This window comes from Silene latifolia, chromosome X, assembly GCF_048544455.1.
Source record: "Silene latifolia isolate original U9 population chromosome X, ASM4854445v1, whole genome shotgun sequence".
NCBI lineage: Eukaryota > Viridiplantae > Streptophyta > Magnoliopsida > Caryophyllales > Caryophyllaceae > Silene > Silene latifolia.
In genome coordinates this window covers 91,863,730-91,935,818 of record NC_133537.1, presented here as the reverse complement: position 1 = coordinate 91,935,818, position 72,089 = coordinate 91,863,730, and the positions used below count along the sequence as shown (strand labels likewise).

Below are 72,089 nucleotides of genomic sequence, written 5' to 3'. Positions count from 1 at the left end.
ACTATTGATTGCATCGCCTCCCTGTGGTTCGACCCTGACTGTCACTAGCTATTGTGGTAGTTTGGACTATAAATATTATTTTTGGTGCACACAACGACAGGCATCAAATTTTGGCGCCGTTCCCGGGGAGGCAATTGTTTAAAATTATTAGTTGTTTCTATTTTTAGTCTTTCTATTAGTTTAAGGGACATCTGTTCCTTAAACTATTCTCATATTCTACTTGTAGTATCTTCTTATGCGCAGGTCAGAGGGTGGTGAATTACTACCGTTCAATCCTGAGATTGAGAAGACTTTGCGTGAGTTGAGACGATCATCTAGAGTATTGCCGACAGAGGAAGAGCTGAGTACTCTGTCTAGTTACTACGAGAATGAGCTTTTTGAGGAGGATCCACCTTCGTCACCCGTTTCTACTTCTTCAGCTGAGACCGTCACATCTCCATACATGGTTGAAGAAGCAAGTATAGCCAGTCACTCTGAGCCGACAGCTGAGAATCTCTATAAGGGATTCGCATTACCAGGAACGGACACTAAATTCGAGACGAAACCGTCCTATATCAACTTGGTTGAGAGAAACCAATTTGGGGGAGCTGCAAATGAAAATGCAGCTAAGCATATGGAGACATTCATTGATTATTGTTGTTCCATACCCCCACCAACCGGTGTGACCCAGGACCAGGTGAAGGAGACCATGTTCATATTCTCTCTTCGTGATGCTGCAAGGGAGTGGTACAGAGACGTGGATCGAGCTGCTAACGGGATCACTGATTGGAAGTCGCTGGCCCTGGCATTCTACAAGAAATATTTCTCTGCCTCGAAGACCAATGCGATTAGAGCTCAGATCACGAGCTTTAAACAGGGCCCGGATGAGAATTTTCATGAGGCATGGGTCCGTTTCAAGAAGCTGGTGCGAACTATTCCGCACCATGGGTTTGAGAAGTGGAGCCTATGCAATCAATTTTATAATGGGCTTTATGACGATCAGAGGGCTATCCTGGATGCGGCAGCAAATGGTAGATTCCAGGAGAATGTTGGAGAGACCAAGGGGTGGAAAATTATTGATGATTTGGCCACCTATAAAGCTGAGTATGGGAATTCCAGGGGAAATCAAAGGATAAGTACGAGTTGGGAGGACCTTCAAAAGGAGGGATCTATCATATGAATGTTGTTTCAGACGGTCCTTTCGTCTGCAAAAGATGTGGAGGAGAAGGACATGTTTCAGTCAACTATAGTATTTCCTATGAGTCTTGTGCTGCCTTTCAACATTATAGGCAGACAAACACCTATTTTGAGCCGAATGTCCATCCGAACTTGAGGTGGAGTAGCCAAAATGTCCTAAATCGGACTCCACCTCCACAGGAGTAGCATCAGCAGAATTATGTGCCCCCTCATAAGCAGCAACAGACATATCAAAAGCCTTTGTATGTTCCACAGCAGCAGCAGCAGTCCCAAGGTTCCGAATTTGTCGAGTTGAAAAATTTGTTGCTAAAAGAGTCTCAAGATAGAGAGGCCGGGATGAAAATGTTAGAAAGCCAAATTGCTCAATTGGCTAGCAAGAGTGCAACTCGAGCTCCGGGGCATTTACCGTCGCAGACGGATCAAAAGGAGACCCTTAATGCTATTACTTGGAGGAGTGGGTCTACCCTTGATGGGCCCGCTATGGTCGAGGAATCTACTGGAAAAGATGAGGCGGAACCAAGCAAGAAGAAGGCAGTGGCGAATAATAGCAAGAAAAAGACGATCAGCAAGTATGTCAGTCAATCGACTGACATACCCAGTCGATCGACCAGTCCGCGAATTGAGACATTTTCTGGTCCTGTAGAAGTCAGTCGATCGACTGACCAACATGGTCGATCGACTGACAACGCTGCTGATGGTGAGTCTTTTCATCCTCCAATGCCAAATAACTTGAGGGACCACTTGTTTCGGGGTACGACTACTCCGAAAGTATTGAGGCGAGACCGAAATGCTGATGGGTCAGTTCCGGTTCCAAAGTATGACCCGATGACGATTAATGGTTCATTTTTGAGACGGTCTGAAGAAGGGTCAAGCTACAACAAGGAGAAGGTAATGGATTTTCAGCCTAAATCCACCGACGCTGGCATGAGAGACTTAGAGGAGAGGGCTAAGTTACTTCTTTCAGCCCCTTATCCGGAGAGATTGGTGCCGACAAACGAACAGGTATCATTTAATAAATTTGAAAATGTTATTCGTAGCTTAAACGTACAAGTTCCTTTTCTTGAGTTAGTTAATCAAGCGCCTGCTTATATGAAATTTATGAAGCAACTGTTGTCTAAAAAGAAGTCACTTAAAACTGTGTATTCTGTCGCACTAAGTGAGGAGTCATGCTCTTATTTGACCCATACTGCATCTCATAAGCTAGAAGACCCAGGTAGCTTTTCAGTCCCATGTAGTATTGGCATCTTTTCTATTGAGAAGGCCTTGTGTGACCTAGGAGCCAGTATTAGTGTAATGCCCTTGAGTCTTGCTAGGAAGTTGAAATTGACTAGGTTTGCAGTTACCAACATGACAGTACACATGGCTGATCGATCTGCGGTCCAGCCTATAGGAGTCTTAGAGGACATTCCCGTGCAAATAGGAAAGTTCTTTTTCCCTATTGACTTCGTTGTACTAGATATGCCCGAGGATGCCCACATTCCTATCATATTGGGTAGACCATTTCTGCACACTGCTGGTGCAGTTATAGATGTTGGTTCAGGAACATTGACTTTTAAAGTAGGGAAGCACTCCATTGTCTTTGCCCAGACAGCTAAGAAGAAAGACCCCATGTGGCCAGTCACTTGTAATACGGTTTCTGAAAAGAAATCCTATTTTATGCTATCTGACATGCCTGTCTCTATGCCTGTTTCTGCTATAACACCTCCACCCCGGATTGGGAGCAAATTGGAGGAAGATTCTTTTGTTTTGGATGTTGTAGGAGCTGGTTTGGGGAAGGAAGAGCCGCATGTTGCTCCAGCTGTGAAGGAGCCAATCGTTCAAAGAGGCGGTCTAGGATGTCTTAGCTATGGCACTGATGAGGAGCCTGATGAGGAGCCAGCCAAAGTGACGGAATCCGACTTAGACTTTGATGAGCCAGAAGAGGTCATTGATTGGGGAGATGCTGAAGCCGTTGTTCCGTTGAGTTCTGCGGATGTTGGAGTTGAGAAGAGTGCAGCTGAGAAGATGAGCACTGTAGAGGCTACTTCTTGTAGCCAGAAGCCGAGCAAGTGGGCCATTCCGTGGCCGTTCTTGATCAACTATTAGTTGATTAAGGCTTTTTCATACAACATTTTATTGCTTTTTAAGACTATTTATCGTTTTTCGTGTGCGCGAGACTTCGCATTTTTAATGAGTTTGCTTAGGATTTTATACACTTTAGACTGTCACTTTGGGTTTTGCGCAATTTTGGGCACGTTACTATGTGTTTGCAGGTTTATAGACCGTATTAGCTCGAGTTATTGAGCTAATTGAAGAAATTAGAAAGTTATAGCAGGTTTTTCAGTTGATCGACTGGCCTGTGTGGTCGATCGACTGAGCTGCGACTTCCAGGAGCTTCTGTTCCTGTTCACCCCGGTCGATCGACTGGGTGATGTGGTCGATCGACCACCCTGCGCTGCTGTACCTGTTTTCGATCATTCCCCTGCTGCGTTTGGTCAATTTGCAGAATTGAGGGAGTCTTTTCTCCACATTATTCTCCGACTCATTTCTGTTTTCTTCCGTTTCTTTATTTTACACATAATTTTGCGTTTCAATAATTGTTTTCTCGGATTTACGCATGGTACTTTTGCTTCTTTTCAGGTACTTATTGGTAGCATCACTGCTCATCAAACCTCCTAGCTCACGCTGGTTTGGGGAGGTTTCCTTTTGTTGCGCTTAAAGTCTTGTGAGTTTCCGAGTCCTTACTTCATGTCTTATGTAGTTAATTTAACGCAAATTCCCGTTTTCCTTTTATTTCATTACATAATTTTGCACAATGGGGACATTGTGCGATTTGGTTTGGGGAAGGGTTTTGCGTTGCATTTCATTTGCTTGCATTCACGTTTACATTTTGTCTTGCATTGTTGTTTATTTTCTCTTATATATACAGAAAATTAAAAAAAATTGAAAAATTTCAAAATTCAAAAAAATGCACGTTTATTTTAGCATATAAGTCGAGTCGAAATGGTAGTATTTCAATGATGACATTGCATTTCCATCTGTTTTATGCCTGAGCCTTGCTAATTGACATGTTACTAGTAGAATCATTTGCATAATCTACGAGTTTTCGTTAATTTATCTTGCTGGACTTGAGACTTGACTTAGAATTTTGGCAAACTACATCATTTTCTGAGATTTAGAGCTTATAACTGGTGTCATTCATGACCAGTTCATTTAGGATTGTGAGTAGTGCTCCTTATAAGACATGTTATTTTAATTTGCATAAATATGAACTTAATCTGCTTAATACCTATATGCAATTGGATTTGTGGTTTGTTGACACATGTGGTAGAGGTCACCCCTTTATTCATTTCGCCCATAAGCTCCACAAAGCCAAAAATAGCCTTTTTGTCCCGTTAACTACATCCTACATTTAACCTGCCCTTGTCAAGCTAGTAGTTTATGTTCTTGGGATTGTTACTTAATTTTTGGTTGCAAATGCTCTTTTGAGATGATGTTGGGAAGATGAAAAAGGAAGGAAGGAAAGAAGAAAAGATTGGATTGAAAAGAAAAAAAAAAGAAAAAAAATAGCATGTTGTACTGTATAATCCGGTCGATCGACTGCCCATCTTGGTCGATTGACTGAAGCCCGAGATGAAAAGAAAAATCAAATCGCATAATTCAAAGTCTTTATTAAATGGCGATTTTTGCTCCCATGTTGCATTCATATCTTATGGGGAGTTGATTAATTACGGAGATTGTGAGATTTGTTCTTGTTATTAGCACTCGTTTTATTGGAATTTTGAGCAAGAAGTTGGATGTGGTCATAATTTGGTTCCCTTAGTTACTAGCTTGGCTTTTGACTCTGTTTTTATCCAAATTTATTTTAGCCTCTTCTTACCCATAGCTCACATATCCATATTTACCTCGGCATGTGTCATGGTCATCTGTTTGGTTGGAATGCATATGTACGGTTGTGGAGATTGTTTTCATATTAGATTGCGGGCGTGTTCTTATAGGTCGTAGTTAGGTGAGAGTCACTACAATATGAATTCTTTCCATCTTCACATATACTCACCTATATTTATTGAGTGATATGAGCGACCCGTGAGAGTCCGAATTGATAAGTCTCTACACTTGACGGTTCAGCAGTTTTTAACGACTTCATAACTCGTTTGCATGATTCACATTGCTAATTGATTGTTGGTTATTGCATTAAATTGGTTTAGGCTATTCGGGTTGCATTTCGCTCTGAGATTGAACTCGTTCCATTAGGTTCTAAGATCGAGTCTAGTTCTTGCTTGAGGACAAGCAAGGGTTTGGTTTGGGGTAGTTTGATGCGTGTCTTTTATATGATGTTTTACATCCTATTTTACACGCATTTCAGAGCTCAATTATGTAGTTTAAAGATACTATTTGCCCCATTTCTTCTACTTTCGTATTTTTATGTAATATTGCAGATTTATGCGGAAATGAGTAGATATTGAGCAAAATCCGTCCTCGAGTATCTTGCATTGCATTTGTCATGAAGTATTACTCAAGGAACGAGCTTGGTGCGCATTTCGAGGCCTGAAAGACAACTTTACGAAGAATTTAGAAGCGGACTACCAGTTATAGCAGTCGATCGACTGGTCTTCATGGTCGATCGACCAACGCACGCCTTACAGGTGCTACTGTTCAGCATAGTTCAGTCGATCGACCGGCTGATATGGTCGATCGACCAAACCGTTAATTCTGATGTGAATTAATAGAACGAGATTTCCAAAGCCCATTGTATATTAGGTTTAGGAATTAGTGTTACGCGATATTCTATATAACGTAACCTAGGTTTTCAGAATAATCATAAAGCTTTAATCCAGTTTTTATCATCTAGTTCTTTACATACAATTCAATCATTAGTTTAGTTAAATCTTTCGTTAATGAAGTTTCTGTTTTGCACTCAGTTTTGATGTTTCCTTTACAATTCCTCTATACGGTATTCTTCTGTTCCAATATTTAGTTTTGTTGCTTCCGTTTGTAGTATAGAATTGCTAGGTTAGATCTCCCGAAACCAAATTATTGTTTTATGTTAATTGTTCGTTTAATTAATTTAAGCATGAATTTGAATGTTTTAATTGTTAAGTTTATTGTTGTTATTATTTCCAGTATGAGTAGCTAAACACCTTGTGCTAGGATGTAGGGAATCTGTAGCGTAGGCGGCATTAAAATAGTATGACCTAAATCGCGCCACGGTCGATCGACCGCACACCCTGGTCGATCGACTGGCCACGTGAGATATGCTTCGTTTTAATTAATTTAATTGTTATGTTTGACAAATCGAGTGCACGCGACTAGTTAAATGCCTAGGATCTGACCGACCCAGTTAAGATCGAAAGATAGGGAAGGGAGATAGCCTACCTAATTAAGACGACTAAATTAATAAGATCGAGAGATGAGTTAATTTAGCCTTTTTAGTCACTTTTCAGGACGAAAGATAGTATTAGTGATATTAGGGACCTGTAGCGAGATCGAAAGATGCTACCTGTAAGAATGGACCGAGGGGGCTTCTTATTTTCCCGTCTCACGTGTTTGTTTTAGACCTACCTAGTACATTGCCGCCGAAACCATAGTGAACCGATCATCTTAGCACCCTTTTTATTTTTGATTTCATCTGCTAGCTTAGTTTACTTTTCTTTTATTGCCATTATATAGACCAACTAAAATCAAAACCCCCACACTTGTTACTTTAAAGACTAAAATCAGACAACTATTTATTGCATCGCCTCCCTGTGGTTCGACCCTGACTACCACTAGCTATAGTAGTAGTTTGGACTATAAATATTATTTTTGGTGCACACAACGACATGCATCAATCTCTATTGCCTCTATAGCTGCTGCCGCTACAACACTCCTGGCTGCCTCTACTCCTTCACGCGAGGAGGTTAGAAGTGTTAAGGTTGACAAAAAGGGTTCCCCTTGCAAATCCAAGGCGTCGCCAAAGAAGAAAGAAACCTCAACTCCTAACGTTGCTTCAGTCATGTTGATAAGTGGCGATACTCTTGAGGATCGAGTGCAGAAAATGAATGAACTCCTTGAAAAGCTGATGAAGGAGAATGAAGAAAAGAACAAGAAAATTGATGAGCTCCAAAAAGAGGTGGTGGCACTCCGTGACAAGAAGGTTGACAACGAGCATGGCGACACTGACAGGGATGCTGATAGTGATAAAGAAGTTGGCGAGGATGACATGGGAAAGCCAAATAATGAGATCAGTGCCTTCACTGAAGAGAAGCTGCAGGAGTTAATAGCCAAGACGATCAAGTGTCAATTAGATGATAGGTCGAAAAGCAGTGGACGCTACATTAAGCCTTACACTAAGAGGATTGACAGTCTGCGCATGCCATCAGGCTATCAGCCTCCAAAATTTCAAAAGTTCGACCGGAAGGGGAACCTAAAGCAACAAATCGCCCACTTCGTCGAGACATGCAATAATGCTGGTACAGAGGGTGATCGTTTGGTAAAGCAGTTTGTGTGTTCGCTGAAAGGGATCGCGTTCGAGTGGTACACAGATCTGGACTCTGAGTCAATTGACAGCTGGGGTCGCATGGAAGATGAATTCCTCAACAGATTCTATAGCACCAGATGCGTCGTCAGCATGAGCGAGTTGACAAAAACAACTCAATGGCAAGATGAGCCTGTCGTCGATTACATCAACAGGTGGTGTGCACTGAGTCTGGAAGGCAAGGATCGCTTAAGTGAAGAGTCAGCAGTTGAAATGTGTGTCAATGAGATGAAATGGGACATTCTTTACATCCTGAAAGGGATAATGCCGAAGAGCTTCAAAGACCTGGCTACCCGCGCCCATGACATGGAGATCACAATCAAAGAACATGGCAGTGCTCTACCAACTTCTTCCAAGGCGACAAGTGAAAAGAAGGAGTTCAAGAAAATTGATAAGAACTCCAAATCGTCGACAAAGGAAACGATGGTTGTCGAGACCAGAAGTGCAGCTGTGAAAATCTCGTCAAAGCCTAAGTATGAAAAGAAGAAAGAGTCATTCTTTACAACTACCAACGAGACAACCCTACATTGAAAGAGTTGGAGGCTAAGAAATACCCATTCCCAGATTCTAACTTGTCCGGAATGCTCGATGACGTCTTGGAGAAGAAGGTGATACAATTTCCAGAATCCAAGCACCCTAAGCAAGCAAACAAGACAAATGATCCCAATTACTGTCGTTATCAAAGGCTGGTGAGTCATCCTATTGAAAAGTGTATAACACTCAAGGAGAAGATCATGCAGCTCTCCAATGAAGGGAAGATCATTCTTGACTTGGATGACACAGTAACCACAAATCAAACTACCGTAGTCCTGGAGCAACCAGACGAGCCAACTATACAGTAAGGACGCTGTGTGTATATGTTGTAGTTAGGAAGTCTTGAGCATGTTGCATTACGGATCAAAAGGTCATGGCCTTCGCTGCCTCCAACATCACTAGAAAGAAAGTTGACTCCTCAAGAGAAGAACGGGGATAAGAAAGTTGAAGATGATGATGAAGACTGGACTTTGGTGACTCGCAAGAAGTAAAAAAAAAACAAACAAGGCAGACAGCGCAACATGTTCACCGTCGAAGAAAGCAATCAAAGAGGACAAAGCCTCGTCGGTCCAAAGGGAAGAAGAAGTCCAAAATAGTGCTCAAACCACATGTCTTGCCTATTGATTTGCTGAAGCAAGAACCGCTGAGTCCCGTCACCTTAAAAGAATTCTTCTCGTAAGATTTCATGAACAAGGTTACCGTGTGCACCATCTCAGCTACAGATGATAAAGAGAAAATAAAGGAAGGAGGCCTAGTTGATGCAGTATCATCACAACAGTCTCATTCTGAAAAGGTGAACGAAATAATGGCCGCTCTTGACGCCCTTCCTACAAACATGGGGTGGAAGCAAATCTTTCATCTACCTAAAGAGAAGCGTCAGCTGATAATTCAAGGACTTGAGAAGCCGGAGTTGTACGCGGACAAGATGAAAGACAAAATCGAGCCTCCAGAGCAATCAACTGGATGTGTCTCCTGCAATGCATCCTTGAGTTTTTCAGATGAGGATTTACTTCTTGGATCCAAGCCTCACAACAGGCCACTTTATGTGTCTAGGTACATCCGGAGGGAAAAAGGTCAAGCGCATCTTAATAGATAGAGCCTCAGGAGTCAATATCTTGCCAAAAGCCACCATGAAAGAATTAGGGATCACGATGGATGAACTGTCCAGTAGTCAAACAATGATTCATGGTTTCAACTTGAATGGGGAGCGCGCAGTTGGCATGATCCGCGTGAACCTTACCATGGGTGATCTTTCTTCCGACATATTGTTCCATGTCATGGATGGCAAGACATCGTTCAAACTATTGCTGGGACGACCTTGGAAGCACGAGAATGGAGTTGTCGCCTCAACCCTCCATCAATGCTTGAAATATTATCGTGGTGGCAAAAGGAAAATAGACGGAGACACCAAACCCTTCTCTAAGGTCGACTCTTTCATCGTTGATGCAAAATTATTTGAAGAGAATGGTACTTCTAGTGAGTTCATGCCAACCACTATCTCTTCAATAGGAAAATGAGGTAAGCGGGAAAAGAACATCATCAAAGAAGATGCAGCTGCAAATCCCGCTAAAGAAAATGATGTTAAGAGAGATGTAGACAAGGCCAGCAAAACAGCTACTCCTATTATATCACCCAAGAAGCAAGAGACGGCGCAAAAAACTACACCTCCAGTATTGCGCTACATCCCTAAGTCTCGCCGCAAAGATGGAGAGAGTCCTTTTGTAGAGTGTCCAATATTAAAGACAGAGCCTAAGGACAAAAATAAGTCGAGTCAGGTGACCAAGCAAGAATGGGTGGCAAAAATCATCGCACTTCTGCCGAGTACATCTTAAACGAAGATTGTGAGACCTCTTCCAACTGGTTTCGTCTGTTACTCCAGTCAATCATCAAGTGAGGAAAACAAGGGGATATTTGATTCTAATGCTTACAAGCTACTGCCGAAGGCTGGATATGACTTTACAAATCTGACTCCTCTCGGCAAAGTTATAGAAGTTGAACTGTACGGTCTTAACAAGGCGCAGCAAGAGCTATTCAAGAAAGAATGGAGCTTCATAGTGACTAAGCCCGGGCTTGGATATGATTCTCCTGCACCTGTGAAGATTGGTTCTCGTAGAAAAGGGGCTACTACGTTTTCTCAGCACATCACAGTGGAAGTGGTCGAAAAAAATGAAGAAGAAGAAGAAGAAAAGATGCATTCATCTTCAATCTTTGATCGAATAAGTCCACCTGCAGGAAAGTCTTGTCCTTCTGTATTTACATGACTGGGAAGGCCAAGTGCTTCAATCAAACACACTTCTGTCTTCGCTAGGCTTAGTAATCAAGGTGAAAGTGAAGTCAAAACATCAACGTCTTCATTAAGCACAAGCAAGAAATACACAATCCATGATCGCATGGGCGGTCCATCAAAAACGGTCTTCAGTCAACTAGGGGTCCCAAGAAAATAATGATGAGGGTCTTCCACTCTTAACTTCTGCAAAACAAAATGAAGAAGAAGTAAGAGTAAGTGATGACTTGAGAAGTGTGATACCATCTCGCATGAAGCGTATGCAAGTAGTGGATATCATCCAGCATGAGCCACTCAAAGCAAGGAGGCTCGTACTAGTTCTCACAGGCCAGTCAAAAAATGTTGAAGAGCCTGTTCCTTCATCTTCACGCCCCTCTGGTGCAAAGAAGCCAAGAGATTTGGAAGTTACAACGTCGTCATATCACATCACAGTAGAAGAGATACCTGACGAGAATGAAGAAGTTGAGGCCGACAAGGCCCCTGAAACACTTCAAGATGAGGGCAATCGACTGTGGATGAACTCAAGGAGCTCACCTTGGGAACTACCGAAGATCCTCGCCCCATTTATATTAGTGCTCTACTGACGAAAGAAGAAGAAGAGGAGTACTACATGCTGTTGGTCGAGTACAAAGATGTCTTCACTTGGAGCTAAAAAGAGATGCCTGGACTCAGTCCAAAAGTTGTAGTTCATCGTCTAGCAATCAAGAAGGGCATCAATCAAAAAAAGCAGCCTCAACGTCGTTTCAGGCCGGAGTTTGTACCTGAAATTGAAAAGGAAGCCAACAAACTCATAAGCAGGTTTTATTTGCGAAGTCAAATATTCTACCTGGATAGCGAACATTGTCCCAGTCAGAAAGAAGAATGGACAATTGCGCATATGCGTCGACTTTAGAGATCTTAATGATGCATGCCCGAAGGATGACTTCCCTTTGCCGGTCACAGAGTTGATGATTGACGCAACCACTGGTCACGAAGCACTCTCATTTATGGATTGTAAGGCTAGTTATAATCAGATACATATGGCACCTGAAGATCAGGAAGCAACGAGTTTTCGAACCCCAAAAGGGATCTTCTGCTACACGGTCATGCCGTTTGGATTGAAGAATACTGGCGCTACGTACAAACGCGCAATGCAAAAGATCTTTGATGACATGCTACATAAAACAATAGAGTGTTATGTTAATGACGTGGTTGTCAAATCAAAGAGAAGAGAAGACCATATCAAAGACGTTCGAGCCGTCTTTGAAAGACTTAGAAAATGTCAACTCAAGATGAATCCACTCAAGTGTGCGTTCGGTGTCACAACTGGGAAGTTCTTGGGGTTTGTGGTAAGGCATAGAGGCATTAAAATTGACCAAACAAAAATCAAAGCCATCAACGAAATGCCAGAACCAAAGACGTTGAAAGAGTTGCGTGGATTGCAAGGACGTTTGGCATACATTCGAAGGTTCATCTCTAACTTAGCCGGGCGTTGCCAACCGTTCAGCCATCTCATGAAAACGGATGCTCCATTTCAATGGGATGAAAAATGCAAAAATGCTTTTGATAACATCAAGAAGTACTTGGCCAGTGCACCAGTGTTGGGGGCACCAATTCCAGGAAAGCCACTTGTCCTCTACATCGCAGCACAAGAACGCTCGCTAGGAGCAATATGTGCTCAAGAAATTGAAGACCGCAAGGAGAGAGCACTCTACTACTTGAGTCGTACCTTCGTTGGAGCTGAGTTGAATTACTCACCCATAGAAAAGATATGTCTTGTTTTCATTTTCGCCATCCAGAAGTTGAGGCACTACATGCAGGCGCATACCATACACGTGTTGGAATATGTGTCATCCGACAATAATGCGATCACAACTGTCGATCACGATGATCACATGTTTAAATCTCATTTTAAGAATACATGTGGGATGTAATATTTTACAGTCAACTGATCCACACATATCGGTAATGATTGGCTGACTAGAGTTTGACATTACTGTCGTGCGACGGTAGTGATCAGTTGATCCCCTTAGGTCATACCTAAAGGGTAACACTCTTAATTGATTATTTAATTGATCGTATGTCGATACGGGTTAGTTAAATTGCTTAAAATTGACGGACGATTTTGTGAGTATTATTGACGTATCTTATTGTAATTCGATTAAATAAGATACGGTCTAAGTAATCAAATTGTTTTATTACTTAGATAAAATTATTGTTTACGAAACAATTGAAACTGAATGAATAATTTATTATAAATACAAGACGTTGTGATTTATAATTCGTAAACCGTTATGGTACAAGTAATTATGAATTACTATGTCGATTTTGTACATGACGTATTTTTATTAATACGTTGATTTTTAATATGTTAAAAATATATGACAATATCACATGACTAGTAACATGTGACAATTGACAAATGACAAATATAAAATGGACCTCCCATTTTATGTAAGTGCCGAAAATTGGAGGGAGTATTAGGTTTAAATTGTGTTAATTATTTTTAAGTGGAAAACATGATGAGTGCAACTTAATATAGCCAAGCATACCTATGATTTCTTGGGTAGAAAAACTTGCCCATGCATTGGCTCTCCTCTACCCTCCCCACCGGTTTTCAAAGGGAATAATAGAGAGTTTTTCTCTAAAATTATTTATTCACAATTTTACCTATTATTTTCTAGTGTAAGAAATATAAAAACTCTCTCTACATCTTATGAAAAATTAGAGAGATAAAATCTCCAAAATCTTCCTCTTGGCCGCAATTACAAGAGACAAAAACAAATATTTTGGGTCAATTTTTAGTAAGATTAATATTGTTCTAGTTCTAATAATATTAGTCTTTTAAAAGGTTACCTTGGGTATTCACTTTTGGGAGGGATTTTTCTTTTGATCCTTTGTTCATCCATATAAGGAAAGCTCAAGAACAAGTGAGAAGGAGAACTCATTTGTGCCCAAAATCCGAAACTCCCATAGTAAGAAAGACGATTTCTTCTCTATTCTTATTCAAGTTTGCATGCATAAGATCTAGTTTTAATTTTATGACAAAATTAAAATGTCACATATATGAATATGTTAAATAATGAGATTAATTATTTCAAACAAGCGGTATCATGAGCCTTATGTTGTTTTCATGCAAATCGGTTTATAGCTTTTTCGAGTTATATGATTAACATACAAAACTAATTAATTGGTTTTATGAAGATAAACAATAAAATAAATTTGCATGTTAAAAGTTTCTGGTCCTAAGTGATTTTTAGGACATTTTGGTTTGTTTATGGATTTTATTGTTCATTTTATATAATATTGGCATTAAAATGTGATTTTTATGATAAAAATGTCATTTTTGGACGAAAAATAGCTAAACTTTGATTTTTTCAGAGTTTTTTGGATATGTTGTCACATATATTATCTACTGATGGCCTGGAAATTTTCATGATAAAATGAGTTGTTTTGCTCGAAATATGGATTTTTCAAGTTAAAATCGTATTCAAATGGGTAAATAGGTTAATATACGTTATATTTCGAATCTGGTCATGGAAATTTAGTATGTTGTCATATGCAATGTTAGAAGATGTGTGTAAAATATTTGGCTATAATGAAGTCATAATGCATGATTTATGAATTTTTGATGAAAAATCACATAAATAGTGACTAAAATTAGTAATAATACTAAAACATACTTCATGACTTAAGGAAAAACGTCACATGTTGCATTTTATCATATATTTCAGATCTAAAAGTAAAAAGTTGATAAAAATAATTTTTCTCACATTTTTTATGGTCATATTTGTTAAAACCGATAAACCGCAACATTGTTTTTCTCGATAAATTTTTGAAATTTTTAACCTAAGTTTTTGAACATTATGAGTGTCATGGTATTTTTCCAGAATGTTCATGAGTTTAAATTTCAAATTTTGAAATTATTTGAAATTTTTATGATTTAATTTGAAGTTTATAGCATAATTTTGTATTTTAGGTCCATTTATGAACAATATTTAGAAAACAAGTTTAATTATTGTCAAAGTGTTAGTGGAGAATAATTTTGAGTCCTAAGATGGTTAGGGTAAATAACTTGTACATAAATATGAATTTATTTAATTAATGTGATTTTTAAAAGGGTTAAATCACGCAAATCCGTAAAAACCGATTAATATACGATATTGGCTCTTTAAAGGCGATTTAGCATAAAATCGAGCATGTTCATACATATTATAATGCTGCATTTCATTTATGATTGTCATATTTTAATTTTATGTAATTTTTTGAATTATGTAATTTTACTTAGTATGGCCTTAGTTTTAATTGATATTTCCCGAAATGTATGGGAATATCGATTCGGTTGTAATTTATTGTGATCTCGTATCACCGTTTTGTAATTTAATAGATTTATTTTATTTTAATTACAAATCTATAATAGGAAATTATGTAATTTATTATGTAATTTATTTATTCCGGAGTTCCTTGAAGACGGTGCCACTCGAGAAAGCGATCCATCAAAGAAAGTGTTGCCTTGAAATGCGTGCTAAGACCTAAGTTCAAGGGACCAAAGGAGTTGGTTTCCGAATTTGTAATAGTTTATTAGATTTACTATTTTAGGAAGGCCATACTAGGATTTTATTTTTTTTATGCTTTGCATTTTATTTATATGTTGCATGCATCGCTAAGTCGCCATAACTAAACATGCATTTTAGTCGAGTTTATAGACCGTGTCAATTACAATTATCGTAGTTCACCGCTTTAGTTCACTTAAAACGTGATAGATAATAAATTGACATGACCTCTCGCTAAAATAAACAATTGAGACTTAGCCTTACCAAAAAGTAGAAACCATGAAAACCTATTTCGTGAGGGAGTGCACTCGGCCTTACCGGGGTACAAACCTTGCTACGTAGGGGAAGTGGGTGATAAATGTCTACCCACCGAATTTATAAAGATAAGGGTTGTATTCGGCTTTACCGATGCCCAAGTTGATGTAAATTTGGATCATGGACACATTTATTCGAAATTTGGGTTGAACTCAACGAAAGTATTCCCGACGATTGCCGGATGTGTTTTGGGCTAAAGATAAATTATAATGTAAATTTATCGACCAAGAGTTCTAAGAGTAGAATCGATTAAAGAGTTAATCCATCGAGTTATATTGATAAGGGTTGTATTTGGCTTTACCGATGCCTAAGTTAATATGAATTTGGGTCTTGGAATCATTTATCAAGTTGGGTAGAGGTCACTAGATAAATGCAATAAAACTTGTTTAAATTAAAATTTACGAGTATTATTATTATTTTAAAAATGACAAATGTTTTATTCCTTCTATTTTGTTTTGTAGACCACTTTTATTTCTCATAACAAATGGCCGCACCAAACACCAACGCCGCACCTCTCACTAATGTTTCATGGCTTCGATCCTTCATGGATCGTTGTAAACTTGAAAAGAATGGGTCAAATTTCTCCGATTGGGATGCCCAACTCAAATTAGCCGCCCAAGGTGACGGCAAGCTTCGTTACCTAACCGAGGCCTCTCCACCCGAACCTAATGCTAGGTCGAGTGCTGCCGCTAGGGAAGCATATGAGGCTTACCACAAAAAGTCTGCCGCTATGAAAAATGTGTTGATTTTTGCTATGGAGGCGGTTCTCGAAAGGAGAGCCTTTAAAATGGCCACCGCTTATGAAATTTATTCCAAACTTGTGACAATGTTTTCGCAAGCACCAAGGATCGTCCAATATGAGGTGGCCTCGGCATTCTTTGATCTCAATTTTAAGGAGGGCCAAAAGGTTAGCCCTCACGTGCTCAAACTGTTGGAGCTAGTCGAGACATTGAAACTTCAAAAGGTTGAAATCCCCAAAGAGCTCATTGTAGATAGGATTCTACACTCCTTATCCAAAGTAAAAGTGTATGTTCAATTCCGGGTGAATTTTAACATGCAAGACAAGGACGTGTCTCTTGAAGAGTTGCAAAAGTTACTTGTGCAAGCCGAAAGAGACATGGGGTTAAATGTTAACCCACCTAAGGACGTGCTTAATATCAACACTAAGAGCAAAGGGAAGTTCAAAAAGAATGGGAAAAAGGGTAAGAGGCAAGCTCCCATGTCCACCAAGGCTAAGACTTTTGAAGCTAGCACTTCCAAAACCAAGAAGGGTCCTCTTGAAAAATGCCATTATTGTAATGGTGTTGGACATTGGAAGAGGAATTGTTCCAAGTTCCTTGGTGACATCAAAGCTGGAAAAATCACTCCAGTAGGTAAATGACTATCCTTTATTTTATGTTTCTAATTCAACTATATATGGTATTTTGATACAAAGTTGTGATAATGTATCCCCTTTTTATTGTAAATAGGGCCTCCTCCAAGCAAAGACAAAGTAAAGGAAAACCAAGCTTGAGAAATCATCAAGGAGCTAGGAGTAGCTACCAATGAAGCTTGACTTTTTTATTATTGTCTTATTTTAAGTTGTGTTTCGGATTTTTGGAACTATTTTGATTTCCGTGTTTGACATGGAAATGGTTGATCCTTTCTAAACAATGGTTGTATTTTGGATTATGGTGGCTTGGTTTGCAACCCAAGTCACCCCTTTTATCGTATTTCTTTGTTCTAAAAATTCGTCTTTATATGCTTGCACATAGAAACATATGATCATCTACTTAAAGTGATCCAATAGACAACTATAATGATGGGATTCATTATATGTCCACAAGCTTAAGGCTTCTGTATGATCAATTATAAAGTGATGTTGAGTTGATGAACTCTCCTAAAGAAATGTCAATTACCAAGTACACTCATCAAATTTAAAATCTATTAGTCAATCTATGAGATAGTCCTCCTTCTACTTCAAAACCATTATTTGTGTCTCATAAGCTATCTTTGCATATCTAGTGTATTTATTCTAAAGATAGAGTGGGAGAAAAATGAAGAGACACAAAGAATACAAAGAATAATTTGTATGCTTGAGCAAATGAGATCTACGAAAGAAAGAATGATTTGTATACCTAAATAGATAGTATACATGAATAGATGAGATCTATGGTCTCGAATAGGTGAGATCTACATGACAAAAGAGACCAAGTGAAGTAATCAAAAGAATATGTTCTTAAGATAACTACACGAGGAGACCAAAAGAAAGTTTTGAAAGGAAATGACTAAAGAAAAGTGTCAACAAGAGATTTTGTTAGTTTATGAACTACATATGAATAAGAGTTTCAATATTGATATTTAATTAAGAGCCTAAATGAAACAAAGTTGCATCCTTGAATATAAATGAGATTTATGCTTAAAAGTTGCAAAGAAAGATATGCCGATATCTACAAAAGCAGAGTTAATTGATAACCACGCTAGAGTCATTACTTAACCTCATTATGAAAATGAAGTGGTTAAACCTCCTTCCGAAAAGGGTATTTTGAGAAGGACATATATTAAATGGGATTTCACTTTTAAATAATGACCTTGATACGCATCGTCATAAAAATGAATGAGTTAGAGATTAAAATCTCTTTCCATAAGTTTAAGACTGAAACCTTTTCAAAATAGGTATTTTGAAAGGATATGTTGGGAACATATATGGTTTTAATCTTAATAACTTGGCAAAGCAAAATGTATTTCAATGTTTCGATTGAGTAGTCAATTACGAAACATGTGGAATTGAGTGGGAGTTTGAAATTATCATGTGAAGACATGAAATTTAGTGAGAGCAATCATCTTGTAAAATTTATAACTCATTACTCATTGAGAATGACGAGCTAGTACTACCTTTCACAAAGAAGTATTTGAGTTTTCAATTCTGGATGAAAATGGACTATGATGAATCCAATCACATCATGGGATGTTGGATAGGTATTGAGATATACACATCAAATCAACGAGAAACGTAGGTTATTCATGTCGATGAAAATGGAATTACCATAAGCGGTCATGGTCATTCATTGAACCTAAGAATGGTTGATCACATGATTAAAGATGACTAATGTTTCCGCTATTAGAATAATCATGCACATGTCCAATAGTGAATCATATGCTTAAGAGCATGATGAGTCATTGGTAAGCCATAGAGGAATCGTCATGAATTCTCAAGGAGAACTAATGAGCTATTCTAGTGTTTAACAGAACACTCTATTATGTGACAAGAAGTTGCACATATTGAAGTTTTCAAAAATCCATATAAGGATTTATGAAGATCCTAAGCTAATTAAACTTAATGAGAAATAAGAAGTTGGAAAGATGCTTAGTTATAGTAAGAAGTTACTCAAAACTTGTAATTTCTAATATGCTAGGACTTATGAGAAGTGCTAGGCTAATCATCTTGTAAATTGTTTCAAGACCCTACAAAACGTATACCTAGTGCATTGCGAGTTGGTAGAACACTTGACCAGTGCAAGTTATATCATCCGCCACAATTCGTTGGTTATGTGATAAACGACAAGAAAGTTCTTTCAAGATAAAGAACCTAAACCTAGGTTGGATAACCTAGATGTGTACTTGGTAAGGTTCATGCTATGTGAGACAAACATGAAAATAAATGAAAATGCAATTCAAGAGTTTGAACACATGGACACATGGTATGTTAAACTCATGTTGCAAACGACTAGTGTTTACACACTTACGATATACATCACAAGGTTGTAATATGATATTGACTACCCGAATGTGATGTCGACATTCGTCGTTTGAGTTATTATTAACTCACCTTATACTTTGTTACATCCAAACGGGTTGTAGAGACAATTGAAACCCGTTAAAGTGAACACGGATTAGCATTGTATTCCACCATAGTCACTTACATGAGGTGACGTCTCGAAGTGAGTAGAGTGTGATGCGATTGATGGCAAGTTCAAGTGCCATGGAGTCATGTGAGATGACTAGTCGATCACATAGGCAGACTGTTAGGAACACTTTGTCGGGCCTTATGACCGCTTATAGAGTTCTGGCAAATTTATTTAGGCTGGTCATGGCGAGAGCTACTATAGTATTCTAATGAGTTGATTCTTTTGACTAAAGACTGTTCGCCCAAGGTCGCACAGTTTCAGATTAACTTTGATTTATGGAACTACGACCTTCGTAAATGGGGTCAAATGGGCATATTTTGGGTTATGATGGTTGTGGCTAGTCGAATGGAATAAGTGCGATAGGAATTGTCCCCCCCTTGTCAAGGTTATAACAATATCTCAGGGCCACTCGAGGAGTAATGAACTGGAAATGCGTGGCCACTCTCGGAAGGTATCTATGGTAGAAAATTCCGGTCAATCAGTTATTCTCCAGATCGAGGAAACCACTCTCGATATGATCACTTGCAAGTACGACCTGAAAGACACCTTGCATTGAGTGGGAGATAGTAATAGGACAAGAGAATTGGTGACGCACACTTGTCGAGGACAAGTGAGAGATTGTTGGAATATGTGTCCTCCGACAATAATGCGATCACAACTGTCGATCATGATGATCACATGTTTAAATCTCATTTTAAGAATACATGTGGGATGTAATATTTTACAGTCAACTGGTCCACACATATCGGTAATGATTGGCTGACTAGAGTTTGACATTACTGTCGTGCGACGGTGGTGATCAGTTGATCCCCTTAGGTCATACCTAAAGGGTAACACTCTTAATTGATTATTTAATTGATCGTATGTCGATACGGGTTAATTATATTGCTTAAAATTGATGGACGATTTTGTGAGTATTATTGACGTATCTTATTGTAATTCGATTAAATAAGATACGGTCTAAGTAATCAAATTGTTTTATTACTTAGATAAAATTATTGTTTACGAAACAATTGAAACTGAATGAATAATTTATTATAAATACAAGACGTTGTGATTTATAATTGGAAAACCGTTTTGGTACAAGTATTTATGAATTACTAAGTCGATTTTGTACATGACGTATTTTTATTAATACGTTGATTTTTAATATGTTGAAAATACATGACAATTTCACATGACTAGTAACATGTGACAATTGACAAATGACAAATATAAAATGGACCTCCCATTTTATGTAAGTGCCGAAAATTGGAGGGAGTATTAGGTTTAAATTGTGTTAATTATTTTTAAGTGGAAAACATGATGATTGCAACCTAATATAGCCATGCATACCTATGATTTCTTAGGTAGAAAAACTTGCCCATGCATTGGCTCTCCTCTACCCTCCCCACCGGTTTTCAATGTTGGAATATGTGTCCTCCGACAATAATGCGAACACAACTGTCGATCATGATGATCACATGTTTAAGTCTTATTCTAAAGAATACAATTGGGAAGTAATATTTTACTGTCAACTGGTCCACACATATCGGTAATGATTGGCTGACTAGAGTTTGACATTACTGTCGTGCGACGGTGGTGATCAGTTGATCCCCTTAGGTCATACCTAAAGGGTAACACTCTTAATTGATTATTTAATTGATCGTATGACGATACGGGTTAATTAAATTACTTAAAATTGACGGACGATTTTGGAAGTAATATTTACGTATCTCATTATAATCTGATTAAATAAGATACGGTCTAAGTGATCGAATTGTTTTATTTCTTAGATGAAATTATTGTTTAAGGAAACAATAGCATTTGAATGAATAATTTATTATAAATACAAGATGTTGTGATTTATAATTGGTAAATTATTTTGGTACAAGTAATTATGAATTACTAAGTCGATTTTGTATATGACGTATTTTTATTAATGCGTTGATTTTTAATATGTTAAAAATACATAACAATTTTACATGACATGTGACATGTGACAAATTGACAAATTGACAAAGATAATCCATCTTATCTTAATATGGACCGAAATAATGGGGTGATTTAGGATTAATATTATGTTGATTTATTAAGTGGAAAACATAATCATTCTTCCTAAACCTAGCCATACAAACCTAGTGCCTCTTGTGAAGAGCACATTGCTCATGCATTGGCCCTCTCAACCCCTCCCTCTACCCGGTTTTGTCAAAGAGAAAACTTTGGGTTTTTCTCTATATTTTACCTAATACACTACATAAAAAGATTAGTGTAAAAATTCATTCATGCAACTATCTAAAATAGAGTTTTAGAGAGAAAAAATTCTTCCTCTTTCTCCCTTCTCTTAGCCGAATATTAAGAGAACAAAATAATATTTTTGGGTAAATTTTATTCAAATTAATATTGTTCTAGTATCAATAATATTAATTTTATTTCGAGGTTACCTTGGGTATTATTCTTTGGGAGTGATTCTATACTTGAATCCTTGTTCATCCAATATTTGGAGAGCTCAAGAACAAGTGAGTAGGCGAACTCACTTGTGCCCAATAATCCGAAATATCCAATGTAAGAATGATGATTTCTTCTTTATCCTTATTTTTGTATGCATGCATAAGATCAACATTTAATTTTATGACTAAATTAATTTGAAACATATATGAATATATAAAGTAATGAGATATAGATTTCTAACAAGCGGTATCATGAGCCTTAGGTTGTTTGCCACTACTACAATTCTAAGCTATAAGAATGCCACTTAAAGAACGGTCGATAACGGAACCGTCCTCATTGATACAACAAAGAGAACGGCCCAATGACAAAACCGGACTAGATGTAAAAGAAAGGCCCGTAGGCTGCTGTCTATCTTGCCCTCAAAAAAAGAAAAAACCCTCTCAACAAAAGAAAAAACCGCGTTCTTCTCTTCACCGTTATTCCAATTCAATCGTCACTCTCAATTTCTTCCTTATAATTAGCCAATTCCGCGTTCACTCTTCACCGTGGACCACCTTGCCCGCTTGCTTTCATCGTTGCTGATTATTGTTGCTACTGGTATGCCCTTTTGTTTTTTACAGAATTACAATTATGTTAAGTTTTTATGATAATACTACAATAATGTTAGTTTAATGTATGATGATGTGATTCTTTTAGTATTTGGTGATGATATGATTGTACTTAAGTGGATTATGATTGCTAGTTGTTACACTGCCGCTATTGAAAGCGAGCCCTGCTGTTCGTTTAGGCCATCGGATGTCCCTGTATGCGGATATGGTTGTACTTAAGTTGATTATGATTGCTAGTAGTATCAATTCCGTCTTTATGAGTTGAATGAGTATTCCTTTCCTATTTTGTTGTAATTCATACAAATATAGTACACTAATTTTCCCAATTTGAACTGATTTCTCGAGTATAATAAGTCTGTCCCATCTGTTTAAGTGGGTGCTATTTAATCTTTCTAAATATTAGAATGGATATTTTCCGTCTTAGAAGAGACTAACTGTATTTCAATAGTTAGTAGTGCATCCCGTCTCAAAAGGTCATGTTTTGTCAATATTATTGTCCTGCTAATCAGTAATCAACTGTATTTCAATTATATTGCATCCTCTGTTTAAACCAAGTTAACAGGTCCTAGCTTTAGTTATATTTTTTGCCGACTGATAATTTTTCCGCTGTTAGTTCTAGGCAACTTGCCTTGTGCCATCTTCCGTTCTTCAGGATAGTTTCATTGACGTCAGTTGTATGCTTTGTTCTTAGAAAAATATTAGGAACAGTCCTCGTAGACGGAGATATGGCTATAACTGTAGTGTAAACTCTAATGTCGTGACTTTAATTAGCTAGATAATGTCTCCTTTCCATTACCTCAGAAAGACAGTAGAAGTAACTTTATTTGCTATTTTCTCTTCCATCAGCCTAATTTTCACTTCCATGTTTTCACTTTATTTATTTTCATATAAAGTTTTCAGAAATCTGCATGAAATCAAAAATTACATTTGAGGTCATTATACTATATTGATAATGTTTGCTGGTTAATTATATTATTTTTTTTGTAGGATTGAGTACCTAAATGTTGATTTTTAACAAATTATAACAATATAGTTATTATTTTAATTATTAAATATGTCGTTATTTTCTAATAGTGATTGTTTTTTTCACAGTATTTTTAAGGCCGAGTACATTTAAAAAAAAAATCGTTGTAATATTTATTACTTTCTTCTACTATATAGATTAATATGGATCGTACGTGGATGATGGATGGGAAAAGAGGTGATCTTACATATGATGCTGGTTTAGCTGAATTTTATGAATTCGTTAGAAAGAATGTGAAAGACACGTCTAATATGCCATGTCCTTGTGATATGTGTCTGAATATTAAATATATGAGTTTCTCAGAAGTTAAAATACATTTAGAAAAGAATAATTTTAATCCAAAGTATAGACGTTGGAGGTTTTATGGGGAGTCTACAGTGATACAAAGAGTGGAAGAAGAAATTGATGTTCAGTCAAGAGCGATTGAGATTGATTGGGAAACTCTTTCTATGGAAAAAGGTATCGGCTCATTGGATAATTCGGATTGGGATACGTATTATTGTGATATGAATTCTGCTGACGAGTTTGATGATAATGAGTTAGAAACAATATTGAGAGACAGGATAAGTGAAGACAATGTAGAAGAAGATAACCCTGACCTAGATCTCGATGATAAAGATGACATTCTAGGTGAAGATGAAGATCCCGATGTTACTAATTTAGATGACATCACAAGAATTGTATTAGAAAAGTTAAAAGACTCCGAAATGCCTCTCTATAAGAAATGTAAGAATTATACAAAATTGTCAGCTGTTGTTAAGCTGTATAATTTGAAAGCAAAAAATGGATGGAGTGATAAAAGTTTTACTGACCTCCTCGAATTATTGAAGGACATGCTTCCAGAGGATAATGTTCTTCCTAATCGTACCTATGAGGCAAGGAAGATACTTAGAGGAATTGGTATGAAATATGTGAAGATTCATGCATGTCCTAATGATTGTATATTATATCGCAAGGAATATGAGAGTTGGTCTCATTGTCCAGTTTGTAATGAATGGAGATATAAAAAGAAGGAGGGGATCCCATCAAAAGTTTTGTGGTATTTTCCAATAATATCTAGGTTGCGAAGACTCTTTGCGAATAAGGAAGATGCAAAGTTGTTGACATGGCATAATTCTGCAAAAGCTAATGATGGCAAATTGAGACACCCCGCTGATGGTTTAGAGTGGAAACACATTGATGCCAAGTATCCCGAATTCGGGAAAGAACCCAGAAATCTTCGACTTGCACTCTCTACTGACGGGATGAATCCTTATGGGAATTTAAGTAGTCAACATAGCACTTGGCATGTACTCTTAGCTATTTACAATTTACTTCCATATGTGTGCATGAAAAGAAAATATTTGATGTTGTCCTTATTGATTTCCGGTCCTAAGGAGTCGGGTAATGATTTAGATGTTTACTTGGCGCCTCTTCTTGATGATTTGAGAACATTGTGGGATGAAGGGGTAGAGGTATTTAATGCCTACCAAAATAATGTTTTCAATTTGAAAGCTATGTTATTATGCACTATATCTGATTTTCCTGCATACGGTAATCTTTGTGGTCATACTGTTCATGGCAAAGAGGCATGCCCCTTGTGTGGGGAAGATGTAGATTCTTTCTATTTGAAGTTTTCTAAAAAGCAAGCTTTCGTAGGATACCGTAGATTTTTGGATGAAGATCATTTTTATCGTAGGCAACAAAAACCATTCAATGGAAAACCTGAACATCGTCCATGTCCTAAGATATTAAGTGGTCATGATGTATATGAAAGGGTGAAAGATATTAAAATTACATATGGGAAGAAGGGTTCTAAATTAGCATCTCGTGGATACAAGAAAATGTCTCCGTTTTTTTAGCGACTCCCATATTGGCGGGAACTCTCCATAAGACATTGTTTGGATGTTATGCATATTGAAAAAAATGTTTGTGACAATATTATCAACACTCTTTTGAATGTCCCAGGTAAGTCAAAAGACAACACGGCGGCTAGGAAGGATATGATGGATATGAAAATTCGACCGGAGTTGGCCCCGCAAGAGGAGGGAGTACGGATTTATTTGCCTCCTGCTGCCCATACACTCTCTAAAAAGGAAAAAATAGAGTTTTGTGAGTGTTTGCATGGTGTTAAAGTGCCTGAGGGATATTCTTGAAATATTAGTAGCCTCGTGTCAATGCGAGATCTCAGGCTTAATGGTCTAAAGTCTCACGACTGTCATGTTTTGATGCAACAGTTACTAGTAGTGGCCATTCATTCCATTTTACCTAAAAAGGTTCGATATGCCATAACTAGGTTCTGTTTCTTCTTTAATGCCATATGCAACAAAGTTATTGATTCTGCAGAGTTAGATGAATTGCAAAATCTGATTGTCACTTCTCTTTGCCAATTCGAAATGTATTTTCCTCCTTCATTTTTTACAATCATGGTTCATTTGACTGTACACTTGGTTAGAGAGATTAAATATCTTGGACCTGTCTACTTAAGGTATCAATATCCTTTTGAAATATTGATGAAAGTATACAAGGATTATACGTCTAATACATATCGTCCTGAAGGGTGCATTGCCGAGCGTGCTATCATTGATGAAGCTCTTTCTTTTTGTTATACACACTTATCAAATTCTGAGTTACTTGGCATTCCTAAGAATCGACATAGTGAGTGGATGATGGGCAAAGGTCTTAGGGGTCATGTTCACCAAGGTATGGCGGTTGATAAATGGCATACAACACACACATATGTCCTTCATAATGAGGATGAGGTACAACCTTACATTGAGGAACACAAGGGTTTGTTGAGGAAGAACCATCGAAATAAAACCGAGATGTGGATTGCAAGTGAGCACAACAAGACATTTAGAGTTTGGTTCAAGGGCCGAGTGATAGAAGACCTACAAAAGTATCCCGATTGTATTTCTTCCCGTTTAAGAAGACTTTGTTTTGGCCCAAATACTCATGCATCTTCTTATAGTGGCTATGCCATTAATGGGTGCACTTTTTACACTCGTGAGCAAGATGAAAAGAGTACGATGCAAAATAGTGGAGTTTGTGTAGAAGCTGAAGCAATGCACTTTTCTAGTTCAAAAGATAAGAATCCAGTTTTAAGTAAGATGCATTATTATGGAGTTATAGAAGAGATTTGGGAGTCAGATTACACAGATTTCGAAATACCTGTATTTTGGTGCAAATGGTGTGCTGCTGTCCGTAAGGATGAATTAGGATTCACTCTGGTGAATCTTCATAAAATTGGACATAAGGAAGATCCTTTCATTTTAGGTAAACAAGCGAAGCAGGTGTTTTATGTCACCGATCCATTGGATAAAAATTGGTCAGTTGTTTTATCTGTAAGGATGATACGTGCCTAATATATAGTCTTTTTTAGCCTATTTCAGCACGTATTTCTATGCATTTTCATATTGTTTTTATGATATTTTGCCCCGAATTGGCTACTTTGGTTCGTTTTGTCCATTTTGTAGAAATGAACGCGAAAGTAGTGGATCCGTACTCTTTTTCGTCCTTTTTGCATGCATTTAGAGGAGACGGGATTATTCCAGAGTGAGTTACTGTGTTTGGAAGCGTCGTGGCACGGTTACGAGGCATTTAGGCGAGGACGTGAGCTGAAATGAAGTCAAGTCATTCGATCGAGTTGTTTTCCACTCGATCGAGTGGTTTCTACACCCCCAGTTGGTCGATCGAGCTGTTTCATTACTCGACCCTTATGCTGCAGAAGAGCTGTTACTCGATCGAGTAACTTTCCAGTCGATCGAGCTGCATTGTTGAAGAGTTGGTCGATCGAGTGGTTTTAATCCACTCGATCGAGTGGTATTGATGGGTTTGGGCTTTAATTAGCCCGCGTGATGTTTTATTTCGCTAAAACTTATTTTGTGTGCTATTTAAGCACGCATTACTAGGTTAATGAGGATTATCTTTTCATAGTATCAAACACTCTACTGTAAACTTGAGAACGTTGCTTTTCCTCTTCACTGTTACTTTATTTCGGGATTATTTTCACTCGGATTTTGTGTTCTTTACGCCGGATTCGCTTGGATTGTAATTCCTTTCTCCTTCTTAATAATAATTAATCTTTTTGTTGCTTTAATTTCTCGTTTCTTGCATTCATTATTTTGCCCTAATTCTCCTTATTGCAATCTCTTGTTTATTTATAATGTTTTCTGCTGAGAATTTAATTGCTGTTAGTTTAATCACCGATATGAGTAGCTAAACCCCCTTCATGTTGGGATTAGAGAATCTGCGGTAGAAATATGACGATGTAGTAAATGAATTAGACGAATTGATTATGAGACCCTGTCACTATAGCAATTTAACTGTAATTTTCCGACCTAGTTGAGTGCACGCTTCTATGTCACCCTTTAATCTGGCTAAAATTAATCCTGGATCGAAAGATTGGACTAAATAGGCCTGCTATAAATAGTAGACTACCCTAATGAGGACGAAAGTTAAGTTAGTGGTATTTTAGGATAGAAAGTGGACCGAAAGGACCTTTCCACATCCGTCTCACATTAGTTAAATGTCCTCAATCATTTACAAACAGTGAGTTATTGGACTACCGTAGTGAACCGAATTCCCGACATGTCTCTCTCTTCTTGATAGTTTAATCATATTTTATTGCCTTTACTGCTCTTTACTTTAATTCTCTTCCTTTCAAACTTCGTAGTTTAGAACCAAATTCAACAACCCCCAATTGTTACCTTAGGACTAGAATTAGGCAACTGTTAATTACATTACCTCCCTGTGGATTCGATACTCGACTGCCTCTGCTACATTTTAGTTGAGACCGTTAGGTTTTATCTTTGATAGGGTTGCGATAGCCGTGTCAAATTTTGGCGCCGTTGTTCTTGGGAGGCAATTGTTCAATTTATTAGTTGTTTTATTTTTAGTCTGTTTTTCAGTTTAAGGGACATACGTTCCTTAGACTATTCTTATATCCTGTTCGTTGTTTCCTCTTATGCGCAGGTCACAGGGCGGTTAATTATTGCCTTATAACCCTGAGCTTGAGAAATCTCTACGCGAATTGAGGCGATCACAAAGGGTATTACCAACAGAGGAAGAGCTAAGTACTCTGTCAAGCTTTCACGAGAACGAGCTTTTCGAGGAAGATCCAACTTCATCTCCAGTTTCCAATTCATCAACTGAAACAGTCACTTCTCCAGATTTTCCAGTTATGGCCGAGGAAGCGAGTATAGCTAGTCGTTCTGAGCCGACAGCTGCTAATCTCTATAAAGGATTCGAATTACCAGGCGATGCTAGAAAATTTGAGCCAAAGCCCTCTTATATTAATATAGTTGAGAGGAACCAGTTCGGGGGAGCTGCAAATGAAGATGCAGCTAAGCACATGGAGACTTTTATTGACTCTGTCTTTGCTCCATACCCCCACCAGCCGGTGTGACCCAAGATCAGATAAAAGAAACCATGTTCATTTTCTCACTCCGAGATGCTGCAAGGGAGTGGTATAGGGATCTGGACCGGACTGCTCATGGGATAACTGACTGGAATTCGTTGGCTTTGGCGTTTTACAAGAAGTACTTCTCTGCTTCAAAGACTAATGCAATTAGAGCTCAGATCACGAGCTTTAAACAAGGGCCTGACGATAACTTTCACGAGGCATGGGTCCGCTTCAAGAAGTTGGTGCGAACCATTCCGCATCATGGGTTCGAGAAGTGGAGTCTTTGCAATCGTTCTATAATGGGTCATACGACGATCGAGGGCTATTTTGGATGCTGCAGCTAGTGGCCGGTTTGCTGAGAATCTAGGAGAGACTAAGGGGTAAAAGATCATAGATGATTTGGCCATCCATAAAGCTGAATACGGGAACTCGAGAGGAAATCAAAGGAGGAGTGCCGAATCTCCTTTTGTAGCTGCTTTAGAGGCCCTCACGGCCCGATTTGATAAATATGAGCTGGGAGTAGCCTCGAAGGGAGGAATTTACCATGTAAATGCCGTTACAGACGGTCCCTTCAGCTGCAAGAGATGTGGAGGAGAGGGGCATGTTTCAGATAATTGTCCCAATTCCTATGAGTCATGTGCTACCTTCCAACACTACAGGCAGAACAACAGTTATTACGAGCCGAATGTCCACCCCAATTTGAGGTGGACTAGTCATAATGTACTCAATTTTACCGCTCCTCTGCATTAGCAGCAGCCGTATATTCCTCCACACAAGAATCAACAAGGCTTTCAGAAGCCTCCTTCTTTCAATCCTCCTAACCAAGGTGCATCATCTTCCAGTGGGGTGAGTGAAATGAGTGAGCTAAAGTCTATGTTGCAGTCCATTTCAAAGCAATTGCAGCTAAATGATCAACAAAATCAACAGAAGGACGCATCATTTAAGGCACTTGAGACTGAAGTTGCCCAACTTGCTGCAAATCAATCCTCAAGAAAGCAGGGTCATTTACCGACTCAAAATGAGAAGAATCCACATGAGACGGTAAATCTGATAGAATTAAGAAGCGGTCTTTCTTATGAGGGACCGGAAGTGTCAAAATCAGACCCTAGGGAAGCTAATACTGATGGTGAACAGTGTACTGTCGAGCAAAAAGGGCTCACGACAAAGCAGTTGCTCGATCGACTGAATTCGGGTGTTCGATCGAGTAGAACTGAAGATGAAAGCCCTCGATCGAGTGGTTTTTATACTCGATCGGGTGAACAGGAAGAATATGTTGGTCGATCGAGTGGAAATTGTACTCGATCGACTGAAGCAGAAAGTGAAGTTGGTCGATCGAGTGGAAATTGTACTCGATCGACTGACATTGATGAAGGAACTGCTCGATCGAGTGAGCAGATTGGTCGATCGAGTATTATTGATGACGGGAAGCTTATTCGAGAACCTGCTAGTGCTCGTTTAAGCGAGAAATCACCGGAAAGACCTCGTTCGAGAGGTAAGAAGCGTCCAAAGGATACAGAACTTTCTCCGGAAGACACTTTGGAAGAGAGAAACAAGGGACTCGAGATACCAATCACGGTTCCCTTCCCGAGGTGGCTGCAGAATACCAAAGTTAATCAAAAGTTCGGCAAATTCGTCGAACTTTTGAAGAGCTTGGAAGTCACCGTGTCGTTCACTGAATTGCTGACTAAGGTACCCTCTTATTTAAAGTTTATGAAAGAAATTTTAGCACGTAAGAGGACTACTAATGACAGCGAGACCGTAGCTTTGACTGAGGTGGGGTCAGCCCTATTTCAAAATAAGTTACCCCCTAAGCAATCAGACCCGGGTAGTTTTTCAATTCTGTGTCATATCGGTATGCATTTGATTGATAATGCGCTATGCGATTTAGGCGCTAGCGTAAGTGTCTTACCTTTGTCTCTGGCTAAGAGACTTGGTTTGACAAAGCCGAGTTGCACCAACATGATCGTCCCGGATGGCCGATCGTAGTTTATCACGGCCAGTAGGTATAGTAGAAGACGTACTGTTCGGATCGGGATGTTCTTTATTCCCGTTGATTTTGTTGTCTTAGACATCCCCGAAGATGCACACACCCCTATAATTTTAGGGAGACCATTTTTGTCCACTTTGCCCGTGCGGTAATAGACGTCGGGAAGACTTTGACCTTTCGGGTAGGGGATGAGGAGCCGATTTTCATCGGTCCAAGTTTCGGAGAGCTCCCATGCAAGCCCAGCCTTGCAATGCTCTTTCTTCTATTAGTCCTATTAATGACACTCCAGATGAAAATTTGGAGTATTGTGCTGCTATTATTAACCCTCCACCTCAGATTGAGAGCAAAAAGGAGGAAAGTTCGTCTGTTGTCCTTACTGCAGGTACAGATAAAAGCCATGAAGGAGCTGTCAAGGGACTTGGTGTAATCAAAGTCAATCAAATTGGAAATAAGGATGCTAAAGACGGTGATAGAGGAGCAAGGACGAGGAAAGCTGACGCTTACGTGGATGCGAGCTATTCCCCTCCTACCGTTTCAAGTGATAATTCATGCTCATGGAAGATGAAGAGGACAAATCAATGTTCTTTGAGGTGACGTCCTCCGATCGAAAGCCCACCAAGGGGCTAACAAATTTGATGGGAATTGAACGGGGAAATGCCCCGTGTAACACTTTGTAATAGATAATCTTTGAATTTCTTTTGAATTTGTTTTATTGCGTTTTAATTAGGACAATCAGTTTTAAACGATTTTTAGCGTAGATGTAAGACTATAGACTGTGCTATTGCGTATTTGGTATTTTGGGAAATTTCTGCGTGTGTTTTTATGCAAGTTTGGGGAAGTTTCACGCATCCCGAGGAGGAAATGACGAAAATTAAAGAAGCTTACGCAAGAAAAGTCCTCGATCGAGTACTTTTTGTACTCGATCGAGTGAAAATCCGGTCGATCGAGCAAAGCAATAAAGGGGATCAGTCGATCGAGTAACATTTTACTCGACCAAGCAGCTGGACCATAAAAGTGCTCGATCGAGTGGTTTAAAATCACTCGATCGAGTGAAATGAGCAGTGTACAGGGAGTTTTTCGCCTTAAACTCTTATGTTTTGTTCTAACTTTCATTTTTATCCTAATTTCCGTCTAACCCCTCCCATTTGCGATTAATATTCATCCCCAAATCCCATAATTTCTTGCCCAATCTCCAAATCCGTCACCTACAATCTGTTCCTTGCTACTTGATCTTCAAAAGCCCTTTGATTTCCCCTTTATTGGTGTCGATTTATACGGTTTTAAGAGGGTCTAGGGTTTGCGGGTTTTTTCTTGAAAAATCGCTTGTTTTTGCTTGATTTTTGAAGATTAATTGCCTTTTGTAGGTCTTTTATCATCAAGTAAGTATTTCTTCCTTCCTCATTGCATTGTAATTTCGATTACTTCGAATTTCATGAGGTGAAATTGAACTAGGGTTTCGAAAAATCCATGTTTAGTCGAATTTTTTTCGACTTAATTGTGTTTGTATGCCCTTAATTAGCTTGCTTGATGATCATATCCCATTTCCTCGCTGTTATTGCATGTTTAATTCGAAATTTGCACAAGGATTCCGCGATTAGGGCTTCTAAGTCGAATTTTTCGACTGTCAGACGGTATATATGCTGCCATGATTTGTTTAACCTCAGTTCTTGCTTACTTGCTGCTGTTGTTAACTCCTCTTTCCGTCCCCTATCGCCTTTACATGCTGTAAATTTTTGGGATTCCTGTACTGTGAGTCGAAATTTTCGACTGCTAGGGGACTTACATTCTGTCATATGCAGTTTTTCGTGCTATTTTTAGTCTTCATTAGCAGGCATTACACTGTCACATTATCACCATTCACGTACTGCTATTTCGAAATTTCAGAGGAAATGTTGGAATTTGTATGATGTAAGTCGAATTTTTCGACTAGTAGGGGACACACACGCTGTCACATGCTGGTTTTATGTGTTGTTTTAACCACGGTTAGCAGCTATTTTCTTATCGGGCCCTCTGCCCTATGTTTACAGGATTGAGTCTAGTACCCTACCTTCTTCCAGTACCACCTCCAGTCCATCTTTGAGTGAGTCAGTGGCCCCTGCTGTTGCCACTACCACCTCCTTAGTCACCTCTGCAGCCCCTGTGTTCCTTGTTTCCGCTGCAGGGACGGTCTTTGCTCCAGCTAGCTTAGCTGGAAGCCCAGTTCAGGCTGCCACTTCCACCACAGCAGCCACCACGTGTACACCAGCCACCACTTCTACACCTGTGGCGGACTCACCAGCAGCCGTAGCCGCCTTCAGGGCTGCCCTGGTCCCTTACACAGTCCGAGAGCGGGCCCCTGCCCTGCGTTCCAGAGACGGAAGCCGGGGTCGTAGACTGGTTAGAGCTACACCAGCTCCAGTCACTTCTACTTCCGCTCCTAGCACTTCCACAGCTGCTGCTTCTACTTCTACTTCAGCTGCCGCTCCGCCTACTTCTGAGACGATTCTGACCGGGGACACTTCCCTCGACTCCCACCCGGACTACCCACAGGTATTATTCGTCAACGCTGTCCCTCGTACGAAATTCTTTAACTTGGTCAAGTGTGTACATGTGCCTTCCCGATTTTTGGATAAATCGGCATTAGAGAGACTCGGTATTTACGAGTCGATCAGACTTTACTACGGGTCACGGGGATGCCTGGGCTCATTACTATGAGAGGCCACACCTTCTTAGAGCTGAGTCTCGAGTTTCTCAGCTCTTTTACCTTCTCCTCAGGGGCATACGCTACTGACCCCGACTGTTTGTCAGTCTCCTTCCGGTTGTTCAACCGGACTTTCCCGATGCCCCTAGCGGAGTTTGGTAGGTTACTTGAACTTACCTCCTCAGGTGTCACATCCGACTCGAGGAAGGTTTACCGTCAGGTTTGGCGGTGCTTGGCCCAGTCCCGTTTCCAGGAGCGAAAGCTCCACCAGGTCCACCATCCCCGCGTTCGTTGATTCTTTAGACTGATGGGGAGCTCTATTTTCAGCCGAAAGGAGCCGAACAACACTACCAACACCGAGCTCTCCATCCTGGGCGATTATCTGAACGTCGACTGTGAAGGTCCTTTTACCTTCAACATTCCCTACCTCACCGCCCAATACCTTCACGACCAGGGGAAGAAGGAGGCGGGAACCATTGTCTGCGGTGGCATAGCCACCATTCTTGCCCGCCGACTTTTCCCCACCTGGCCACGTGACTTGCAGTACCTCGAGGGAGAGAGGTCACTGAGTCTGGCTGCCATGCTCGCTCAGCATTGGCTTACCCCAGACTACCAGACTTGGAAGATTGACGGCTCCTTGTCTGTTGACTTACCTTGCAACAGTCTCCCCCGTCTTGAGCCCTTACCTACTGTGGTAAAGGGCCACCGTCTGCCTGCCTTGCCTCTACTTCACCTTCCACTTCGACCATCTCCTGATGTACCTGCCGCCAAGAAGCGGCGAGTTGAGACTGGAGAGGGGTCCACACCTTCAGGGAGTACCCAGCCTTCCACGGCTACTCCCGATCCGACCCCTACTCCCACTACTACTACCACTCCCACTCCTACTCCTGCTCCACCTCCCACTGACCAGACACAGACTGAGCCGATCTTCCCGGCTACTTTTAGACCACCCCCTCCCTTTGTAGCGCCCGTGGTCCAGGACCAAGGGGGCGCGATTCTGTTTGTTGATCGAGCTTGCGGGAGCGTCAGGCTCGTATGGAGAGGGACATGGCTCTTGCCTTGCACCCTCTGTACGAGTACCACTTGCGGAGACACAGACCGATCCCGGAGGGTTGGCCACACCCTTCCTTCTTCCAGTACCCAGCTGAGGGGTACCCGTTTTCTAACGAGGAGGAGGACGAGGACCAGAGGTGGCACTGGAGAGAGCTCGTGAGGAGGAGCGGAAGAGGAGAGAGGAGGAGAAAGACCCGGAGTACAAGGTGGATGGAGACGACGACGACGACGAGTAGCTACTGGTCTACTCACTTCCCCGATTTTAATTTGGTTTGGGGAAGTTCGTATATTGTATGTATCTCTTACTCTTTTATTTTGTCTCCTTTATTTTATTATTTTTATTTTGTTGGTTGTATATTCCTGTTCCCCTGTATATATCTGCTGGTGTATGTTGGAGGACAACGAGGGCGTTGTTCGTTTTGGTTTGGGGAGGGTATTGCATCCTTTTGAGTCTGCATTTGCATTTGTTGCCGCATTCACGTTTATTTTTCAGCCCTGCATTGTTTTATTTCATTGAAAAATCCAAAAAAAAAAAAAATTAGAAAATTTCAAAATTTCAAAAAAATATTCACGTTTATTTCTGCATATAGGTTGAGTCGGAACGGTAGATTTCCATGATGACAATGCACTATAACTTGTCAATTTACTTGAGCCTTGCACTTTATTGATAGTTTTTAGCTTGTCATACGCATAGTCTACGAATTTCTGTTCAAATATAAGCTGACTATTTAGACTTGACCTATAAATTGGCAAACTACTTAAAAATTCTGAGTTTTTAGAGCCATAACTGGTGACATTCATGACCAGTTCATTAGGAATTTTTAGTAGTACTCCTTGCATAGCATGTTCGTCTTTTTTGCACATTTATGACATTCAATTTCTCGTCAAATGCACATATTCGGGTTTGTGGTTGGTGTGACATGCAGGGAGGGTCTTGCAAATTTCCCTTTCTTATTACTTTTCACCCATTTAGCTCCACATAAGCCAAAATTGCCTTTTGACCCATTAGCTACATCCCAAACTAAGCCTGCCTAGTCAAGCTAGTTAGTATGTTCTTCTGCGGTATGTTTTTCCGATGCATTTTGGTCCGTGTTTCTTGTTTTGGAGTTGGTGTAAGTATAGAGGAAGGAGGAAAAGAAGAAAAAAAAAACGAAAAAAAAAATGAAAAAAGAAAGAGCTGAACGTGAACAGTGAAAAAAAAAATGAAAAATTTTAAGGCTGGAACGTGTAAGAAAGAAAGAAAGGAAAAGAGAATGTGAAAATGGAGGAAACAGACGTGTTCCTCCTGTCTGAGTTGAGAAGATGTTCGAAGATGTACAATCGAAAAAGGTTGATTTGGTTCAGTTAGTTATTTCAGACGGTGTTTAAAAAAGGGAAGTTTGTGACCGTCTGACTCCTCCGTTCTATCCCATATTTTTTAAGGAGATTGTGTTTTGAGTCTAGTGAGCTTTGTGCCGAATGAAGGGCACCCGTACTTAGTCTTTTAGTCAGTTGAGATTCGGATGGTTCCATTATGGTCCTGTTAGGAACTAGCTTGACGCTTTTACCTCCACTTTTCCATAACATGTTTTGCCTTTTCTCACCTGAACCTCACTTTTCCCAAATTATTTGCAAACCCTCGGCTGTGACGGACATTATTGGTTGGAATTTGTGCATTAGTACTTGAATTGTCTTTCATCTTTGTTGCATGCATGCTATGTAGGTCGCAGTTAGGTAAGTGACTGTCTTTTCTTCTCCCTCGTACATATAACATTCACCCTTTGCTTCATGAGAGAAGAGTGACCACGAGAGAGTCCAGTTTTGTTGGTCTTACAAGGTCGATAGGTCAGCTATATTTACGAATGACTTATAATTCGTTTGCGTTTTGCTTTGACTTTTAGCTTTAATCGTTAATTTTTGTTGCATTAAACCGGCTCAAGTAGACAAGTTAAGCTAGCTCTGAGTTATCATTTCCGTTCCATTAGTTTAGTTTTGAGTTTACTCGAGGACGAGTAAAGGTTCGGTTTGGGGAGATTTGATACGTGCCTAATATATAGTCTTTTTAGCCTATTTCAAAGACGTATTTCTATGCATTTTCATATTGTTTTTATGATATTTTGCCCCGAATTGGCTACTTTGGTTCGTTTTGTCCATTTTGTAGAAATGAACGCGAAAGTAGTGGATCCGTACTCTTTTCGTCCTTTTTGCATGCATTTAGAGGAGACGGGATTATTCCGGTGAGTTCTTGTGTTTGGAAGCGTCGTGGCACGGATTACGAGGCATTTAGGCGAGGACGTGAGCTGAAATGAAGTCAAGTCACTCGATCGAGTTGTTTTCCACTCGATCGAGTGGTTTCTACACCCCCAGTTGGTCGATCGAGCTGTTTCATTACTCGACCCTTATGCTGCAGAAGAGCTGTTACTCGATCGAGTAACTTTCCAGTCGATCGAGCTGCATTGATGAAGAGTTGGTCGATCGAGTGGTTTTAATCCACTCGATCGAGTGGTTTTGATGGGTTTGCGCTTTAATTAGCCCGCGTGATGTTTTATTTCGCTAAAACTTATTTTGTTTGCTATTTAAGCACGCATTACTAGGTTAATGAGGATTATCTTTTCATAGTATCAAACACTCTACTGTAAACTTGAGAACGTTGCTTTTCCTCTTCACTGTTACTTTATTTCGGGATTATTTTCACTCGGATTTTGTGTTCTTTACGCCGGATTCGCTTGGATTGTAATTCCTTTCTCCTTCTTAATAATAATTAATCTTTTTGTTGCTTTAATTTCTCGTTTCTTGCATTCATTATTTTGCCCTAATTATCCTTATTGCAATCTCTTGTTTATTTATAATGTTTTCTGTTGAGAATTTAATTGCTGTTAGTTTAATCACCGATATGAGTAGCTAAATCCCCTTCATGTTGGGATTAGGGAATATGCGGTAGAAATATGACGATGTAGTAAATGAATTAAACGAATTGATTATGAGACCCTGTCACTATAGCAATTTAACTATAATTTTCCGACCTAGTTGAGTGCACGCTTCTATGTCACCCTTTAATCTGGCTAAAATTAATCCTGGATCGAAAGATTGGACTAAATAGGCCTGCTATAAACAGTAGACTACCCTAATGAGGACGAAAATTAAGTTAGTGGTATTTTAGGATAGAAAGTGGACCGAAAGGACCTTTCCACATCCGTCTCACATTAGTTCGTCTGAATCATTTACAGCTGAGTTATTGGACTACCGTAGTGAACCGAATTCCCGACATGTCTCTCTCTTCTTGATAGTTTAATCATATTTTATTGCCTTTACTGCTCTTTACTTTAATTCTCTTCCTTTCAAACTTCGTAGTTTAGAACCAAATTCAACAACCCCCAATTGTTACCTTAGGACTAGAATTAGGCAACTGTTAATTACATTACCTCCCTGTGGATTCGATACTCGACTGCCTCTGCTACATTTTAGTTGAGACCGTTAGGTTTTATCTTTGATAGGGTTGCGATAGCCGTGTCAAAGGAGTAGGCGGGATGTGGATAGTTTTGAGGAAGATGTTGTATTTGAGGGTTTTAATTGTAATAAATCAAATTTAGATGATACGGATACTGTCAGTACTTCGAGTTTATATACCCGCGATGATCACAATAAGGGTATATGGATTAGTACTGATACCCCTTCAAGAAAACGCCCTCGCATCGTTGACACATGAGTAAGTTACGGTTTAAGATGATTATTACTTATGATTATAGTAAAAACTGTTTTATAGATTATTCGTTGTCAAACTTAACATGTTCTATTTATTTATTTTTTCTTTTTATTTATTTTTTGGAGGAAATAAGCTTCCCATTTCTTTCTCCACCCCTTCCCCTTATACCTAGATAGCTTAAGCAGTTTCTTCCTTAGGCATAGAGGTCTTCGTGTGAGTCCCAACCAGATCAAAACTCGTTGCATCACATCACGCGAATAACCCATTCTGAACAGCCATTCTGGTGTTGAGCATTAGCAAGGGAACCAGCCTGAGAGATAGGTTTTGAGCATTAGCAAGGGAACCAGCCTGAGAGATAAACTCATCTCGAGTGTGCAGTACGGCCTTCCAGATTGTGGAAGTTGACTGAGCAGGAGTCACAGTCCAACAGTCATTCCCCTCGATGAGATATTTGTTGCACCAAAGTACCCAGATAAACTGAGTATCCTTGGAGATTTTCCAGAAAAGCTTCATCAGTAGCATTTTGTTCCAACTCAAGATTTCCCGAATGTCAAAACCCCCTTGCTGTCTAGTCCTACAAACTTTACTCCAAGCAAAGGAAATCATCTTTCTACCAGTTTGATAGTTCCATAAAAACTGCCTGTAGAGTCTATCCATCTCCTGTATCACACCCTTTGGAAGAATTTCAGCTTCAGTAACCTCAGCACTCAGAGAGTCTCTCTGATCCTGATTTAGACAATTGCCCTTCAGAATAATGTCAATATCAAAATCTTTAATCTGAGACTCAGTTCCAAGTAAACTCTTATAGTAATCCAAAAAAGCTTCAGAGATACCATCAAAAGTATTGCATTCTACTCCTGCCATATTTTTGATCTTACTGATATGACTCCTACTTCTTTTTGCAGCCAGTTTAGCAAAAAAGAAAGATGTATTAGTATCCATCATCTTTACATCAAAAATTTTTGCTCTCTGGTAAACCATACTTAACATTTTTCAACTTGCAATATCTATCAAGAAATGACACCTCTAAATTCAGCAAATCAACATTGAGAGGATCATAATGTATTCTGGTTTGGCATTGCAGAAGTGCAGCTTTGGCCTCAGTGGCTCTGTCAGTTACATTTGACTATGTGTTCTATTTATTTTAATTAATAAGTACTGATTTTAATGAATGGAATTTGTGTATGCAGGTTGATTAATGGGCCCACATAGGTGTAAACGAACTAAGAAAGACAAAAATATCTCTCCTACTGATGGGATAATCAAGAAGAGACAGAGGAGGTCTAAGGAGAGGGGTCAGACAGTGTTGGACTTAGTGACAAGAGCTCTTAAGGAGAAAAAACCAATTGAATTGGAGTGGGATAAAGAACACGGTTGCCCTCTCTGACGGGAACGTCGTTGGAAAGTTTAGTAGCTGGATTGGCGTTATTACACGGAGGCACATTAGTTGCACACTAGAAACATGGGACGATGTTGATGATGTCCTGAGGGAAGAAATTTTGGATAATATCACGGTGAGTCTAAAATTTTTACTTTATTGCATTTGGTTTTGAAGTGTGAATGTTGTGGCTGGAAGGAACTTGTGATGCACTGATGTTCTGATAGCTGTCTCTAATAGCTGACTGTAGTGTGCTGGTTCATACTGCTATCTTTGAATGATTTTTTTTTAGTGAAATGTGAGATTTTATTGATAATCAGACATGGTACTGTCCCCTTGCCATCAGACCTGCTACTGTTTATACTCTTGGCAGCGTATTCTTATACTCGCATACCAATTAACTTATTGATAATCAGACCTGGAATCCATATAACAAAAATTGATAGCTACCCAATTAACAATTATTTACATGAAGCTAAGACTTCTGATTCTAACAAAAATTGATAGCTACCCAATTAACAATTATATAACCAAAAATTGATAGCTACAAAAACTGATTCTCACTGATTCTCTGCCTTCTCAAATTTGTGTTATGAGTATGATGTTTAGGGCGCTTTCACCGTGATAGAAGACCGTTATGAATGGTGTATTCAGAAGGCGGGGAGTTTATGGAGAAAGTGGAAATGCACCTTAGTCCGTGAGTGGCTATATGACGAGAAAGGAGCAATACAGAGGACACCACCAGAAATGTATGACACTATAACACCAGATGAATGGAGTGTGTTTGTGGCGTCCCACACTACTGAGGCATTTAAGGTAATATATTCTCATTAGGTTTGTATAATTTTTATCAAAAATAATATTCACATAATTATTAGGTTTGATTTTTATACTTCTGTAAATTGTAAGGAAATAAGTGCAAACAACAAAAAGAATGCTTCTATGAAGAAGACAATGTTCTATGGCTCTCGAGCAGGTTACCGTGGGATTGAAATTAAAGTCGTAAGTACTGGTTTCTGGTGCATAGTATTATAAGTTCGTCGTGTAATTTATTTTAATGCTTTCATGGTTCATTTTTCTTATGTATGTCTGCTCAAATTTAGACAGTAGCTAGTTATCATTATTTTTTTTAATAGAAGAAAGACTTTGCCGCTAAAGAACACATATTGGAGAAAGTTGACCGACACTTAACTTGGCTAAAGGGTCAAACGCCTAATAACGGAGATCTGACAGAATATGATAAGGAAGTCGCTTTGAAAATTGTAAGTTCTTCAATTGTTATGAGAATTATTATTTACTTCTACGAATGACAAATAATATATGTTTATATAATATAATGGATGAGTGTATGTAGGAAGAACTAGAAAAAGAGGTGGAGGCTGGTACATTTGTGCTTCAAGGACGAGAAGATATACTTGCTAAGGCACTCGGCAAACCTAAACATGGTGGCCGTGTACGGGGAGTTCCTGACGGCATTTGCATAACTGAATATTTTGGGAAGCCTCCGAAAAGACCGCCGACAAAAGTTGATTCTCTCAAACAAACGGTAATTAATTATGTATACATAGATTATTTTACTTTTAAGCATGATTTGAAAATTTATTTCTTGCGACATACAGATAAATACTCTGCAATCACAAGTGGCAAATATGCAAAAAATGATGGTGCATTTTTGGCAAAGTGGTGAGAAGCCAAGTCAAGAAGAAATAGAATGTTTTATGAAAGGAATATCTATGAGTACTCAAGGATCGAATGCTTATGAATCTACTCGTGGTTCTCGTAGTATCTCTATACAAGAGAGTGGAGAGCAATCTCATCAAGATCCACACCTTAAAGACTGTGAGGAGCAATCCAATCAAGTGTCACACCGTATAGAGATACCCCGTGAAAAAATACCACATGAAGAGCCACCTAGTGAGCAGCAGGTATCATCTTCTGATTTATCATTTTGATTTGCACGAAACTTATTATTATTTATGCGAAACCTAGTAAAGGTTTTACTAAAAAATTTAAAGGGTTGGAGAGACTGTGAATTATCATTACCTGAGAATATAAACAAGATGGTTACATCAGGCTTGATGTACATGGAAGGTAAGGGGGAATTTGTAACTATTCACGGAGCTTCACTACTTGATGGTTATAAGAAAGTCGAGCATAAGAAAGTGTTTCCTGGATCGGAAAATGCTAAGTTGCCTGTGCCTATTAGAGATGAGTTGATTGTACTGTCTGATGCAAAGGACTCATATGTTCAGTGGCCTCTCAATCATATTCATACTCCTACTAAGGTAATTTTATAAAAAAAAATTTAAATTCAAATTATTATCTTATACTAAGTAATTATAAATGCTAACTGTTTTGAGGAAAAAAAAATTAAAAAGATGGGGATCATAATGAAGAAGAAGAAGAAGACGACTCAAAGGTTTCCACAACCTTTGGTCCCGACTTTTCTGGGTGTAGAAGTTAGCTCTGAGTTTAAGCAAAAGTTGAGAACCCCGCTGATGAAATCTTTACTACATGAGGCTCGCATATTGAAGACGAGCGGAGAACTTATAAACGTTCCTATTGATGACCATGTATTACACCTTCATAACTACACATCTTTGATTTCTTATGAGGAGCTTATTCATTGGTGTGACGAGGGTGAGATAGGAGCCTCTCACATTGCTATTTTTATGAGGTAAGAATTTTGAACATTTTATAGCATTAACAGTAAGTTTCATTCCTGTTTACCATTTTCTTCAATTCACTTGTTTTTTATGAACTATTTGAACAAGTTTAGTTGCAATTGTTGTAGGTATATGAGTGATCTTAGTGATACTATGAAGTCTAGTACTTTATATGGATTCTTGTCCCCCGAGCTGTTGTCAAAATTTTCACCCGAAAGTGAAGATTTTCGATCAGATTATGTTGCTAGAGCTATGACTTGTAGGGACTGTGGCAGGGGTCGAAAACTTATATTTGCAGCTTATCACGAAAGGTATACATATTTTCTCGAACTTTATATATATTTATTTATTATTGTTTTTAACTCCGTGAAGATATTCTCATTGTTCCCTTGTTATAATCGAAGTGATCATTAGATGTTGGCTGCGATTAGTCCATCTGATAATATTGTGTATTGGTGTGATCCTGCTGCATATACGGAGCCTCGCCGATTTTTCGTGGACACAATTACTAGGTTAGAAAATGGTTGAGACACTAGTTATTGTGGTTTGAATTATGTTTGATGTAAGTACTTATTTTAGTTAATTGAAATACAGAGCATTCGAGAAAAGAAACTCTATTGATCCACTTGCCGGGTTCGACGCAAAACCGCTTTCTTGGAAAATTATTAAGGTATAATTCTGCCTCTAATTCTGTCTAGCCATGCTACACTACAGACTAAGGTTAACTTAGGGTAATTTGATTTAATTTATGCATCTGCCCATGACTAAATTCTTGATCTGAGTAACAAGCAAGTCTGGTCTCTATAAGCAATTCTCCAATCTGCCTATGCATAGATAGTATATATAAATTCCTGATCTGAGTAACTTAGGGTAATTTGATTCGATTGATGCGTCTGCCCATGATTAGATAGTATAAATGCAGGCATTCTGCAGTGTAGCATCTAGTTTTGATAAACCTCTTCTTGAGTCTAGGCACTCAACTCTGAAATAATCATATCAGGCCTGTCAATCAGTGAATGCGATTAATCCATTTGCTGTCATTTTGCTTCAATATGCTGGTATTCATTCTCTGAAATCGATTAGCCACCCCTGATAGTAACAGTTGGACTGTGTCTTGGTCTCATTTTGCTGTCATTTTGCCGCCTGTAATGAGGCCGGTTAAGAAAAGTAAAGTAGGTCCATTACATACCATGAATCCAAGCAACAAGATATCATAATGGTAAGCAGAAGGCTTTTTCAAATTGAACTCCTTTTGCTGTGCAAGTTGTGAAGCAACACTATGGTCAAAGAAGTACAGTCCTGCCACCATCAATGCCGGAATAAAGGCTCCAAATATATAGGCAACTGGTACCTTGCCCATATCCTTCATTTGAACATTACAAAATAAAACTCGAAATCACAAACTTGGAGTAAATCTAGAAAATTACTACAAAGTACAAACTTTTTGTTAGTCTTATTTCAACCTGGCCTTCAGGTCATCTGGTCTAGCTATTTCGGGTTCGGTTTTGGCGGACTCGGTTTTTCGAGTTTCGGATGTTTTAAGATCGGTTGAGTCCAAGTGTAGGTCACTCGGGTGAAGTAGAAATGGTTCAACTCAGGTTTGCTGTCATATTTCGGTCATTGAATTGGGGCACAAATTATTGGTATTAAGGTCTCACCTAATTAGGGAATATGGATTATCCGGTAATTTTGGTACAGGTTATAGAGCTTTGGAAATTTATTAACTGTGGGAAGTTTTTCATGCTTGAGAAGTTGGCTTGCTTGTGTCTTGGTCTCATTTTTCGCTTTTGTATGCACTCATTTTCCATATGACCAAATCTCTTGCAATACCAAATCTCTACTGGAACCTTTTTCTTCCAGTGTTGGTATATCCAACTTATATGCCTTGAATTAGACTTGATTGGAAAAGCGTCTTCTCTTGGATTTTCTGACATTTTCTTGAACTTTTGATCATGTACTTGCAAAGAACTCATCAACTCATTGTGGTTTTTAATTTAGTGTCCTCGGCAGCCGGTTGGGACCGTATTATGCGGATATTATATTTGCCGATATATGTTGGAGCTTATCAAAGCAAGATATGTTAATGTCGCCCATAATGTATGTATTTTTCCTTATCATTTCAATCATTTTCATCTCTTTGTTTTATTCTTTCCGTCTTGGTAATTATTTTACGTAACAAGCTAGTATTAAGTGAAGTTTTGGGTGTATGTATACAGTTCATGTTAACCGCCCCAACGAAATATATGGTTGAGAAAATTGACGAGGTGCGAAATATTTGGGCTGAATTCACACTCAATTTTAAGCCGACAAGTAATGGTGGATGAAGACGGTGATTACCAGTTACTTACGTATAGTTATTTTTGCACTTGGATAGAAATAAGTGATGCGGATTGAAAGATTTTTATTTATACATTTTTTCGATATTTATACGTATATTTACTTTTGCACTTGGATAGGATTTTGTCTATTTTTGTAAGGAATTATAGTCATGAATTCAAATTAAATAAAAAGCTTGGTTTTTGTTCCGTAATACATGCTGTGAAGTTTCTGAATTGCAAGTATATATAGAATTTCTATTAGCTATACAATTTAATCGTGTAGGGGTTTCGAAAAAAAATATTTAAAAAAAAAAACAAAAATCAAAGAGAACGGTTCATGCAATACACGTTCTCCTTGAACCTCTAATACTATGATGGCGCCAAATTTGAAAAAAATAACTGGCGCGGCGCCAAATTTCATTTTACCAAATTGACGCTTTTTCTGTCTTTACAAAGAAAACGGGTCCATATGTAACCGTTCTCTTTGTAATATGATAATAGCACGGTTGTAGTGTAGAACCGTTCTCGTTCTAGTTACAAAGAGACCGGTTTGACTTCGTGTTAACCGTTCTCTTATGTCAAAGAGAACGCTTGGCCACATCACGGTTGAAAGTTGTTTTAAGAACGGTTAGTGACCGTTCTCTTAGCTTAGAATTGTAGTAGTGTGCATGCAAATCGGTTATAGTTTTTCCGAGTTATACGATTAACATATAAAACTTATAAATTTGTGTTTATTATGATATATCACGAAATCAATTATGCATGTTAAAGTTTCTGATCCTAAAGTGTATTTAGGATATTTTGGTTAATTTATGGATTTTTATTGTTCATTTTATATAATAATGGCATTAAACAAGTGATTTTATGATAAAAATGTCATTTTCGGACTAAAATTAACTAAACTTCGAATTTTTTAGTGGTTTTTGGATATATTTTCACATATATTATTTTTAGATGACTTGTAAATTTTCATAATTTTTGGAGTTCTTATGCTCGAAATATGGATTTTTCATTATAAAAATCGAATTTAAATGAAAAATGGGTTAATATAAGATAAATTTCGAATCTGGTCATAAAATTTAGTATGTTGTCACATGCAATTTTACAAGATGTGTGTAAAATAATTGGCTATAATGAAGTCTTTATGCATGATTTATGAATTTTTGATCAAAAATAACATAAATAGTGACTTAATTAGTGAATAATTGCTAAAACATAATTCATGACTAAGGAAAAATGTCACATGTTGCATTTCATTACCTATTTCAGATCTAAAATTAAAAAGTTGATAAATATAATTTTTCTCATATTTTTATGATAATATTTGATAAATCCGGTAAATCACAACATAGTTTTTCCTAGATAATTTTTGAAATTTTTAACCTAAGTTTTTTGAACATTATGAGTGTCATGGTAATTTTCCAGAATGTTCATGAGTTTAAATTTTAAATTTCAAATTTATTTGAAATTTTTATGATTTATTTGGAGTTTATGGCATTTTATTGTAATTTTGAGTCCATTAATGAACAAATTTTAAGAAATAAAAGTTAATTATTGTCAATATGTTAGTGGAGACTAATTTTGAGTCCTAAGTTGGTTAGGGTAATTAACTTGTGCATAAATATGATTTTATGTAATTTATTGTGATTTTAAAAGGTTGAATCACGCAAATTCGTAAAAACCGATTAATATACGATATTGGCTCCTTAAAGGCGATTTAGCATAAAATTGGGCATGTTCATACATATTATAATGCTGCATTTTATTTATTATTGTCATAATTTTATTTTATGTTATTTTTGAATTATCTAATTTTACTTAGTATGGCCTTAGTTTTTAATTGGTATTGCCCGAACTGTATGGTAATATCGATTCGGTTGTAATTTATTGTGATCTCGTATCACCGTTTTGTAATTTAATAGATTTATTTTATTTTAATTACAAATTTATAATAGGAAATTATGTAATTTGTTATGTAATTTATTTATTTCGGAGTTCCTTGAAGACGGTGTCACTCAAGAAGGCGATCCATAAAGACGGTGTTACCTCGAGATGCGTGCCAAAACCGAAGTTCAAGGGACCCATGGAGTTGGTTTCCGAATATGTAATAGTTAATTAGATTTTCTATTTTAGGAAGGCCATACTAGGATTTAATTTATGCTTTGCATTTTATTTATATGTTGCATGCATCGCTAAATCGCCATAACTAAAACATGCATTATCATTTTAATCGAGTTTATCGACCGTGTCAATTAAAATTATCGTAGTTCACCCCTTTAGTTCACTTAAAACGTGATAGATAATAAATTGACATGACCTCTCGCTAAAAATAAACAATTGAGACATAGCCTTACCAAAAAGTAGAAACCATGAAAACCTATTTCGCGAGGGAGTGCACTCGGCCCTACCGGGGTACAAACCTTGTTATGTAGGGGAAGTGGGTGATAAATGTCTATCCACCGAATTCATGTTGATAAGGGATGAATCGGCCCTACCGTGCCCAAGTTGATGTGGATTTGGATCATGGACACATTTATTCGAAATTTGGATTGAGCTCAACGGAAGTATTCGTGACCGTAGTCGCATGTTTTCCGGGCTAAAGATAAAAGTTAATGTAATTTTATCGACAAAGAGTTCTAAAAGTAGAATCGATTAAAGCGTTAATCCACCGAGTTATATTGATAAGGGATGAATCGGCCCTACCGTGCCCAAGTTAATATGAATTTGGGTCTTGGAATCATTTATCAAGTTGGATAGAGGTCACTTGATAAATACAATAAAACTTGTTTAAAATTAAATTTTTACGAGTGTTATTATTTTAAAACGACTTATGTTTTGTTCCTTCTATAATATTCGTTTTGTAGGTCGCATCTATTTCCCATAACAAATGGCCACTCCAAACACCAACGCCACACCTCTCACTAATACTCCATGGCTCCGATCCTTCATGGATCGTTGTAAACTTGAAAAGAATGGGTCAAATTTCTCCGATTGGGATGCCCAACTCAAATTAGCCGCCCAAGGTGACGACAAGCTTCGTTACCTCACCGAGGCCTCTCCACCCGAACCTAATACTAGGTCGACCGCTGCTACTAGGGAAGCATATGAGGCTTACCACAAGGGGTCCGCCGCAATGAAAAATGTGTTAATCTTTGCAATGGAGGTGGATCTCCAAAGGAGAGCCTTTAAGATGGGCACCGCTAATGAAATCTATTCCAAGCTTGTGACAATGTTTTCACAAACTCCGCGGATCGTCCAATATGAGGCGGCCGCGGCATTCTTTGATCTCTACTTCAAAGAGGGCCAAAAGGTTAGCCTTCACGTGCTCAAATTAATGGAGCTAGTCGAGACTTTGAAGATTCAAAAGGTTTAAATCTCCAAAGAACTCATAGTAGATAGGATTCTACACTCCTTATCCAAAGTAAAAGTGTATGTTCAATACCGGGTGAATTTTAACATGCAAGACTAGGACGTGTCTCTTAAAGAGTTGCACAAGTTACTTGTGCAAGCCGAAAGAGACATGGGGTTAAATGTTAACCCACCTAAGGATGTGCTTAACATAAGCACCAAAAGCAAGGGGAAATTCAAGAAGAATGGGAAGAAGGGTAAGAAGCAAGCTCCCACTTTCACCAAAGCTAAGACTTTTGAAGCTAGCACTTCCAAAACCAAGAAGGGTCCTCTTGACCAATGCCATTATTGTAATGGTGTTGGACATTGGAAGATGAATTGTTCCAAGTACCTTGGTGACATCAAAGCTGGAAAAATCACTCCAGTAGGTAAATGACTATCTTTTATTTTATGTTTCTAATTCAACTATGGTATTTTGATACAAAGTTGTTATAATGTATCCCCTTTTTATTGTAAATAGGGCCTCCTCCAAGCAAAGACAAAGGAAAGGAAAAGCAAGCTTGAGAAATCATCAAGGAGCTAGGAGTAGCTACCAATAAAGCTTGGCTTTTTTATTATTGTCTTATTTTAAGTTGTGTTTCGGATATTTAGAACTATTTTGATTTCCGTGTTTGACATGGAAATGGTTGATCCTTTCTAAACAATGGTCGTATTTTGGATTATGGTGGCTTGGTTTGCAACCCAAGTCACCCCTTTTATCGTATTTCTTTGTTCTAAAAATTCGTCTTTATATGCCTGCACATAGAAACATATGATCATCTACTTAAAGTGATCCAATAGACAACTATAATGATGGGATTCATTATATGTCCGCAACCTTAAGGCTTGTTTATGATCAATTATAAAGTGATATTGAGTTGATGAACTCTCTTAAAGGAATGTCAATCACCAAGTACATTATCAAATCTAAAACAATTAGTCAACGTATGAGATAGTACTCCTTATACTTCAAAAATCATTATTTGTGTCTCATATGCTATCTTTGAATCTCTAGTGTATTCATTCTAAAGATAGAGTGGGAGAAAATGAAGACACAAAGAACACCAAGAAAAAATTTGTGTACTTGTGTAAATGAGATCTACGCAAGAAAGAATGATTTGTATACCCATACAGATAGTATACACGAATAGATGAGATCTATGGTCTCGAATAGATGAAACCTACATGACAAAAGAGACCAAGTGAAGTAATCAAAAGAATATGTTCTCAAGATAACTACACGAGGAGACCAAAAGAAAGTTTTGGAATAAGAATGACTAATGTAAAGTCTTAACATGAGTTTTGACTAGTTTATGAACAACATTTGACCAATATTTTCAATATTGATATTTTTTTTTTTTGGTGAAATGTGAGTTGTATTATATATATATCAAAAAAGAGTGTTCCAAAGGTACATATCAACTAATACCAATTACATTAATCCAACATCCTTAAGCCAATCTATTTCTAGAGTGGAAATCTTTCTCCTGTCTTTACCATGGACTATCAGCTTCATGTCCTCGACAATGTTTGCAGCAACCTTCTGTGGTCTCAGTAGAATCCCCTCATTCCTGCACTTATTTCGATGGTGCCATACATGATATATAGCTCCCAATACCATTCCTGCTTTCACTCCTCTCTGTAGCTTGGTGCCAATATCCTGTACACAACAGTCCAGAACACTGACAACTGGTAGCTGTAACCCAGTTTTCTGTTGCAGGTGTTGAACTACTCTGAGACTGTAGTCACACCCAAAAAATAAGTGATCCGAATCCTCTGATGCCTGTCCACACAACCAGCAACGATCATCAATATCCACCCCATACCTGATCAGTTTATCTTTGGTTTTGAAAGCTCCATGTGCATAGAGCCATCCCATGAATTGATGTTTTGGGATTACCCATTCATTCCATATCACCCCATCCCAACTCACCTTAGGACGAGATCCCATGAGCCATTGGTAACATCTAGCAGTGGTGAATCCTACCCCTTGTATGTCCCATGTCCCATTGATATATGCTGCAACCAGATCTTGTTTAACCCTGCAAACTCTCCTCCAAACCCAACTTTTATGAGCACCAGGCTGGTACTGCCACCAGTTCACTCCTTTCAAATGATTGTGCTTCACCCATTTGACCCATATGGTATCCTTATCCTCAACAATCCAGTTAACCAACTTGCCTATCAGATCCTTATTCATCATTTCCAGGTTTTTGAGCCCTAGACCACCCTCAGACTTAGGCCTGCACACTGTTTCCCATGCCACCAGTGGCACCCTATGGTATTCAGCACTACTATCCCATAAGAAGTTTCTGCAAACAGCCTCCACTTTTGCTATGATACCCTTTGGTAGGACAAACAAAGATGCCCAATAAGAGTGTAAGGTAGACAACACTGCTTTCACTAAGACAAGCCTCCCAGCATATGAGAATTTCTTTGCTCCATAACCATGAATTCTACTACAGATTTTCTCAACTAAGCACTCACAGTCTTGTCTTTGCAATCTAGTGGTTTGAATAGGCATTCCAAGATATTTAAAAGGAAGCTTACCCTCTACAAAACCAGACACACTCAAGATATCTTGTTTAAGTTGATCAGGCACCCCTCTGAAATAAGCATTGGATTTTGCAGCACTTATCTTTAGTCCAGTGGCTTTAGAGAAGGTAGAATAGGATTGAAGAAGCAGCATAATAGACTTGGCATCCCCATGGCAGAATAGGAGCACATCATCTGCAAACATCAAGTTGGCCAGTTGTAGTTGCTTTCACATAGGATGGAACTTGAACTCAAATTTAGCAGCAGCATACTTAATGGTCCTTGTCAGGTATTCCATGCATAGTGTGAAGATAAGAGGAGAGAGGGGATCTCCCTGCCTGAGCCCTCTCTTGCCATGGAAATATCCAAACATTTCTCCATTGAGGGACAAGGAAAAGGATGCTGTTGTTATGCATTGCATCAACATTTCCTGGAACTCCACTGGAAATCTAAGTTCTTCAAGGAGTTTTTCAACAAATGACCACTCAACAGTATCATAAGCTTTTTGGAGATCTATTTTAAATAGACATCTAGGAGATGCATTAGGCTTTTCATAGCATCTGATTAGATCTTGGCATATAAGAATGTTCTCCTGGATGCTTCTATTTTGTATGAAAGCTCCCTGATTAGGATCAATGATTTGAGGCAACACTTCAGCTAATCTTGCACATAGTAGCTTGGATATAACCTTATAAACAACATTGCAGCAGGCTATAGGTCGAAATTGATACACAGTTTGAGGCCTGTCACATTTGGGGATCAAGGTCACATTTGTTGCATTCACTTGCTTCAGTAATTGTCTGGTTCTGAAAAAATCCTGGACAGCATTAATCACCTCCCCTCCAATCTCATTCCAAGCATCTTTAAAGAACTTTCTTGTGTATCCATCAGGTCCTGGTGATTTGTTATCAGGAATACTGAAAACTGCAGCTCTAATTTCCTCCCCAGTGACAGGTCTCAGAAGAATAGGACTGTGATCGTCCCTGCATCTTTGGCCTTGGTCAATGATCTTCCTGTGTATTTTAGTTGTAGTCTGGTTTGTCCCAAGAAGATGCATATAGTACTCCAGGAATGCTGTCTGAGCAAGTTCTGGACTGTCACACATCTTTCCCTTCATGTCCTCTATAAATATCACCCTATTTTCATTCCTTCTTTTTTTGAGGATGCCATGGAAATAAGCACTATTAGTATCCCCTTCCTTCATCCAGAACTGCTTTGCCTTTTGAGCTAAGAAACTCTCCCTGGCACTACTTAACTTTTTTAATTCCTGAGATGCCTCAAATTCAGCGGTAAATCGAATATCGTGGGATTCCTTCCAAGTTGTTCCTGCAAATCATGAACCCGCTTCAAGCCTGCTAGTTGAATGTTCAATATCAAGATACCCCTCTTTATTCAAACTTTTCAATGTTGGTTTCAACTGTTTGATTTTTAACTAGCCTGAACATGCTAGTCCCCATCGAGCTTTTATCCCATTAGTCCTTACAGTTTGCGAAAACTCCTTTGCGCTCCCCACATGTTGAAGTACTTAAAACAGCGATTTCTTTGGGAGTTTTTAGAGCTACTAATAATACAAGGGGTATGATCCATTAGACCCTCAGGCAAGAAATGGGCATAAAGATCAGGGAGGTGATCACACCAGTCCTTATTAACCAGGAATCTATCAATCCTACTGTATATCCTCTCCCCAGGTTTTTGTTTGTTATTCCAGGTAAACAGAGACCCTGTAGCATCAATGTCAATGACTCCACAGTCTGCTACACAGTGCTTGAAAGGGTCCATCTCACCTGATGGAGTGTTACCTCCTACCCTCTCTCCAGCAGATAACACACAGTTGAAGTCACCAGCAATTGCCCAAGGACCACTGACTTGACTAGCAATTCTTCTAAGATGATCCCATAAAGGAGCCCTATCATGAATAGAGTTGAAAGCATAGACCATAGTCATATAGAAAATGCTTCTAGTCTCAACTGATTCAACTCTCATATGAATGAACTGAGCATTATACTCTATAAACTGTACCTTAACAGCTTGAGGTTGCCACAAAATCCAGATTCTCCCACCATTGTGATGTCCATTATTAGTTGATATGCACCAATTATTGAAGTTATTTACAACTTTCTTCAGAGCCCTACTCTTTATTTTAGTTTCTAAGAGACCAAACAATCTAATATCTTTATTCTGTAAGAAAAAATTTATAGCTTTTTGTTTTCCTACTCTATTCATACCTCTCACATTCCAGAATCCTATCTTATCCATTTAAAATTTTTGGTTGAGGACTGTTACCATTTGCACCACCACTTCTTCTAGGAGGAGATGAGACTACCTCTTTGTAGGAGTGTGCTCCAAATGAATCAGAACTGTATCCACCTCCACTGTAGTCCTGTCTTTGCATTTGGACTAATCTTTTAATTGGAGTAACATTCCTAACTTCTATATTCTGAATTGGACCTTGTATACTTCCAGGAGGATTTGCAGGGGTAGGTCCAGCGGTTTTCTTCACCACAGGCATCCAAACCATCTGAACTTTTTGCCCCTTTTTTTGATCATTCCTCCTGCAATCTACCTCCAAATGCCCCATTCCCATACACTTTTTGCATTTAACTGGCCTCCATTCATATTCTACCTCAACTTGAATCACATTACCATTTTCATCTTTGAATTTAACCTTTTCAGGCAAATCTTGATCCACCATAAGAACTGCCATCACTCTTGCATAACCTAACCTTATTTTTTCCTCAGTAGCTACATCACTCTTGATGTACTTTCCTACCAACGATGTTATTTTAGGTAGCCCCTTTCCCCAAAATTTCAGAGGTAGGTTATGCATCCGAATCCATGCGAGAACCGAACTTACCTCCTCCTTTCTCATCTCTAAATCCCTCGTCCAAGCTTTCACTATCATAGGCTTATTATCAAACATATAATATCCCGAGTTTAAAACCTTGTCCTTCATTTCAACTGATTTGAATCTAACCAAAAACACACCATTTGGCATAAACGAGATCTTGTCAATATTGAACTTGGTCCAAATTCTCCTAATAAAGCCTTCAATCACCTCCCATGGAGGATTTGCTCCTAGTATATAGCATACAACTGCCTGATTCCAATATTCAATCTCCTCCTCTACATCCTCATGTTCAATCTGCATCAAAACCTCATGCTCTGTTTTTGGATCGTCCTCTGGGGTTTCAGTGACTTGCTCTTTTCTTTTTTCTTGTACTATTTCCTCCTCATCCTCTATTTCTTCTACTTCCTCTTCTTCATCCTCAGTTTCTACTTCCAATTCAGGAATTCCTGTTATTTCATTAATATTCTTCGTTTTCATTGCATTCTCACCATCCGGGCCTGCTTGATGTTCATTAGGGATTGTGTTATCATTGGTTTCCTCTATTTCCTCAACAGGCGATGGTGCCTCTGCAGCTACATGAATACTTCGTCCTCGTAAAGTCATCTCTCGCTGTTTCTGATGCACTGATTTCCTTGCCATTAGCACGAAAATCAGATCAAAGATCGAAATTAATGTGCATTAACATCTCATTAGGGTTTTTTCTCTCATTAGGGTTTTTTCTCCCAATATTGATATTTACTTAAGAGTCTAAATGAATCAAAGTTGCATCCTCGAAAATAAATGAGATTTATGACTAAAAGTTGCAAATACAGATATGCCGATATCCACAAGAGCTAAGTTAAGTATTAACCACGCTAATGTCATTACTTAACCTCATTATGAAAATGAAATGGTTAAACCTCCTTCCGAAAAGGGTATTTTGAGAAAGACGTGTATTAGATATAATTCACATTTAAATAATGACATTGCTACGCATCATTACAAAATGAATGAGTTAGAGATTAAAATCTCTTTCCATAAGGTTAAGATTGAAACCTTTTCAAAATAAGTATTTTGAAAGGATATGATGGGAACATATATGGTTTTATCTTAATAACTTAGCAAAGCAAAATATATTTCAATTCATGAAATGTTTCGATTGAGTAGTCAATTGCGAAACATGTGGAATTAAGTGGGAGTTGGAAATTATCATGTGAAGACATGGAATTTAGTGGGAGCAATCATCTTGTAAAAGTTTATAACTCATTACTCATTGAGAATGACGAGCTAATACTTTCTTTCATAAAGAAGTATTTGAGTTTTCAATTCTGGATGAAATGGACTATGATGAATCCAATCACATCATGAGATGTTGGATAGGTATTGAGATATACACATCGAATCAACGAGAAACGTAGGTTATTCATGTCAATGAAAATGGAATTGCCATTAGCAGTCATGGTCGTTCATTGAACCTAAGAATGGGTGACCACATGATTGTTAGTTACTAATGTTTCCGCCATTCGAATAATCATGCACATGTCCAATAATGAATCATATGCATAAGAGCATGATGAATCATTGTCAAGCCATAGAAGAATCGTCATGGATTCTCGAGGAGAACCGATGAGCAATTTCAGTGTTGGACAGAACACTCTATTATGTGTCAAGAGGTTGCACATATTAAAGTTCGAACACGCGTAAGGATTTATGAAAATCCTAAGCTTTTCAAAGCTAAAAGGAGAAATAAGAAGTTTGGAAAGATACTTAGTTGAAGTAAGAAGTTACTCAAAACTAATATTTTCTAATATGCTAGGCCTTGTGAGCAGTGCTAGGCTAATCATCTTGACAATTGATGCAAGACTCTACAAAACATGTTGAAGGAAATGTAGATTCATATACATATTAACATACTCATATATGTCTAAATTAATTTGTCATAAAATTAAAACGGATTTTATGCATGCAAACAAAATATAAATAGAAGAGAAATCACATCCTTACATTGATGTTTCGGTTTTATTGGGCACAAAAGAAATCTCCTTTTCTTTTGTTCTTGAGCTTTCCTTATGGATGAACAAGATCTAAGTATAAGATCTCTCCCTAAGCTTTATACCCAAGGCTTTCTCTTAATCTAATTAATATTATTTTGAGCTAGTATAATATTAATCTAGGTAGAAAATTGAACCAAAAATAAATTGTAACACTTGAGTATTTTCGGTTTTATGAGAGAAGATTAGGAGGATTTATTCTCTCTAGGATTGTTATTTTGGATGAACAAGTGAATGAATATGATACAAAACATTTTGTATATAGTTAGGTAAAAATATGAGAAAACCATCATGGTTTTTTTTCTTCAAAAACCGGGTGGTAAGGGGGGCTTTTTGGGTGAGCCAATGCATGAAGTTGTTGCTCTTAACAATGTTCATAGGCTTGCATGGCTAGACCATTAGGTAATTATTATGTTTACTTAATAAATTAATCAACACAATATTAACCCAATACCCCATTATTTCGGTACAATCATAATATGGTGTCCATATTATTTTTGTCAATTTCTCAATATGTAACATGTCACATGTAACATAATTTGTTATGTATTTTTAACATATTAAAAGTCAACGTATTAATAAAAATACGTCACATACAAAAATCGATTCAGTAATTTCATAATTACTTGTGCCGAAATATTTTTACCAATTTATAAATCGCATTTACAAAAATTCATTCAATTCCGATTGTTTCCTTAAACAATAATTTCATCCGAGTAATGAAACAATTCGATTACTCAGACCGTATCTCATTTAATCACATTTCAATATGATACGTAAATTTTACTTCCAAAATCGTCCGTCAATTTTCAAGTAATTTAATTAACTCGTAACGTTATACGATTAATTAAATAATCAATTAAGAGTATTGCCCTTTAGGTATGACCTAGGGGGTCAACTGATCACCACCGTCACACGACAAGAATGTCAAACTCTAGTCACCAATCATTACCGATATATGTTGACCAAATTGACAAGAACAATATTACTTCCCAATTGTATTCATTTTAATGAGACTTAAACATGTGATCATCATGATCAACGGTCGTGATCGCATTATTGTCGGAGGACATATATTCCAACAATCTCCCACTTGTCCTCGACAAGTGTGCGTCACCAATTCTCTTGTCCTATTACTATCTCCCACTCAATGCAAGGTGTCTTTCGGTCGTACTTGCAAGTGATCATATCGAGAGTGGTTTCCTCGATCCGGAGAATAACTGATTGACCGGACTTATCTATCATAGATACTTTCCGAGCGTGGCCACGCATTTCCGGTTCATTACTCCTCGAGTGGCCCTGAGATATTGTTATAACCCCGACTAGGGATGGACAATTCCTATCGCACTCATTCCCTTCGACTAGCTAGCCACACCATTATAACCCAAAATATGCCCATTTGACCCCATTTACGAAGGTCGTAGTAACACAAATCAAAGTTAATCAAACGTGCCATCTTAGGAGAATAGTCTTTAGTCAAAAGAATCGACTCATTTGAATACTATAGTAGCTCTCGCCACGACCAGGCTATATAAATTTGCCGAACTCTATAAGCGGTCATAAGGCCCGACAAAATGTTCCTAACAGTCTGCCTATGTGATCGACTAGTCATCTCACATGACTCTATGGCACTTGAACTTGCCATCAATCGCCTCACACTCTAGTCACTTCGAGACGTCACCTCATACAAGTGACTATGGGCAAATACTAGTTAATCCGTGTTCACTTTAACGGGGTTCAATTGTCTCTACAACCCGTATGGATGTAACAAAGTATAAATTAAAGATAAAAGACAAATGTGATTATGAACATGAACAAAAACAACACTTTTATTTCATTTCAAAATCTAACAGAAATTTGGTACACGTTTAAGTCCCATGGACGTAACATGCCCATCATGCTTAGCCTGCGATAAAGGCTTGGTGAGCGGATCGGCTATGTTGTCATCCGTCCCAACCTTACAAATCGCAATTTCCTTTCTTTCAATGAAATCTCTTATTACATGATACTTTCTAAGTACATGTCTAGATCTATTACTAGACTTTGGCTCCTTAGCTTGGAAGATCGTCCCACTATTATCACAATAGAGAGTGGTGGGATCATCGGCGGTAGGTACTACTTTTAGACCTTCCGTGAATTGCTTGATCCACATAGCTTCCTTGGCGCTTCGATGCTTGCTATGTACTCACCTCCATAGTAGAATCTGCGTTACATTCTGACTTCCTTGAAGCTTCTCCAGCTTACGGCACCACCATTGAGCATGAAAACAAAACCAGCTTGTGATTTCATGTCATCTCTATCTGTTTGAAAACTTGAGTCCGTGTATCCATTAACACGCAACTCAGTGTCTCCTCCAAACACAAGGATTGAGTCCTTAGTTCTTCTCAAGTACTTAAGGATGTTCTTGACAGCAATCCAGTGACTCTCTCCTGGATTTCCATGATATCTACTCGTCATGCTCAAGGCATACGAGACATCAGGACGCGTGCATATCATGGCATACATGATTGATCCAACAGCGGAGGCGTAAGGGATCAACTTCATGCCTTCAACATCATGGGGTTCGGAGGGACATTGAGTCTTGCTCAATATCGTCCCGGTTACCATAGGTACCAAACCCCTTTTGGATTTGTCCATGCTGAATCGTCGAAGAATCTTATCAACATAAGACTCTTTACTTAGTGCCAATATCCTCTTGGATCTATCTCTATAGATCCGGATACCTAATATGCGTTGTGCCTCTCCTAAATCCTTCATTTGGAAGTGGTTACCTAACCACTTCTTAACAGAAGACAACATTGGAATATCATTTCCAATGAGTAGTATGTCATCGACATACAAGATTAGGAACACAACATTGCTCCCACTAAATTTCATGTATAAACATGGTTCCTCAACATTTCGAGTGAAACCATTTTCCTTTATTACATCATTGAATCGATGATTCCAACTTCTTGATGCTTGCTTAAGACCATAAATGGATCTCTTAAGCTTGCACACTTTGTTAGGATTTTTAGAATCAACAAAACCTTCGGGTTGTATCATGTACACCTCCTCTTCTAAATGCCCATTTAGAAAAGCGGTTTTGACATCCATTTGCCATATTTCATAATCATGAAATGCGGCGATCGCTAACAAAATCCGTATGGATCTTAGCATGGCTACGGGGGCGAAGGTCTCATCATAATGGAGACCTTGGACTTGGGTAAATCCTTTTGCCACTAGCCTAGCTTTGTGGACATCGTCATGTCCTTCTATGCCATTTTTGACCTTGAATATCCATTTGCATTGGAGGGGTCTTGCCCCTTTAGGCAAATCTACCATGTCCCAAACTTGGTTTTCAAGCATAGAATCCATTTCGGACTTCATGGCTTCAAGCCATAAGGTGGAATTAGGACTAGAGATTGCGGCCTTGTAGGTGGCGGGCTCGTCACTTTCCATAAGCAACACTTCGAGTGTTCCATCTTCCTCGATAAGTCCCACATATCGATCGGGATGGCGAATTACTCGGCCCGTCCTTCTTAGTGGAGGAGGTACAACCGCGTTAGACGACGAAGGAACATCTTCTTGCGTCTCTACCTCGGTTTGTGGCTCTTGAACTTCATCAAGTTCAAAATTTCTCCCACTATGTCTCTTAGAAATAAATTCCTTTTCTAAGAAGACAGCCTCGCAAGACACAAACACTTTATGATCTTGAGGTTTGTAGAAGTAATATCCTCGAGAGGTCGAGGGGTAACCTACAAAGGTGCATTTTTCGGATCTTGGGGCAAGCTTGTTGTCGTTCTTAGTTTTGACATAAGCATCACATCCCCAAATCTTCATATAGGATATATTTGGGATCTTACCCGTCCACATCTCACATGGAGTCTTTTCAGTGGACTTTGTGGGACTATTATTCAAAGATCGAATTGCGGTTTGTATCGCAAATCCCCAAAACGAGTTCGGTAACTCGGTTTGACTCATCATGGATCGAACCATATCAAGTAAGGTTCGATTTCTCCTTTCGGCAACACCATTAAGTTGAGGTGTTCCGGGTGGAGAAAGTTGTGATATAATACCACGACTTTTCAAGTGTGAATCAAATTCAAGGCTAAGGTATTCTCCACCACGATCGGATCGTAGTGCCTTAATCCTTTTATTCAATTGGTTCTCTACTTCTTTTTGAAATTCCTTGAATTTCTCAAACGCTTCACTCTTATGTTTAATTAAATAGATATACCCATATCTACTTAAATCATCGGTGAAGGTTATGAAGTAGTCATAATTACCACGAGCGGTGATACTCAATGGTCCACATACATCGGTGTGTATGAGTCCCAATAGCTCACTAGCTCGTGTCCCTTTACCACTAAAAGGATTACGAGTCATTTTGCCAATTAGGCAATATTCGCATGTACCATATGATTGATAATCAAATGGTGTAATCACATTAGTTGAAATTAATCTTTTGATGCGATTCTCGTTTATGTGACCTAATCGACAATGCCAAATGAACGCTTCACTTGGGTCACTTGTTTTGAGTTTCTTTGATTGAATGTTATAAATATCTCTTGTCGGATTTGAGGTCTCTAAAATGAAAATGCCATTGATGGAAGTAGCTTGGCCAATAACCAAATCATTCCTAGAAATAGTACAACAATTGTTCTTAATGGCAAAACAAAAACCGTCCACGTCTAGCATGGCGATTGAAATAATGTTTTTAGAGAGTGTAGGTACATAAAAACAATTATGCAAATACAACTCAAATCCATTTGGCAAAGCTAAAACATAAGTTCCCTTGGAATCGGCCGCTACCCGAGCTCCATTTCCAAGGCGTAGATCCACATCTCCCTTGCTAAGCCTCTTCACATCTCTTAAACCCTGTAAATGATTACAAAGGTGAGAACCACAACCGGTATCTAGTACCCATGTCGTAGTGGAAGTATAATTTATATCAATAACATAAATTTCTTTAGGAATTGTACCTTTTGGAGTAATGAGTCCTTCCCTTATATTTCGCAAATACATAGGGCAATTCCTAAGCCAATGTCCCATGCCATAGCAATAATGGCACTCATCATTAACTTGCTTGAAGTTTTTGATTTTCTTTCCTTTCTTCTTGAACCTCTTGCCCTTTGTAGCAAGAACTTGATTGCTAGAGCTCCCACTAGCTTTGGCATCTTTATTTTCCAGAGACAAAGACCCTATAGCTTGCATGAGGTAGTCTTCCTGAGACGGACTCACACGAGGTCTAGTAGTAGTGGGTGGTTTAGAAGAGGTGATGAAATTAAGGTTTCCATCCGATCCTATCCCGAAATGAAGTTCTCTAGTTGTATCGAAATGATTGTTGGAGCATACGTCGTCAAGAACATGGTGATATGACTCAATAGTAATTGGTGCGGTAGCATTTGTTGGATTCATTGTAATGCACTACAAATATGGAGGAAAGGAAATATTAACATTTGTCTTTTTAAATCATACTTGCAAATTTAACAAGATATGAACATTTATATAGTGACCTCTACCCAACTATAATAAATGATTCCAAGACCCAAATTCATATCGACTTAGGCACGGTGGGGCCGATACATCCTTTATCAATATAACTCGGTGGATTAACGTTTAATCGATTCTACTTTTAGAACTCTTGGTCGATAATATTACATTAACAATTATCTATAGCCCAAAACACATCGACAAGGGCACGGTGGGGCCGATACATCCCTTATCAAATACTTTTGTTGAGTTCAATCCAAATTTCGAATAAATGTGTCCATGATCCAAACCCACATTAACTTGGGCACGGTGGGGCCGATACATCCCTCATCAACATGAATTCGGTGGATTAACATTCATCATCCACTTCCCCTACGTAACAAGGTTTGTACCCCGGTGTGGCCGAGTGCACTCCCTCACGAAATAGGTTTTCATGGTTTCTACTCTTTGGTAAGGCTATGTCTCAATTAATTGTTTTAGCGAGAGGTCATGTCAAATTATTATCTATCACGTTTTAAGTGAACTAAAGCGGTGAACTACGATAATTATATTTGACACGGTCGATAAACTCGATAAAATAAGGATGCATGTTTTAGTTATGGCGATTTAGCAATGCATGTGACATAAAATAAAATGCAAACATAAAGATAAATAAATCCTAGTATGGCCTTTCCTAAAACAGAAAACTATTTATCTATTACATATTCGGAAACCAACTCCATTGGTCCCTTGAACTTCGGTTGTGGCACGCATCTCGAGGTAACACCGTCTTTATGTATCGCCATTCTTGAAGAAATCCGTCTTTGGGAACTCCGGAATGAATAAAATTACATAATAAATTACATAATTTCCTATTATACATTTGTAACTAAAATAAAATAAATCTATTAAATTACAAAACGGTGATACGAGATCACAATAAAAATTACAACCGAATCGATATTCTCATACATTTCGGGAAATACCAATTAAATCTAAGGCCATACTAAGTAAAATTACATAATTCAAAAATTACATAAATTAAAATTATGACAATCATAAAGAAAATGCAGCATTATAATATGTATGAACATGCTCAATTTTTTATGCTAAATCGCCTTTTAATTAGCCAATATCGTATATTACTCGGTTTTTACGGATTTGCGTGATTTCAACATTTTATAATCACAAAAATACATAAACTCATATTTATGCATAAGTTAATTACCCTAACCTCTTAGGACTCAAAATTTAGTCTTCACTAATAATTTGACCATAATTAACCTTTATTTACAAAATTGTTCATAAATGGACCAAAAATTACAAAAATAAGCTATTAAACTTCAAATAAATCCAAAAATTCCAAATAAATTCAAAATTTGAAATTTAAATTCATGAACATTCTGGAAAAATTCCATGACACTCAAAATGTTCAAAATCTTTAGGTTAAAAAATTCGAAATTTTTCCCGAAAAACAATGTTGCGGTTTATCGATTTATAATAAAATAATCATAAAAACATGGAAAAATATTTTCATTAACTTTTCAATTTTAGATCTGAAAAAATATAATAAAATGCAACATTACACGTTTTTCTTAAGTCATAGATTATGTTTTATTAATTTTCCACTAATAATGTCACTATTTATGCTATTTTTCTTCAAAAATTCATAAATCATGCAAAAAGACTTCTTTATAACCAATTATTTTAAACACATCTTGTAAAATTGCATGTGACAACATATTAATTTTCTATGACCAGATTCGAAATTTAACTCATATTAACCTATTTTTCACTTAAATCCGAATTTAATAATGAAAAATTCATTTTTCGAGCATAACTAGTCCAAAAATTATGAACATTTACAGGTTATCTCAAAATAATATATGTGACAACATATCCAAAAACCAAGTGAAAGTTCGAAGTATAGCTATTTTTAAACCAAAAATGACATTTTTACTCATAAAATCACATTTAAATGCCATTATTGTAAATTATGAACAATAAAAATCCGAAACATTAACCAAAATATCCTAAAACACTTTAGGACCAGAAATATTAACATGCATGTAATAATTTCGTGATATATCATAATAACACAAATTTTACAAGTTTTATTTGTTATTCATATAACTCGGAAAAACCTTTAACCAATTTGCATGCAAACAACCGTGGCTCTTGATACCGATTGAAGGAAATGTAGATTCATATACATATTAACATACTCATATATGTCTAAATTAATTTGTCATAAAATTAAAACGGATTTTATGCATGCAAACAAAATATAAATAGAAGAGAAATCACATCCTTACATTGATGTTTCGGTTTTATTGGGCACAAAAGAAATCTCCTTTTCTTTTGTTCTTGAGCTTTCCTTATGGATGAACAAGATCTAAGTATAAGATCTCTCCCTAAGCTTTATACCCAAGGCTTTCTCTTAATCTAATTAATATTATTTTGAGCTAGTATAATATTAATCTAGGTAGAAAATTGAACCAAAAATAAATTGTAACACTTGAGTATTTTCGGTTTTATGAGAGAAGATTAGGAGGATTTATTCTCTCTAGGATTGTTATTTTGGATGAACAAGTGAATGAATATGATACAAAACATTTTGTATATAGTTAGGTAAAAATATGAGAAAACCATCATGGTTTTTTTTTTCTTCTCAAAAACCGGGTGGTAGGGGGGGCTTTTTGGGTGAGCCAATGCATGAAGTTGTTGCTCTTAACAATGTTCATAGGCTTGCATGGCTAGACCATTAGGTAATTATTATGTTTACTTAATAAATTAATCAACACAATATTAACCCAATACCCCATTATTTCGGTACAATCATAATATGGTGTCCATATTATTTTTGTCAATTTCTCAATATGTAACATGTCACATGTAACATAATTTGTTATGTATTTTTAACATATTAAAAATCAACGTATTAATAAAAATACGTCACATACAAAAATCGATTCAATAATTTCATAATTACTTGTGCCGAAATATTTTTACCAATTTATAAATCGCATTTACAAAAATTCATTCAATTCCGATTGTTTCCTTAAACAATAATTTCATCCGAGTAATGAAACAATTCGATTACTCAGACCGTATCTCATTTAATCACATTTCAATATGATACGTAAATTTTACTTCCAAAATCGTCCGTCAATTTTCAAGTAATTTAATTAACTCGTAACGTTATACGATTAATTAAATAATCAATTAAGAGTATTGCCCTTTAGGTATGACCTAGGGGGTCAACTGATCACCACCGTCACACGACAGCAATGTCAAACTCTAGTCAGCCAATCATTACCGATATATGTTGACCAGTTGACAGTAACAATATTACTTCCCAATTGCATTCATTTTAATGAGACTTAAACATGTGATCATCATGATCAACAGTCGTGATCGCATTATTGTCAGAGGACATATATTCCAACACATGTACCTAGTGCATTGTGAGTGGGTGGAGTACTTGACCAGTGCAAGTCATATCATCCACCACAAATTCGTTGGTTGTGTGATAAACAACTAGAAAGTTCTTTCAAGATAAAGAACCCAAACCGAGGTTGGGAACCTATATGTGTACTTGGCAAGGTTCATGCGATGAGAGATAACATGAATGTAAAGGAAAATGCAATAAAAGAAGTCTGAACACATGGACACATGGTATGTTAAACTTCTATTGCAATCGACTAGTGTTTACACACTTACGATATGCATCACAAGGATGTAATACGGTATTGACTACCCGAATGTGATGTCGACATTTGTCGTTTGAGTTGTTATTAACTCACCTTATACTTTGTTACATCCAAACGGGTTGTAGAGACAATTGAACCCCGTTAAAGTGAACACGGATTAGCATTGTATTCTCCCATAGTTACTTACATGAGGTGACGTCTCGAAGTGACTAGAATGTGATGCAATTGATGGCAAGTTCAAGTGCCATGGAGTCATGTGTGATGACTAGTCGATCGCATAGGCAGACTGTTAGGAACACCTTGTCGGACCTTATGACCGCTTATAGTGTTCTGGCAAATTTATATAGCCTGGTCATGGCGAGAGCTACTACAGTATTCTAATGAGTCGATTCTTTTGACTAAAGACTGTTCACCTAAGATGACACAGTTTCAGATTAACTTTGATTTGTGTTACTACGACCTTCGTAAATGGGGTCAAATGGGCATATTTTGGGTTATGATGGTTGTGGCTAGTCGAAGGAAATGAGTGCGATAGGAATTGTCCACCCCTAGTCAGGGTTATAATAATATCTCAGGTCCACTCGAGGAGTAATGAAATGGAAATGCGTGGCCACGCTCGGAAGATATCTATGGTAGATAAATCTGGTCAATCAGTTATTCTCCAGATCGAGGAAACCACTTTCGATATGATCACTTGCAAGTACGACCTGAAAGACACCTTGCATTGAGTGGGAGATAGTAATAGGATAAGAGAATTGGTGACGCACACTTGTCAAGGACAAGTGGGAGATTGTTGGAATATGTGTCCTCCGACAATAATGCGATCACAACTGTCGATCATGATGATCACATGTTTAAGTCTCATTCTAAAGAATACATTTGGGAAGTAATATTTTACTGTCAACTGGTACACACATATCGGTGATGATTGGCTGACTAGAGTTTGACATTACTGTCGTGCGACGGTGGTGATCAGTTGATCCCTTTAGGTCATACCTAAAGGGTAACACTCTTAATTGATTATTTAACTGATCGTATGACGATACGGGTTAATTAAATTACTTAAAATTGACGGACGATTTTGGAAGTAATATTTACGTTTCTCATTATAATCTGATTAAATAAGATACGATCTAAGTGATCGAATTGTTTTATTACTTAGATGAAATTACTGTTTAAGGAAACAATAGCATTGGAATGAATAATTTATTATAAATACAAGATGTTGTGATTTATAATTGGTAAATTATTTTGGTACAAGTAATTATGAATTACTAAGTCGATTTTTTATATGACGTATTTTTATTAATGCGTTGATTTTTAATATGTTAAAAATACATAACAATTTTGAATGACATGTGACATGTGACAAATTGACAAATTGACAAAGATAAAATGGAATCCATTTTATCTTAATATGGACCGAAATAATGGGGTGATTTAGGATTAATATTATGTTGATTTATTAAGTGGAAAACATAATCATTCTTCCTAAACCTAGCCATGCAAACCTAGTGCCTCTTGTGAAGAGCACCTTGCTTATGCATTGGCCCTTTCAACCCCTCCCTCTACCCGGTTTTGTCAAAGAGAAAATCATGGGTTTTTCTCTATATTTTACCTAATACACTACATAAAAAGATTAGTGTAAAAATTCATTCATTCAACTATCTAAAATAGAGTTTTAGAGAGAAAAAATTCTTCCTCTTTCTCCCTTCTCTTAGCCGAATATTAAGAGAACAAAATAATATTTTTGGGTCAATTTTATTCAAATTTATATTGTTCTAGTATCAATAATATTAATTTTATTTAGAGGTTACCTTGGGTATTATTCTTTGAGAGGGATTCTATACTTGAATCCTTGTTCATCCAATATTTGGAGAGCTCAAAAACAAGTGAGTAGGAGAACTCACTTGTGCCCAATAATCCGAAATATCCAATGTAAGAATGATGATTTCTTCTTTATCCTTATTTTTGTTTGCATGCATAAGATCAACATTTAATTTTATGACTAAATTAATTTGAAACATATATGGATATGTAAAGTAATGAGATATAGATTTCTAACATTCAAAGGGAATAATAGAGAGTTTTTCTCTAAAATTATTTATTCACAATTTTACATATTATTTTCTAGTGTAAGAAATATAAAAACTCTCTCTACATCTTATGAAAAATTAGAGAGATAAAATCTCCAAAATCCTTCCTCTTGGCCGAAATTACAAGAGACAAAAACAAATATTTTGGGTCAATTTTTAGTAAGATTAATATTGTTCTAGTTCTAATAATATTAGTCTTTTAAGAGGTTACCTTGGGTATTCACTTTTGGGAGGGATTCTTCTTTGGATCCTTTGTTCATCCATATAAGGAAAACTCAAGAACAAGTGAGAAGGAGAACTCATTTGTGCCCAAAATCCGAAACTCCCATAGTAAGAAAGACGATTTCTTCTTTATTCTTATTCATGTTTGCATGCATAAGATCTAGTTTTAATTTTATGACTAAATTAAAATGACACATATATGAATATGTTAAATAATGAGATTAATGATTTCAAACAACACGTGGTCTCAAAAGCTGATCCAATCAAGTACATACTATCAAGGCCAGTCTTGTCTGGAAGACTTGCGAAATGGGCAGTGTTACTTAAACAGTACGACTTGGCGTTCATGCCTCAAACGGATGTGAAAGGTTAAGCTATTGCCGACTTCTTTGATGATCATCCAGTGCCAGCAGAGTGGAAAATTTCAGATGACCTCCCGGCAGAAGAAATTTTCTACATGGACATCTTACCTCCATGGCAAATGTACTTTGATGGTGCTGCAAGGCAAGATGGAGCTGGTGCTGGAGTTGTATTCGTAACTCCACAAAGTCATTTCATGCCATATGCCTTTACACGCACTGGGTTGTGAACAAATAATATGGCAGAATACCAAGCTCTCATACTCGGCCTTCAAATGCGATCGAAATAGGTGTCAGGGATATGGACATTTATGGAGACTCAAAGCTGGTGGTCAACCAAGTCCTTGGTGAATATGAAGTGAAAAAGGAAGACTTGATTCCCTGCCATCAACGGGCATTAAAACTGCTGAATCAACTTGACGACATCTATGTTGGTCATGTACCAAGGAGTGTCAATAAGTTGGCTGACGCGCTTGCTAATCTTGCAGCCACTTTGGCATTGGGGGCAGAAGAGTCTATGCAAGTCCCAGTCTGGAACCGTTGGGTAGTTTCTTTGCTTGAAGGGGAAGAAAACGTAGATGCAACTAACATGATCTGTGTCTATACAGCTGATGAGGATGACTTACGCCAACCTATCATTGATTTCTTGGACCACCAAAAACTACCCGATGATCCTCGACACAAGGTAGAGATACGTCGACGTGCCCCAAAGTTCATTCACTATAAAGGGACACTCTACAGACGTTCTTTCTCAGGCCAATGGTTGAGGTGTCTAAGCAAGGACGAAGCTGCTGAAGCAATGCATGAAGCTCATTCTGGCATTTGTGGCGCTCACCAATCTGGGCCTAAACTTCATGATCATGTAAAAAGAATGAGGTATTACTGGCCGACCATGGTGCAAGATTGTATGGACTTCCAAAAAAGTGTGATCCATGTCAGTTCTACGCAAACTTCATACACCAACCGCCAGAACCGTTGCACCCTAGTGTTTCTTCGTGGCCCTTTGAAGCTTGGGGACTTGATGTTGTGGGACCCTTTACTCCAAAGGCCTCAAATGGACACGAGTATATTCTCGCCGGCACTGACTACTTCTCAAAATGGGCAGAAGCCATCACATTCCGCGAAGTCAAGAAAGAAAATGTTGTGGACTTCATTCGAACCCAGTTCATCTACAGATATGGTGTACCTAAACGTATTACAACTAACAATGGTAAGCAATTGTTCAACCATCTGATGACAAGTCTGGGCGAAAAATTCAAGTTCAAATAATACAAGTCATCCATGTACAACCCTTCAATAAAACCCTCTGCAACTTGCTGTAAAAGGTAGTAGCAAAGTCAAAGCGAGATTGGCATGAAAGAATTGGTGACGCATTGTGGGCATATCATACCACATAAAAAACACCTACTCAAGCAACCCCGTATGCGGTGGTGTGTGGAGTGGTGGCTGTGTTGCCATTAGAACTGCATATCCCTTCCTTGCGCATAGCAATTCAGGAAGGTCTCACGGAAGATGAAAATGACAAATTGCGTTTAGCAGAGTTAGAGGCTCTCGATGAAAAAAGATTAGAAGCTCAACAAAAACTCCAGTGCTATCAAGCAAGGTTGTCACGCGCATTCAACAAAAAGGTGCGCCCTCGTTCTTTCCAAGTAGGAGACCTCGTTTCTGCAGTACGAAGGCCAATCATCACCTCTCACAAGCCAATTGGTAAATTCACCTCTAAGTAGGAATGTCCATACGTGGTACAGGAGGTCTACACAAATGGTGCTTACAAAATTGTGGATGAAGATGGTGTTCTTGTAGGCCCAATCAATAGGAAGTTTCTGAAACGTTACTATTCTTAAACCCCAATAGTTAAGGCTCGCAAGAGCGTAAACTACAAGTCAAAGCTCCTAAGCAAGAGGTTAAACTGCATAACAAAAAAAAAAAAGGAAAACTCACAAAAAAAATCCTTCCATCTGTTATGAACTACGTCGGCTTGATCTTGTGAAATACACTTTGTGCTTCACAGGTACGTAGGCAGCTTGGGTGAACATGTAGCTCAAGTCCAGCCACACTTCCAAACAAAAAAAAACAAAATCCCTCTCTTGAACTACGTTGGCTTGATCTTGTAAGTTGTCACTCTTGGTAGCTTTGCCAGTACGTAGGCAGTTTGAGCAAACACTTTGTTCAAATGCAGCCACAACAAAAAAATATAAAAAAAAAAAACAACAATAAAAACAATAAAAATTACTCCTGGCCCGCAAGAGTTTAAACTGTGAATGGCTAAATAAATGGTATTGTAAGTATTTGTTTGCATAAGTCAAATATGATGGAATATAACACGCTGAAAGGATGTTATTGCACATAAACGATTAAGACAAACAAACATCTTAGAAGCAATTGCTCCATTAAGCTGCAAAAACAAAAAATATGAATCAAGGATGAAATCTACGTAATCTGAAAAAAATCTAAGTGTCTATGGATCAACATCAAGAGAAGTACGCATCTCTTCCAATTCAACACTTCGCTCTTGAAGTAAGACTTCCTCTTCAGGACTCAAAACAGGGATATTGTCAAGCTCGGTTAATTCTCTCTTTGACTTCTGAAGATCATCTTGCAAGGAGATTAAAGATGTATCCCCATCTTCTGAATTGATTCGCACTGTCTTTTCCTTCTCTCGCGCTTGCTTGAGTTTTGCTTTAAGGACGTTTATTTCTTCCAGAGTAACAGAAAGTTCCACGGATTGCTCTTTATGCTTTTCTTGTGACTTATCATGAAGTGATTTGGTATGCTCAATCTTTTGATGCAACTCCAGCCTTTTGTCTTATAACAATATAGGGTGATGACACTTTGTTGCCTACTTCTCGAGTGCAAGGTAAGCATGGACCGCACCCACGTAAGAATCCACTCGTGCCTGTAGTGAAGAACAATCACCTTTAAGTTGTCGAATGCTCTCATAACACCCATTAGCCTTCATTGCCACTTCCCCTACATCATAGAAACCTGCATTTTATAATTCTCCCAAGACCTGCAAGCAGATCGCGTGTAGTGCTCTGCCAAAAATCCCCTTAAGTGAAGGAGGTGGATGAAATGAGGCTTTGGAGCACGTAGGGAGCATAGTAGGCTTAAATGGTATTGTTAGAGGCTTAAACGCCTTCCTTCGATCGAAAGGCTTGTGAGGAGGAGACATATGAGTTGAGGCTGGACTATCCACGACAGTCTGACTACCATTGGCAAACGAACTGTCAGACTGGCTTCCCTGAGATGCTGGACTAGAAGGGTCTCCTATAGGTATTGATTTATTAAGAATCATAAGCCCCTTCCCTTTTCCAGGCTTCGTCTTTGGTGGAGGATGCAGAAGACGATATTCCGGAGCAAGGGAGGCTGTCTCCAAGGCACATTCAACTTCCTAAAAAAATGATCAAGTAGAAAAGTAAATAAATAAACAACGATAGTCACAAAAGAAAAGAAGATAACCAGTGTTTGCGAAGGCATTCTTGATGCACTCGACACCCCCTCAAAAGTCTGGGCGTCTAGTCTGATATCATCTCCATCCAAGACAGACACTTTTCTCTTGCCACGACGATCATGTTTAGGGTCAATCTCGGAATCTGAATCGCTGTGGTGGTTGTCCTCAATATGGCCTTTCGCCTTCGGGACAATAACTTTGGATTTCAGGGGCACTGCTCGCTCTCGAGGTTGATTTCTAGTATCCGCATGATGATCAAGCTTCTTAGTCTTGTGGTCACTTCCGGTACTATGCACAAGAATGTCGACATTCTTTCTTAGATCCTTCGAGTAGAATTCCTTCCACCATTTAGTAAAACTAGGAGTGACATCTCATTCCATCTAAACGAAGGACTGGGAAGGTAGACACAAGACATGATACTTGTAAACAAAAACACTTGCCAATATCTCAGTGCCTCAAAGCATGTGATGTCAGGTTTGTCAGAATCACGACTCAATATGCCGGTAACGTCTTGACAAAAACCAAATTATCTACTAAGCCGATGTAGATTATAAGGTTCAAGGTGAAACCCATTTCTCAGACGCAAACACAAATAGGAGGAACGAAGGGATGCAAGATAGTCAAGCCCCAAGGTATCAAGGTTACCATTGTCTAACAAGACATCTACTCTGTTTATTTAACATAAAACGCTTTGCATCAAATTTTCTTCCCTCATACATGAGTTTTCGAGCCTCTTCGGGTTTTCCATTCCTCGCTCCAACAGGACCTAAATACTTAGTCATATGGGGACCTGTCGGTGATGGATTTATAGCATGATAAGTGTCAAAGTAATTTGCAATCCACCCGTATAAGTAATGTACCGGAAAGAATGACCTGGAGTATCCGGGGTTCGTAGATGTGGCTAACCCATTCAAACCTTTGTAAATGCTAGCTAATACGGGAATCGCCAGACTAAAAACTCGACCTTCTGCCATCATAATGCAATCTCGAAGGTAGCTGGTCTAATTAATCTGTCGCTATCTTTCTGCAAAACAAATACGCAAAGCCAGCATGATAAATGCGCAACTAAATAAACCTTTGCCCACCGAGAATCATCGCAACCAAACCTTGCAAATAGGGAGTGCTCTTCCTCTATCCATTCATCAGATGCTTGGGGCTCAATCTCACCACTTGGATTTTGGGTTGATGCTGGAGGATTTTTGGTGGTTCTTCGTCTTTTGACAGGAGGAGGATATACAACCTGTCTTTAACACCACAAGTCAATCCATTGCTGGGCAGAAACTTCACCCTTGTCCTTTGATTCCTACGCAAGGTAGTGAAACGCGGTAAACAAGAAAGTGTACGTAGCAGGGACAATCAAGTTCTTTTCTTCAGTCGTTGACTTTAGGATGCTAAGTTAGGACACCGTTTCATCATAAATCTCTCCCACAACAGGGAGACCTCCAAGTTTCTTTAGATCCCACGGGGAGATAGAAAATTCGCCTTCTACAGTATGAAAGGTTTTGGTACCAGGACACCATCCTTCGAAGAAGGCACGCATGATATGTGTGTCCTTATCATA

General features: G+C 38.2%; 2 protein-coding genes and 1 long non-coding RNA gene across 3 annotated transcripts; 2 read left to right on the top strand and 1 right to left on the bottom strand.

Annotated features, from left to right (window-relative positions):
• Positions 1-23,429: 23,429 nt before the first annotated feature.
• Positions 23,430-25,127, top strand: LOC141617854 (uncharacterized). The gene has a single exon (XM_074434991.1). The coding sequence runs from the start codon at positions 23,430-23,432 to the stop codon at positions 25,125-25,127; it is 1,698 nt and encodes a 565-aa protein (XP_074291092.1).
• Positions 25,128-42,490: 17,363 nt separating this feature from the next.
• Positions 42,491-44,342, top strand: LOC141621492 (uncharacterized). The gene is made up of 3 exons (XR_012532381.1): positions 42,491-42,627; positions 42,710-42,785; positions 44,114-44,342. It is a non-coding gene; the product is annotated as an uncharacterized LOC141621492 (long non-coding RNA).
• A 4,910-nt stretch (positions 44,343-49,252) lies between these two features.
• On the bottom strand, positions 49,253-50,560 carry LOC141617853 (uncharacterized). Its single transcript, XM_074434990.1, has one exon. It carries the CDS (start codon positions 50,558-50,560, stop codon positions 49,253-49,255), a length of 1,308 nt encoding a protein of 435 aa, XP_074291091.1.
• Positions 50,561-72,089: the final 21,529 nt, after the last annotated feature.

Excerpts from the sequence above, each read along its gene's own strand:
- LOC141617854 (XM_074434991.1), top strand. The coding sequence starts at position 23,430 with ATGGATCGTACGTGGATGATGGATGGGAAAAGAGGTGATCTTACATAT.
- LOC141617853 (XM_074434990.1), bottom strand. The coding sequence starts at position 50,560 with ATGTTTGCAGATGATGTGCTCCTATTCTGCCATGGGGATGCCAAGTCT.